General features: G+C 53.0%; 1 protein-coding gene across 2 annotated transcripts; it reads left to right on the top strand.

The window, feature by feature from the left end:
* Positions 1-28,429: 28,429 nt before the first annotated feature.
* Positions 28,430-68,149, top strand: mrpl16 (mitochondrial ribosomal protein L16). 2 transcript variants are annotated; one of them, XM_072480653.1, is made up of 4 exons: positions 28,430-28,602; positions 29,213-29,284; positions 66,107-66,255; positions 67,641-68,149. In XM_072480653.1, exons 1-4 carry the CDS (start codon positions 28,545-28,547, stop codon positions 68,124-68,126), a joined length of 765 nt encoding a protein of 254 aa, XP_072336754.1. In that variant the 5' UTR covers positions 28,430-28,544; the 3' UTR covers positions 68,127-68,149. The 2 variants fall into 2 exon arrangements, with proteins under 2 accessions (XP_072336754.1, XP_072336755.1); XM_072480654.1 differs by lacking the exons at positions 28,430-28,602; positions 29,213-29,284 and adding an exon at positions 41,641-41,724.
* Positions 68,150-70,211: the final 2,062 nt, after the last annotated feature.

Genomic DNA, 70,211 nt, shown 5'->3' with positions numbered 1-70,211 from the left:
TGGTATCCCTGTCAATGGCAGGGAGGGTGTAGGCGGTTAAGATGGTGGTCCTCCCGAGATGCCTCTTTGTGTTTCAGTGCCTCCCGGTGGTGATCACGAAGGCTTTTTTTAAAAGGATTGAAAAGAGCATCATGGGTTTTGTGTGGGCCGGGAAGACCCCGAGAGTGAGGAAGGGATTCTTACAGCGTAGCAGGGATAGGGGGGGGGCTGGCACTACCGAGCCTAAGTGAGTATTATTGGGCCACTAATATTTCAATGGTGAGTAAGTGGATGGGAGAGGAGGAGGGAGCGGCGTGGAAGAGATTAGAGAGGGCGTCCTGTAGGGGGACTAGCCTACAGGCTATGGTGACAGCCCCATTGCCGTTCTCACCGAGGAACTACACCACAAGCCCGGTGGTGGTGGCTACACTGAAGGTTTGGGGACAGTGGAGACGGCATAGGGGAAAGACTGGAGCCTTGGGGGGGTCCCCGATAAGAAACAACCATAGGTTTGCCCCGGGGGGAATGGATGGGGGATATGGAATGTGGCAAAGAGCAGGAATAACAAAACTGAAAGATCTGTTTGTGGATGGGAAGTTCGCGAGTCTGGGAGCGCTGACCGAGAAATATGGGTTGCCCCAAGGGAATGCATTCAGGTATATGCAACTGAGGGCTTTTGCGAGGCAACAGGTGAGGGAATTCCCGCAGCTCCCGACACAAGAGGTGCAGGACAGAGTGATCTCAAAGACATGGGTGGGGGATGGTAAGGTGTCAGATATATATAGGGAAATGAGGGACGAAGGGGAGACTATGGTAGATGAACTAAAAGGGAAATGGGAAGAAGAGCTGGGGGAGGAGATCGAGGAGGGGCTGTGGGCAGATGCCCTAAGCAGGGTAAACTTGTCGTCCTCGTGTGCCAGGCTAAGCCTGATTCAGTTTAAGGTATTACACAGGGCACATATGACTGGAGCACGGCTCAGTAAATTTTTTGGGGTGGAGGATAGGTGTGCGAGGTGCTCGAGAAGCCCAGCGAATCATACCCATATGTTTTGGTCATGCCCGGCACTACAGGGGTTTTGGATGGGGGTGACAAAGGTGCTTTCAAAAGTAGTAGGAGTCCGGGTCGAACCAAGCTGGGGGTTGGCTATATTTGGGGTTGCACAAGAGCCGGGAGTGCAGGAGGCGAGAGAGGCCGATGTTTTGGCCTTTGCGTCCCTAGTAGCCCGGCGCAGGATATTGCTAATGTGGAAAGAAGCCAAGCCCCCGGGGGTGGAGACCTGGATAAATGACATGGCGGGGTTTATAAAGCTAGAGCGGATTAAGTTCGTCCTAAGGGGGTCGGCTCAAGGGTTCACCAGGCGGTGGCAACCGTTCGTCGAATACCTCGCAGAAAGATAGACGGAATGGGAAAAAGAAGGCATCAGCAGCAGCCCAGGATCGGCGGGGGGGGGGGGGGAAGGGGGGGGGGGGGGAAGGGGGGGGGGGGAGGGGGGTGGTGGAGGAGGAACTAGAAGGACTCTCAGGGTTGTTAATATATACTGTATAGTATGTATAGGCCGTTGCTACAGATAATTATATATTGGACTGTTAAATTATATTTTTGGAGAGCGTTACTTGTGACAAGGCAGTTGCCAATTAGGGCTAGTTTTCATTTTTGTTATTTATTATTTATTCATTTTTTGTTTATAAAATAGGTCATTGTTATTTGTGTTGTTATAATATTGTGTAAAGGATGCACAATGTATTGTGTTGGTTGACCAAAAATTTTCAATAAAATATTTAATAAAAAAAAAACAATGCCCCCAAACTTGTATCCCTGCAAGAGGGTGCTCCCATCCGCTCCCACACCGACCTCTCCACCACTACCCACTTCCTATCCATAGCTATGTTCGCCGCCCAGTAATAATTCATGAGGTTTGGGAGACAAAACCGCTCCAGCAACAGCTTCCTCATCCACGGGGCTTTACCAGCCCAAGCAAACCTTGAAATCATCGCATTCACCCTCCTAAAGAAAGCCTTAGGAATAAAAATCGGGAAATTTTCACCGATTGCACCCGTCCCGCCAATGACTGCGGGTGTACATCCCACCTCCTAACATCTCTCTTCATCTGTTCCACCGACCGAGCCAAATTCAGCTGTGTAGCTGCTCCCACCCCCGCGCCACCTGAATGCCCACGCACCGAAAGTGCTACAGGACAAGGTGGTGTCAAAAACCAAAGTGGGGTAGGGGAGAGGAAGGTGTCGGAAATTTACAAGAAGCTGATGGATTGTGAGGGAGCCAAGATAGGAGTAGTGAAGCACAAGTGGGAGGAAGAGTTTGGTCGGGAGTTGGAGGCTGGGCTATGGGAGGAGGCTCTGAGGAGGGTGAATGTGACCTCGTTGTGCGCTAGGCTTAGCCTTATCCAGTTTAAGATGGTTCACAGGGCACATATGACTGTGGCCAGGATGAGCAGGTTTTTTGAAGGGGTGGAAGATAGGTGTGGGCGTTGTCGTGTTGGGTGTTCTGCTACACAGGCGAACCAACACGGTTGCGGATGGTACAACTCAGTTTTATTACTAACAATGACAACATCTGTAAACTAGTTACTGTGGTTCGGTCATTACCCTCTAACCTGTGGACCTAGCCCTAACATTATCTTGGAGAAGCACTCAGCACATGGTGAATGTCTGAGTGGCTTGCTGTGAGCTCTGTGCCCTGAGCTGTCTCCTGCTGGAATCGGCGGGAAGTGTAGTGTTCCCCGTTTTATAGTGTGTATGCTCTTGCCTGTGTTTGGCTGTGATGTTGTGTGTGTATTGATTGGTCCGTTGATCTGTCCATCAGTGTGTATGTATGTTTGCACCATGATGTTTATCTGAATATCATGACATCCCCCCTTTTTTACAAGAATATGTGCCTATGTGTTAATAAATATAGATGTGTACTGAGTGCATCTGAATGTGTGTGTGCAATATCTACAACATGTACATGAGGTTAAACTATATACATAGGAAGGTGTCAGGTGCAACATAGCAACGAGGTTGTACCATAAACAAAACAAGTGTAAACATCAAGCATCAAAACGAACTCCTGTAACGACAAAAAGAGAAACATATTAACATTGTGGCATAATACGTCAGTGAGTCCAATGTTCAAACAGGCTCATAAGTCCAGCCTAGTAGGTGGGCGACGAATTCGGGTTGACCGCCTCAATGGTGGGTCAGGATCCACCAGCTGCTGTCGCATCCTTTGCAGTACTGGAGCATGGTTGGGTGTAGGGACCAGAATGGATGGCACAGTGGTCCTGAGGGCGCGACCCATCAACAGCTGGGCTGGTGAGAGGCCAGTGGCTAGTGGGGCCGAGCGATAGGCCAGCAGGACTAAGCAGAAATCCGATCCGGCATCAGCAGCCTTGCAGAGGAGCCGCTTGACGATGTGAACGCCCTTTTCCGCCTTGCCATTTGACCGGGGATGCAGAGGGCTGGACGTCACGTGTGTGAAGCCATACAAAGCAGCAAAAGAAGATCATTCTTTGCTTGAAAAACAGGGCCCATTGTCCGACATGACCGTAAGTGGAATGCCATGGCGAGCGAAGGTGTCTTTGCATGCCCTGATGACAGCGGACGATGTCAAATCGTGCAGGCGTATGACCTCTGGATAATTCGAAAAGTAATCTATGATGATGACGTAGTCCCTGCCAAGTGCATGAAAAAGGTCCACACCCACCTTCGCCCAGGGGGACGTCACCAATTCATGGGGCTGAAGCGTCTCAGGGGGATGCGCCGGCTGAAACCTTTGGCAGGTGGGGCAGTTGAGCACCATATTGGCAATGTCATCGCTGATGCCCGGCCAGTATACAGCTTCTCGGGCCCTCCGTCTGCACTTCTCAACCCCCAGATGTGTAGTTGGTCGAGGACCAGCTTGTGCATGCTGTGTGGAATCACAATCCGGTCCAGCTTTAGGAGGACACCGTCAATGACGGCCAAGTCGTCCCGGACATTGTAGAATTGTGGGCACTGTCCTTTGAGCCACCCTCCCGTCATGTGGCGCATCACACGTTGTAGAAGGGGGTCAGCCGCAGTCTCCCGACGAATACGGGCCAGACTTGAATCATCAGCTGGCAGATTTGCCAATGTGAAGGCCACCTGCGCTTCGACCTGACAGACGAACCCCTTCGAATCGGGCGGTGTGCTCACTGCTCTGGATAGGGCATCCGGAATGATGAGGTCCTTTCCCGGGGTGTAGACCAGTTGGAAGTCGTACCTCCGGAGCTTGAGCAGGATGCGTTGGAGGCGAGGAGTCATCTCGTTCAGGTCCTTATGTATGATGCTGACCAGGGGGCGATGGTCGGTTTCCACGGTGAACTGGGGGAGACCATACACGTAGTCGTGGAACTTGTCTATGCCGGTTACCAAACCCAGGCACTCCTCCTCGATCTGCGCATAGCGCTGTTCTGTGGGGGTCATGGCCCGCGAGGCAGAGGCGACCGGGGCCCATGATGCAGTGTCATCCCGCTGTAGGAGTACCGCCCCAATGCCGGACTGGCTGGCATCAGTCGAGATCTTCGTATCACGAGAGGTGTCGAAGAACGCTAATACCGGGGCTGAGGTGAGCTTAATTTTGAGCTCCTCCTATTCCTTCTGGTGTGCGGGCAGCCACTGGAACTCCGTGGACTTCTTTACTAGGTGGCGAAGAGCCGTTGTGTGGGAGGCAAGGTTGAGAATGAACTTCCCCAGGAAGTTGACCATGCCTAGGAAGCGTAGCACTGCTTTCTTGTCTGCCAGCTGTGGCATGGCTGTAATGGCGCTCACCTTGTCTGCATCCGGACGCACTCCTGACCGGGATATGTGGTCCCCCAGAAACTTTAGCTCAGTTTGGCCGAAAGAACACTTGGCTCGGTTGAGGCGCAGGCCGTGTTCCCGTATCCGCACAAAGACACGCTGGAGACGACTGATGTGCTCCTGTGGTGTGGTGGACCAGATGATGACGTCGTCAACATAGACGCGCACCCCTTCGATGCCCTCCATCATCTGTTCCATGATTCTGTGAAATACCTCGGATGCCGAGATGATGCCAAACGGCATTCTGTTATAGCAGAACCTGCCGAAAGGAGTGTTGAAGGTGCACAGCTTCCTGCTGGACTGATCCAGTTAGATCTGCCAACAACCCTTCGAGGCATCAAGCTTTGTGAAAATTTTAGCCCGGGCCATTTCGCTCGTGATCCCTTCCTGTTTGGGTATGGGGTAGTGTTCCCTCAGGATGTTGTTGTTCAGGTCTTTCGGGCCGATGCAGATCCGGAGTTCGCCAGAGGGCTTCTTAACTTCTACAACGTGTGATGCGCCACATGACGGGAGCTGACCCATGGCGTGGGCTCCGTGACCCGGGATAGCACCCCTTGGTCCTGGAGATCCTGCAGCTGCTGCTTGAGGTGGTCTTTGACTGGTGCTGGAACTCTGCGAGGTGCGTGAATGATCGAGGTGGCATCCGGTTTGAGCCGTATTCTGTAGGTATAGGGCAGTGTGCCCATGCCCTCGAATGCCTCCTGGTTGTGGGCGAGGAGCGAGTGGAGCTGTGCCCTAAATTCTGCATCCGGGAAGTCTGATGTGCCTTCTGGAGACAGAGCGTGTACCCGCTGAACGAGGTGGAGAACCTTGCACGCCTGTGCGCCTAGCAGGGAGTCCTTCGATGATCCAACAATCTTGAAGGCCAGTGTGGCCGTGTATGTATTGTGTGTCACCTGGAGCTGGCAGGATCCCATGGCCGGGATAACGTTTCCGTTGTAGTCGACCATCTTACAACTGGATGGCCGAATTGGGGGTCTGACCTTCAAGGCGTAGAAGGCTGACCATGCTATTAGGTTGGCGGAGGCACCAGTGTCCAAACGGAATGTGGTTGGTGATCGGTTGACAGTTAGGGTGGCACACCATTCATCACCCGGATTGACACTGTTCACTGGCATCGGCTGGTGTCCTGCTTGGAGACATCCGGTTCCTGTCAATGACCGCAACGCGGAAGGCTTCCCGGTCGTCTGTATCACCAGTCTGTATATGAGGGGCTGTTTAGCACAGGGCTAAATCGCTGGCTTTAAAAGCAAACCAAGGCAGGCCAGCAGCACGGTTCAATTCCCGTAACAGCCTCCCCGAACAGGCGCCGGAATGTGGCGACTAGGGGCTTTTCACAGTAACTTCATTGAAGCCTACTTGTGCCAATAAGCGATTTTCATTTTCATATCGTCCGGGTATGACTCGGAGTACGGAGGCTGAATGGTCCGCACGTCCCTGCGAGGCTGTCGGAATTGGGGAGTGTTGGCAGGTTGAGCTGCTCGACAGCAGGCAGTGTAGTGGCCCATCTTGCCACAGCGGAGGCATTGTCGGTTCTTTGCCGGACATTGCCGCTTTAAATGTGCGGATGCACAGTTGCCACACGTCGTGACGTCATGGCGTTTGTTGCGCCATCGCGCATGCGCAGTTCGGTCCTGCGTAGAGCGCGCCTGCACGTCACGTCCCTCTGCATCAACGTCTCGCTTGGTGCGTACAAGCGGCGCGGGAGGCCACGGAAAGCGCGCAAAATGGCCGCCCTCGTCCGGGCCGCGGGCTGGGAGGAACTCGATCGCCTGGACCCGCTCGGCCTCGTAGGACCCCTGCCTTGCCGATTCGGCCCCCTGGAATTGGGAGTAGCGGCTGGTCGCGTTTTCATGGAGGACGCAGGCTTCGATGGCGGTGGCTAGGGTGAGGCTTTTAATTTTGAGGAGCTGCTGGCGTAGGGTGCCCGAGGTGACCCCAAAAACAATCTGGTCCCGAATCATGGAATCGGAGGTGGCCTCGTAACCGCAGGACTGCGCGAGGATACGGAGGTGTGTTAGGAAAGATTGAAAGCGCTCATCCTTACCCTGAACGCGCTGCTGGAAGAGGTAGCTCTCAAAACTCTCATTTACCTCAACGCTGAAGTGTTGCTCGAGTTTTAGAAGGACAGTCTTGTACTTCGTCTTGTCCTCACCTTCCGTGAACACCAGTGGATGGCGTGTTGCCCTGCCGTGGAGAGGAGGACGGTGATTTTCCTGGTGTCCGAAGTATTCTCCCTTTCTGTGACTTCTAGGAAGAACTGGAAGCGCTGTTTAAACAGCTTCCAGTTGACGCCGAGGTTTCCAGCGATATGGAGCGGCTGCGGCGGGTGATGGTGTCCATGGCGCAGGATGGCGGATTCCTTAAGATGCGTAGGTAGGTCTCACAGTTACTGGGTTCCAATCCTGGTACTATGTCATGTTGGGTGCTCTGCTACATAGACGAACCAACACGGTTGCGGATGGTACAACTCAGTTTTATTACTAACAATAACAACATCTGTAAACTGGTTACTGTGGTTCGTTCATTACCCTCTAACCTGTGGACCTAGCCCTGACACTATCTTGGAGAAGCACTCAGCACATGATGAATGGGGCTGTTTAACACAGGGCTAAATCGCTGGCTTTGAAAGCAGACCAAGGCAGGCCAGCAGCACAGTTCAATTCCCGTAACAACCTCCCCGAACAGGCGCCGGAATGTGGCGACTAGGGGCTTTTCACAGTAACTTCATTTGAAGCCTACTTGTGACAATAAGCGATTTTCATTTCATTTCATTTCAGTGTCTGAGTGGCTTGCTGTGAGCTCTGTGCCCTGAGCTGTCTCCTGCTGGAATCGGCGGGAAGTGTCATGTTCCCCGTTTTATAGTGTGTATGCTCTTGCCTGTGTTTGGCTGTGATATTGTGTGTGTATTGATTGGTCCGTTGATCTGTCCATCAGTGTGTATGTATGTTTGCACCATGATGTTTATCTGAATTTCATGACAGGCGTTGTGCAGGTCAACCCGCGAATCATGTCCATATGTTTTGGGCTTGTCCGAAGCTTGGTGCATTCTGGCAGGGATTTGCCGACGTCATGTTGGAGGTCCTGAAGGTGAAGGTGGTCCCGAGTCCAGAAGTAGTGATCTTCTGAGTGTTATAAGACCCAGAAGTCCAGGGGGCAAGAGAGGCTTTTGCCTCCCTGGTAGCCTGGAGACGGATATTGTTGGAATGGAGGGACTCTGGGCCCCCAAAACCAGGGTCTGGGTGAGTGACCTGGCAGAGTTTCTCAGGTTAGAAAAAATAAAGTTCGCCTTGAGGGGTTCTGTGGAGGGGTTTGCCCGAGTTGTCAGCAGTGGTGGTGGTTTGGGGGCGGGTTGGGGGCTAAAATGGGGAGGCAGGGGAGTTGGGAAGTCGGAGGCGTATTTTGTTGGGTTTGTTATTTGTAGCCCTGTTGGGTTTTGGTTTGTGATTATGCTGGTTGTGTGAATATATAAGTGCCTCAATAAATTATTTTATAAAAACTGAAGTCATTGTGCAGCAGTTTTACTGAAAAAAAGCCCCATGACATCCCGTCCCCCTGGGTCCGTAACCGTCTTTGTCGCTGTGAATGCCATCCTCTTATTGAGCAGTGTCGCCCCCCCCCCCCCCCCCCCCCCCCAAGCCCTCGTCCTGTAGCATGCCTGGTATGCCTGTCCCACCCAGCTCTTTCTTACCCTTAGTCAGTCCCACCCTCAGTTGTGTCTCTTGGAAGAAGATTACATCAGCCTTCAGGCTTTTTACATGGTCAAGACTCTGGATTGTTTCACCGGGCCGTTAAGACTCCTAATGTTCCAGGTGACTATCCTGATTGGGAGGGTTGTCTCTGTCCATCCCCCCGCCACCCCCCCTCGCCGCAGGGTCAAACCTACGTACCTCGTGGGTGCGCCCTAGCACTCCTGGGGTTCTCTTTGTTTAGGATCCATCCAAGATTGCTGTTTTCGATGCCCTTGTTCCTGCTGTTTCCATGTGCGACTTGCCATAACCAGCATTCTGCCCTCCCCCTTTCCCTCCAGCCCCGATTCCTCCCCTGGGAGGAACCACCCCTCTTGTTTCCTGCTCCCCGTGCCCCTGTGGGTCTTTTCCCCCTCCCATCCTCTCCCATCCTGTTTTCCTTCCCTTCTTCTCCCCCACCTTCTGCCAGGCACTCCCTCCCCGTCGGGAGCTGTGCCGTGCCCCCCCCCCCCCTGCCCTTTCCTCTCTTGTTTTTGCATCTTTGTGCTCTCAATCCCTCCTTCCTGGGACTTACATTGGTTTGAAAGTGAGCCAACCTTATCCCGTGCGATTGTTCATTCAATCATTCAAGTTCGTTCTCAAACTCATCTGTTTCAGCTGGTGCGGTAAAATAATGTGTCCCTTGCCCTGGAAGATTCCGGACCATGGGCGAAATTCTCCCCCAACGGCGGGATGCCCGCCCACTGGCGCCAAAGCCGGCGCCAATCAGACGGGCATCGCGCCGGCCCAAAGGTGCGGAAGGCTCCGCATCTTTGGCGGCCTAGCCCCAACATTGAGGGGCTAGGCCGACGCCGGAGGGATTTCCGCCCCGCCAGCTGGCGGAAATGGCGTTTGTTGCCCCGCCAGCTGGCGCGGAAATGTGGCGCATGCGCGGGAGCGTCAGCGGCCGCTGTCCGTTTCCCAGCGCATGTGCGGGAGCGTCAGCGGCCGCTGTCAGTTTCCCGCGCATGCGCAGTGGGGAGAGTCTCTTCCGCCTCCGCCATGGTGGAGGCCGTAGCGGAGGCGGAAGGGAAAGAGTGCCCCCACGGCACAGGCCCGCCCGCGGATCGGTGGGCCCCGATCGCGGGCCAGGCCACCGTGGGGGCACCCCCCGGGGCCAGATCGCCCCGCGCCCCCCCCCCCAGGACCCCGGAGCCCGCCCACGCCGCCTGGTCCCGCCGGTAAATACCAGGTTTGATTTACATCGGCGGGACAGGCAATTCCTGGGCGGGACTTCGGCCCATTCGGGCTGGAGAATCCAGCGGGGGGTCCCGCCAACCGGCGCGACCGGATTCCCGCCCCCGCCCAATCTCCGGGAGCGGAGACTTCGGCGGGGGCGCGGGCGGGATTCACGGCGGCCAATGGCCATTCTCCGACCCGGCGGGGGGTCGGAGAATGACGCCCCATATCTTGCTTTTGTACAAGGCTGCCTTGGCTACGTTAAATTCGGCTCGGCGTTTGGCCAGGTCTGCCCCAGTGTCCTGGTGCACGCTGATCGAGTGCCCTTCCCAGTTCCCGGACTGCATGTGTCTTGCCCAGTTCAGGATCTACTCTCTATCTTGAAACCTGTGTAGGTTGACAATGATGGCCCTTGGTTGCTCCCCTGCTATGGCCTCGGCCAGAGAACCTGTGGGCCCTGTCTATTTCTGGGGGCTTGGGGAAGTCCTCCCCACCCGATCAGCACTGAGTTCACATGGCCCTATTGAGTTTGGGTTCCCCTCATATTTGAGTCACGCTCCACCACTTCCCTCTACTGGCAAAAATGGGACTTGTTGGAAATGGCAGTGGAACCTCTGAATGTGGGTCCTGCCCACCAATTTTATCGGTCTGTGGAGTTTCCACGGCTCTGAGAATCTAGGCCACAGAGGCATTTATTTAATTCCTTTGTGCCAGAGACAAACAGGCGGTGCGAGCACAATGGTTTGTTTAGATTGCAGGATTCACTGTGATGCAGGGTACCACTGACTGCTTTGAATGTGTGTCGCGTCAACTTGTCCATTTTCCTGAACTGGACAAGATTCCACTCCCTCAGTGTCCAGTTGGTGTGTCATGACAGGCAGCACATCATTCCAGTGAATACTCAATACCTTGGTTGCAGTCACAATTCCTTCATTCTTGGAATGTGGCGATCAGAGATTGCAAGGGATCAGAGAGAGAGAGTGCGGTGGGAGAGTGAGAGCGTGAAGGTAGAGAGGAAGAATATTCAATCACAGAGCAAGAGAGCAGGAGATCAGGGAGAGTTTGTCATCGATGGGAGACAAAGGGAGATAGCAACACATGTGAACGGGAAAAGAGTAGGAAATCGGTGACTGAACAGGATAAATAGAGAATGTAGTGTATCTGGCGAATTCAGGGATGTGAGGTATCTGGGCGAATTAAGGGATGTGGGAAATCTGGGCGAATTCAGAGATGTGGGATATCTGGGCGAATTCAGGGATGTGGGGTATCTGGGTGAATTCAGGGATGTGTGGTATCTGGGTGAATTCAGGGATGTGGGGTAGCTGGGTCAATTCAGGGATGTGGGGTAGCTGGGCGAATTCAGGGATGTGGGGTATCTGGGCAAATTCAGGGATGTGGGGTGTTGCTCTGTTTCTCTGGTTATGAATATGGCGGTCAACCCTTGGCCATGTCACTGAGGGAGTCTAATAAATGGAGGGGGGTGGTCCGAGGGGGAGAAGAGCATCGGGTGTCGCTATACGCGGATGACCTGTTGCTGTACGTGGCGGACCCAATGGAGGGGATGGTGGAGGTCATGCAGACTCTAAGGGAGTTTGGGGAGCTTTCGGGCTATAAGCTCAATGTAGGGAAGAGTGAGCTCTTTGTATTACAGGCAGGGGACCAAGAAGGAGGGATGGGGACCTACCGCTGAGGAGGGCGGCGGGGAGTTTTCGGTATCTGGGGATCCAGATAGCCAGGAGTTGGGGGGCCCTACATAAACTGAATCTGACGGGGAAATTTCTTTAGATATATGCAGGTGAGAGCGTTCACGAAACAACTGGCGAGGGAATTTCCGCTGCTCCCGACACAAGGGATCCAGGACAGGGTGCTTTCGGGGGTGTGGGTCGGGGAGGGCAAAGTGTCAGAGATATACCGGGAGATGAGAGAAGAGGGGGAGGAGTTGGTGGGCGAACTGAAGGGAAAATGGGAAGAAGAGCTCGGGGAGGAGATTGAGGAGGGTTTGTGGGCTGATGCCCTAAGCAGGGTAAATTCCTCTTCCTCGTGTGCCAGGCTTAGCCTGATCCAATTTAAGGTGCTGCATAGAGCACACATAACGGGAGCAAGGTTGAGCAGGTTCTTCGGAGTGGAGGACAAGTGTGGGAGGTGCGGGGGAAGCCCGGCGAACCACACACATATGTTTTGGTTGTGTCCGGCATTGGAGGGGAGTGACGGGAGTGATCTCGAAGGTGGTGAAGGTCCGGGTCAAGCCAGGCTGGGGGTTAGCTATATTTGGAGTAGCGGATGAGCCGGGAGTGCAGGAGGCGAAAGAGGCCGATGTCGTGGCCTTTGCGGCCCTAGTAGCCCGGCGTAGGATTTTACTCATGTGGAAGGAAGCGAAACCCCCCGGACTGGAGGCCTGGATAAACGATATGGCGGGGTTCATAAAACTAGAGCAGATGAAGGTTGCGCTGAGAGGATCGGCTCAAGGGTTCACCAGACGGTGGCAACCGCTCCTCGACTACATAGCGGAACGTTAGAGGGAAGATAGATGGCCAGCAGCAGCAACCCAGGGGGAGGGGGGTAAACTGTTTGGGTTTTTGGAGGGGGAGAGGGGGTGGGGGGGGGGGGGGAGTATTACTTTGTGTTATTTGGTTAGTTTACCATGTTAGTTACACAATGTTATATTGCAGTTATCATGTTACCTTTATTTTTATTTCTTTGATTTGTAAGGGAAAAAATTGTGTTTGAAAACTTTAATAAAATATATATTTTTTTAAAAACTGAATCTGACGAGGTTGGTGGACCAAATGGAGGAGGACTTCAAAAGATGGGACATGTTACCGCTCTTGCTGGCGGGTAGAGTGCAGTCGGTCAAAATGGTGGTCCTTCCGAAGTTTTTGTTTGTGTTTCAGTGCCTTCCCATCGTGATCACCAAGGGCTTTTTTAAGAGAGTAGGTAGGAGTATTATGGGGTTTGTGTGGGCGAATAAGACCCCGAGGGTAAGGAGAGGGTTCCTGAAACGCAGTAGGGACCGAGGAGGGTTGGCGCTGCCAAACCTAGGGAGCTACTACTGGGCAGCAAATGTGGCGATGATCCGCAAGTGGGTCATGGAGGGAGAGGGGGCGGCATGGAAGAGGATGGAGATGGCGTCCTGTAAAGGAACGAGCTTGGGGGCGTTGGTGACGGCACCGCTGCCGTTCTCGCCGTCAAAGTATACCACGAGCCCGGTGGTGGCGGCAACGTTAAGGATCTGGGGCCAGTGGAGACGGTACAGGGGTGCAGTGGGAGCCTCGGTGTGGTCCCCGATCAGCGGTAACCACCGGTTTGTCCCGGTGAAGATGGCTGGCATTGGGCGGGCATTAGAAGAATGGGGGACCTGTTCATTGACGGGACATTTGCGAGCCTACGGGCACTGGAGGAGAAGTTTGAGTGACCCCCGGGAAATGCTTTTAGATAAATGCAGGTGAGGGCTTTTGTGAGGCGACAGGTCAGGGAATTCCCGTTGCTCCTGGCACAAGAAATTCAAGACAGGGTGATCTCGGGTGTATGGGTCGGGGAGTGCAAGGTGTCGACAATACACCAAGAGATGAAAGAAGAGGGGGAAGCGCTAGCAGAAGAGTTGAAGGGTAAATGGGAGGAGGAGCTGGGGGAGGAGATCGAGGAAGGTCTGTGGGCTGATGCCCTGGGTAGGGTTAATTCCTCCTCCTCGTGTGCCAGGCTCAGCCTGATACAATTTAAGGTGGTTCACAGAGCACACTTGACGGGGGCGAGGTTGAGTAGGTTCTTTGGGGTAGAGGACAGATGTGGAAGGTGCTCAGGGAGCCCGGCGAACCATGTCCATATGTTTTGGTCATGCCCGGCACTGGAGGGGTTCTGGAGAAGAGTGGCGGGAGCAATATCTGAGGTGGTGAAAGTCTGGGTCAAGCCAAGCTGGGGGCTAGCAATATTTGGAGTAGTGGACGAGCCGTGAGTGCAGGAGGCGAAAGAGGCCGGCATTCTGGCCTTTGCGTCCCTAGTAGCCCGGCGAAGGATCTTGCTAATGTGGAAGGAGGCGAAGCCCCCCCGCCTGGAGGCCTGGATAAATGATATGGCTGGGTTCATAAAGCTGGAGAGGATTAAGTTTGCCTTGAGAGGGTCTGCGCAGGGGTTCTACAGGCGGTGGCAACCGTTCCTAGACTATCTCGCGGAGCGTTAGAGGAAGGTCGGTCAGCAGCAGCAAACCTGGGGGGGGGACGTCTTGGGAAGGGGGGGGGGGAAATGGGGGATTGCTTGGGGGGATGGATGAGCAGGAGATAACATGAAGGGCAGGGGAAACTGGCACGTGTGGGAGAGAGCCAGTGTATAAAGCTCTGTAAATATGCCATTTTGCCATGTATATATCTTGCTCATTGCGATTTTGTGTTATTTTGTTACGGCGGGGGGGGTTATTGTTTGGAAGGGGAAAAAATTGTGTTGTTGAAAAACTCTAATAAATATATATAGTTTTTAATGAATATGGCGGTCAATATGGTCGCCTTCCTTAATCCTAATTATGTTTACTTTAGAGTCGCCAGGTATCTCTCGATACCGCCACAAGGTTCAAACCCGAATACTGATCAAAGAGCCAATACACCAGTTAGTTAGTTCAAAGTCAATACTATTTATTTACACACACAGTAAGATCTACACTTGCACAAAGTACTACAAACTGAACTATCTTGAACGCTAACGCCTATACTTAGCTTCGGGTGCCCACTCAGTCAGAGGAACAATGGCCGTTGTTCGGATCTGAGGTTGCTGGGTTTGAAGTTGGACAGGAGAACAGCTAAGGTCGTCCGTCTGGTAGCAAGCATTGACCTTGGACGTACTTGCTTTTGGTGCAGCTGGTGGACGGGTCTCTCCGCTTTGAGAACCAAATCCAAGAGAGCGATTCCCTCGCGGGGGTTGCTTCTTATACCCGGAAGGGCTTTGCGTGCTTTTAGGCGGGCCTTAAATTTGGCCCCAATTAATTGGGCCACTTCTCGATCACTGGTATTAATCTTGACCAATAAAGGGGCGGGTGCCCTGATCGCTGGGCGTGTCTTTGGTGGCCGTTGGCCTGGCTTTGTTTGTGCTTTCGGTTTGGGGAACTGGCGCCGGGATGTCTGGAGCTGTATCGGTTGCTTGAGTGTCTTTCCTTTGTTCCCGGAGATGTGCCATCAATATGTTAATTGACCTATAGTTTCAGCTCCGTCTGGGAGCTGTCTTTCCAATATGCATACAGGCTCTGTGCCTGCTTGTTTTCCTAACATTCTCCACAGTTCCTTACATTCTTTGCGAGTGTCCATTTTGTATTCTGGAAGTGGCCATCCCAGATGGCTACAGGGATATCTGGGCGAATTCAGGGATGTGGGATATCTGGGAGAATTGAGGGATATCTGGGAGAATTCAGGGATGTGGGGTAGCTGGGAGAATTCAGGGATGTGCGGTAGCTGGGCAAATTCTGGGATGTGGGGTAGCTGGGCAAATTCAGAGATGTGGGATATCTAGGTGAATTCAGGGATGGGATATCCAGGCAAATTCAGGGATGCGGGATATCTGGGCGAATTCAGGGATGTGGAATATCTGGGTGAATTCAGGAATGTGGGGTATCTGGGCGAATTCAGGGACGTGGGATAGCTGGACGAGTTCGGGGAAGTGGGATATCTGGGCGAATTCAGGGATGTGGGATATCTGGGAGAATTCAGGGATGTGGGATACCCGCCACATTCATTGCATCCTAGAATTGCATTCATTTTAAAAAATTTGTTCATGGGATGTTGCTGGCTATGCCACAATTTATTGCCCATCCCTAATTGACCTTGAGAAGATGGTGGTGAGCTGCCATCTTGAACCATCCATGTGGTGTAAGTACACCTACTGTGTTGTTAGGGAGTGAGTTCTAGGATTTTAATTCAGCAACAGTGCAGGAAAAGCGATATAGTCAGGATGGAGAGTGTCCTGGAAAAATAGTTACATGGTGTTCCCATATATCTACTGACCGTGTTCTTCCAGATTGTAGACGTCGTTGATTTGGAAGGTTTTGTACAAGAACTCTTTGGGAGTTGTTATGGGCCAGGGTTTAGAGAACCCCAAAGTGTATCATGGAGTTCATCTGACCCACAACTTTTAATAGATTGTGGCATGGGGAGCACACGGCCCACTCTACAGGTGTGGTACAGCAGAAACCAAAACGTTTTTTTTAAAGCAAAACAATGTTTATTCTATTAACTCAAATTAAGCTTTTTAAAACATATAGTGAACATCTTAGCAACCATCAATTCAAATACAACCCCCAAAGAATACAACACTAAGTAACCCTTAATAACTTCCCAAACATCCAGAAGACAAAAGAAACACCTTTCAACACGAGCACATTAGGTTTACATTCACTACAGAGAACATTTATAATTCTGAATTCACCAAATGATCAAGAGATAGTCTTTACATGGCCGAGAGAACAGCAGTACACCTGCTTTGTCTGGCTTCAGCTCCAATTTTAAAGGGTTAAGTCTATATGGATATTGTTTGATTGGAACAGCATTTCCCACATCTACATCATGTATAGCCATATTAGTACTTCACAATTTATCTCCACAAACATGCCCATGCGATATCAATAACTCTTTCAGGTCAGTTCGTTTTTCCTCTGGAAGGTAACTCAACAATTTATCCTAATTTTTAAGAACATCCTCATTTTCCAATCTAATTTGAGGTATGTCAAATTCACAGTCATCTGGATTTGGTTTGTCACTTTGAGTTAGAATCATTAAAACCTCCTCCTTTTCTCTCCTTCCCTTTCAAAGTACCTTTTAAGCATATTCACATGACACACTTGGTGAGTCTTCCTTCTATCTGGTATTTTTACCACATAATTCATCCGCTACCCGTTTCATCACATTCTGTGCAACTTTTAAATGTTGTCTAGCCAATTCACCTGATCTATTTAATCATTCCCTAAAATTTGACACATAATTCAATAATGTAAGTTCCGATTTCTCACTCACCAATTTTTCCTTAATCAATTTAAGTGGTCCTCTTACCTCATGACCAAAAATTAGTTCAAAAGGACTGAATTTGGTTGACTCATTAGGTGCATCCCTAATTCCAAACAGTAGGAATGGAATTCCTTTATCCCAATCTCTGGATAATCGTGACAATAAGCCCTCAACATTGTCTTTAATGTCTGATGCCACCTTTCTAACGCTCCCTGAGATTCTGGATGGTACGCAGTTGATTTAAATTGTTTTATTCCTAAGCTATCCATAACTTCTTTGAATAACCTGGAGGTAAAATTTGATCCTTGATCCGATTGTATTTCTGTGGGTAGTCCATATCTAATAAAGAATTTCAGTAACTCCTCCACAATCTTTTTAGTTGTAATATTACATACTGGAATGGCCTCTGGAAACCTAGTAGACACATCCATTATCGTCAAAAGATATTGATTCCCACTTTTTGTTTTAGGAAGCGGTCCTATGCAATCAATTAGGACCCTTGTAAAAGGTTCCTCAAATGCTGGAATGGGTATTAAGGGCGCTGGTTTTATCATTGCTTGAGGTTTCCCTATCACTTGACATGTGTGACATGATTGACAAAATTTAACTACATCTTTATGTAGTCCAGGCCAATAAAAATGTTTCTGGATTTTAGCTTGAGTTTTCCTTATCCCCAAATGACCTCCCACTGGTACCTCATGTGCAACTCGCAACACCTCCTTTCTATACCCTACCGGCAATACTTGATGAACTTCTGCTCACTTTTCATCTGCCTGCATATGTAAAGGTCTCCATTTTCTCATCAAGACATCATTTTTACGGTAATAACACTCTGGCATACACTCAGATCCCTCTTCCGTGTATGCTTTCTGATATATCCGATTTATTTCTATATCTTTCTGTTGTAACTCCGCCAATTTTATTGAACTAAAAATATCCGCCTCATCCTCCACCTGTTCTTGTTCTTTTTCAGCCATCTGATCAAAAATCGTTTCTGATAATTGCACTTCAACTTCATCTTCACTCTTTGATTTCTCCTCTTGTCTTAACCTGTGACTTTGCGACCTTGTTACTACACAATCCGGAAAAATCCCAGGATATTCGTCCTTCAACGGTTCAGTTGTCTGATTTTCCACTGGCTTATCAACCCCCTTAGGCATCACTCCCACCTGCGATCCAGCTACATCATTACCCAAGATGAACTGTATTCCTGGACAAGATAGTTTCTCTCTTACTCCTACTACCACTTCACCACTCTTCACTGGACTTTCCAACCTTACCTTATATAATGGAACACTACTCCTCTCACCCTGAATTCCACATATTACCACCTTTTCTGGCAACATTCTTCCCAAACATCCCATAACTCCTCATCTCTTACCATTAAACATTGACTAGCTCCCGTATCTCTTAAAATTGTGACTTCTTTACCTGCTCTCCTGATACACATGAGTAAACTTTACCCACACAAGTAAATTCTTTAAAGAGATCTGGCACCTGCTTATCAATCACCTCTTGATCAGGCTGTACATTCTTTTGCACCTCCTTCGCTTCATTTGGGCTTTCCTTTAACATTTCACAAACCCCACTGTCTTATCCTGTGTTACCACATCAGCCTGCCCAGTGCTTTTCTTCAACCACCAACACTGTGACTTTACATGGCCTAGTTTATTACAGTGAAAACATTTGAAACTTTTCATGTCTCTTCCACCCTCCTGGATTTCTTTTTTAATCTGAGGTGCAGTCTCATTATTATCTCCCATCAGATCACCTTTACTTTTACCACTTGAGTATTTCTCATGTCCCCAGTTCCTATCCCTCACAGGCTGAAACTGATGTCAGAAACCAAGCTTTGATTTATGAACTAATTCATAATCATCTGCCATCTCTGCTGTTAACCTTGCAGTTTTAACCCTCTGCTCTTCCACATGAGTTCTCACTGCATCAGGAATTGAGTTTTTAAACTCCTCCAAAAGCATAATTTCTCTGAGAGCTTTATACGTTCGGTCTATTTCAAAAGCCCTTATCCACCTATCAAAATTACTCTGTTTGAGCCTTTCAAACTCCGTGTATGTTTGACCAAATTCTTTCATAAATTTCTAAACCTTTGTCACTAGCTTCAGTCACTAGTTCATATGCACCCAAGATGGATTTTTTCACCTCTTCATATATCCCAGATACCTCCTCCGGTAGTGATGCAAACACCTCACTCGCCCTACCTACCAGCTTTGTTTGAATCAGTAAAACCACATGTCCTGTGGCCATTTCATTTGTTTAGCTACCTTCTCAAATGAAATGAAAAAAGGCTTCTACCTCCTTCTCATCAAATCTTGGCAAAGCTTGGACATATTTAAATAGATTCCCACCAAGCCTTCGACTTTGACGCTCTTTCTCACTATCCTCAATCTGTACATTTCCCTTTACGTCTGCCAATTTTGACCGACTGTCATGTTTCATGGCCATTTTCTGAAGTTCAAACTCTCTCTCTTTATCTTTTTCCCTGATCTGTATCTCCCTTTCTCTTTCTTTTTGTTTTGCTAGGGCTATTTTTTCATTTATCTTTTCTTCTCTTTTTCTTTTCCCTCTCTCGTTCTTTCTTTTTCCTCTCTCTTTCTTTTTCTTTTTCTGCTCTCTCTCTCTTTCTTTTTCTTTTGCCGCTCTCTCTTTTTTTCCTCTCTTTCATATTCAAGCTGCTTTATTCTTTCTCAGGTTCTATTTGTTTAATTTGTAACTGAATTTTTGCCATTTCCAATGAGTCAAACTGTATCTCAGGCAACTTGAAATGCTTAGCCACCACCATAATTACCTCATCTTTTCGCATTTTGTCAAGTAATGTTAACTGCAATGTTTTTGCCAAATCTAACAGTCTGCTTTTAGTCTCTGTCCATAAGGTTCTGCGTGTGACCGTCACCACCCCCAAAAACTTCAGTGCCTCTGAAAGAGCCATTGTCCACAACACACTCCCCACTTAAACTAGAATACCACACCTGATAAGCAACAATATGCTCACCCCTCGCTGTCTTTAAGTTCACAAAGCCAATCCAATAGATAGACTTTTATCCCCCTCAAGCCCCCAATTTGTTATGGGCCAGGGTTTAGAGAACCCCAAAGTGTATCATGGAGTTCACCTGACCCACAACTTTTAATAGATTGAGATTTTGGGAGCTCACGGTCCACTCTACAGCAGAAACTAAAAAGCATTTTTTTAAAGCAAAACAATGTTTATTCTATGAACTCAAGTAAATCTTTTTAAAACATAGTGAACATCTTAGCAACCATCAATTCAGATACAACCCCCAAAGAATACAACACTAAGTAATCCTTAATAACTTCCCAAACAACATCCAGAAGACAAAAGAAACACCTTTTAACAGAAGCACATTAGGTTTACATTCACTACGGAGAACATTTATAATTCTGAATTCACCAAATGATCAAGAGTTGGTCTTTTCATGGCAGAGAGAACAGCAGTACACCTGGCTTCAGCTCCAATACTGTAAACAAAACTAAAAAACACCCTGCAGCAAAAGTTATGAAAGTAAAATGCTGACAGACAGCCCACCCACACTCTGACATCACTGCAGTAATATAAGCAGCCAAACATTTCTTTAAGCGACATTCTCATGACAGAGTTGCTGTCGTGCATCTTGTAGATGGTACACGCTGCTGCTACTGTGCATCGATTTTGTTAATGTTGAAGATGCTGGATGGGGTGCCAATCAAGCAGGCTTCTTTGTTCTCGGTGGTGTCCAGCTTAAGTGTTGTTGGAGCTGCATTCATGCAGGCAAACAGACAATATTCCATCACACTCATGTGATTTGTGCTTAGTAGATAGTGGACAGTCCGGTGGTGAGTTACTCTCCACAGAATTCCCAGCCCTGCCCTGTTCTTATAGCCACAGTATTAATGCGCTGCTCCCGTTCCGTTTCTGGTCAGTGCAACCACCTCACTCAAAAGGCCACTATTGATCCTCCATCACAGGATCATCTGTCAGCTCAGCCTTCTACAAACTGAAGCAGCGAGTGTTTGACAACAAAGACCACCGCATGTCAACAGAAGCCCTGGTATACAAACCAGTTATCGTCATCACACTCATATACTGCAGTGGGATCTGCATTATGTATCCAGGGCAGCACGGTGCCACAGTGGTTAGCAATTCTGCCTCACAGCGCCAGGTGACTGTCTGTATGGAGTTTGTACATTCTCCCCGTCTCTCCATGGATTTACTCTGGGTGCTCCAATTTCCTTCCATAGTCCAAAGATCTGCGGATTAGGTTTGGCCATGTTAAATTACCCCTTAGTGTCCAAAAAGGTTAGTTAGGGTTACTGGGATAGGGCGGGGGTGTGGGCCTAGATAGGGTGCCCCTTTGGACGGTCGCTGCAGACTCGATGGACTGAATGGCCTCCTTCTGCACTGCAGGGATTCTATGTATCAGTGACACATAAGAGAGCCAGAAAAATTCCATCCTCCGGATTCAATTAGAGGGCTGTCTAACAAATGCTGGTGTTCTCTTGATGCCAGCTCCACAAGAATTCAGACAAAAGTCCTGCAAAATCACTTTCGAAGGATGGCGGATGGCTGAAACTATCAACTATTAAATGAGCAATGTTTTAGGGAACGGCAAATAAATTGCTTAGCAGACACTGAAGTTCCCCTTAAAGTGTGATCGAGTTGACATTAATGACTGGCAGCTCCCTCCATTCATTCAAACTGGCGACAACTCCTCAATCAGTCTTCCTCAAGCTTTGAGTCCCAACCAATGTTTTAATGATGAGACAAAGTAAATCCTGCACTCCAGATCCCACTACCTCATGAGACGTACTGCCCTACGTACCCAATCATCTGTGGGGCAAGAATCAGCCTGTTTTGTCACATAAAACCCTGGCAGAACCTTAAAACCCTGTGAGACACCATCTTCGAATTGGGACAGCCAAAAACAATGATATGGAAGAAACCCACGGCACGGTGGCACAGTGATTCGCACTGCCTGCCTCACAGTGCCACGGACTTGGATTCAATTCCAGCCTCGGGTCACTGTCTCTGTAGAGTTTGTACTTTCTCTCCGTGTCTGCGTGGGTTTCCTCCGGTTTCCTCCCACAGTCCAAGATGTGTAGATTAGGTGGATTGGCCATGCTAAAAATTGCCCCATAATGTTCAGGGATGTAATAATAATCTTTATTAGTGTCACAAGTAGACTTACATTAACACTGCAATAACGTTACTGATAAAATCCCTTAGTCGCCACACTCCGGCGCCTGTTCGGGTACACTGAGGGAGAATTCAGAATGTCCAATTCACACAGACACGGAGAATGACAGCGATCAAACCTGGGTCCCTGGTGCTGTGAAACCACAGTGCTAACAACTGTACTACCGTGTACAGATTAGGTTATGGGATAGAGCGAGGTGGACACTGGTAAATAGAGTGCTCATTCAAAGGGTTGGTGCAGACTCAGTGGGCCGAATGGCCTCCTTCTGCACTGTAGGGATTCAGTGATTATATGATTAAATGAGACGGAGACCGAGGATAAAGAGAGATTGGAGAGAAAACTGAAGTGGAGCTGAGTAGGCAATTTAGTTAAGATGGAGAGACCTGCCGGACCCTTTGGTGGCGATATGTGGGGCCGGACCCTTTGCTGGCGATATTTGGGGTTTCAGAGAAGCATGGAAAGGAGGAAGGCCGATGCCTTGGCCTTCGCCTCTGATTGCATGGCGACGAATTTTGCTGGAGTGGCGGTCGGCATCGCCACCGGGGATAGCAGCATGGTTGGGTGACCTGTATGATTTCCTGCAGTTAGAGAAGATAAAGCATGTTAAGGGGCTCAGCAGGGGAGTTTGAGAAAAGGTGGGGGATGTTTGTGACCGTGTTTGAGGAGCTGTTCGTCACGGGGTGCGGGGGGGGGGGGGGGTGATGGGGAGGAGGGTGAAAAAGGAGAAAAATCTGTACAAACTGTATAGTTGATTGTTCGGAAGAATGTTTCCCGGGGTGTTTATTTGCTGTAACCTACTTTGATACAAGTCTGAATAAAATGCGTTTTTAAAAAAAACGATGGAGAGACCTGGAAATGAATGGGTGAGGATTTAATCAGTGGACACAATTCTGGGCGCAATTGGAGAGCAGCACCGGGAATCAATGTGAAAGAGGGATAGGGCAAATGGGAGGGCAGGATCCGAGGTTCAATGGGGGGGATGGATCCGGGGAACAATGGGGGGGATGGATCCGGGGAACAATGGGGGGGTGGGGGCAGGCCGCGGGGACCAACCGGGGGTGTGGGGCAGGTCCCGGGGACAAATGAGGGGGGGGGGCAGGTTCCGGGGACAAATGGGGGGGGCAGGTCCCGGGGACAAATGGGGGGGCAGGTCCCGGGGACAAATGGAGGGGCAGGTCCCGGGACAAATGGGGGAGGGGCAGGTCCCGGGGACAAATGGGGGGGGGCAGGACCCGGTGTGGGGGGGGGCCAAGACCCGGGGTGGGGGGGGCAGGTTTCCGGGACCAATGGGAGGGCAGGCTCTGGGGTTCAATGGGGGGGATGGATCCGGGGAACAATGGGGGGGGGGGACAGGCCTCGGGGACCAACCGGGGGAGTGGGGCAGGTCCCTGGGACAAATGGGGGGGGCAGGTCCCGGGGACAAATGGGGGGGGCAGGTCCCGGGGACAAATGGGGGGCGGGGCAGGACCCGGTGTGGGGGGGGGCCAAGACCCGGGGTGGGGGGGCAGGTTTCCGGGACCAATGGGAGGGCAGGCTCTGGGGTTCAATGGGGGGGATGGATCCGGGGAACATTGGAGGGGGGGGGGACAGGCCCCGGGGACCAACCGGGGGAGTGGGGCAGATCCCGGGGACAAATGGGGGGGGGGGCAGGTCCCGGGGACAAATGGGGGGGGGGCAGGTCCCGGGGACAAATGGGGGGGGGGGCAGGTCCCGGGGACAAATGGGGGGGGGGCAGGTCCCGGGGACAAATGGGGAGGGGGGAGGTCCCGGGGACGAATGGGGGGGTAGGTCCCTGGGACAAATGGGGGGGGGGGGGGAGGTAGGTCCCGGGGACAAATGAGGGGGGGTGGAGGTCCCGGGGACAAACGGGGGGGGAGGGGGGGGAGGAGGTCCAGGGGACAAATTGGGCGGGGTGGGGGGGGAGGTCCCGGGGACAAATGGGGGATGGGGCAGGTCCCGGGGACAAATGGGGGGGGGGGGAGGTCCCGGGGACAAATGGAAGGGGTGGGGGAAGGTCCCGGGGACGAATGGGGGGGGGGTAGGCAGGTCCCGGGGACGAATGGGGGGTGGGGGGGGGGAAGGCCCTGGGGACGAATGGGGGGTGGGGGGGGAAGGCCCTGGGGACGAGTGGGGGGGGGGGGGAAGGCCCTGGGGACGAATAGGGGGTGGGGGGGGGGGAAGGCCCTGGGGACGAATAGGGGGTGGGGGGGGTGGGGGGGGGGAAGGCTTAGGGGACGAATGGGGGGTCGGAGGGGAAGGCCCTGGGGACGAATGGGGGGGGGGGAAGGCCCTGGGGCAAATTGGGGGGGGGGCAGGTAGGGGACAAATTGGGGGGGGGGCAGGTCCCAGGGACAAATTTGGGGGGGCAGCAGGTCCCGGGGTCAAATTGTGGGGGGCAGGTACCGGGGACAAATGGGGGGGGGGGGGGGGCAGGTCCCGGGTGTCATGATATTCAAACACACACATCATGATAGACAGACCAACAGACCAATTAGCACACATAACACGACAGCCAATCACAGACAAGGACAGAGACAGTATAAGACAAGAAACACGACACCTGGTGGTCAGTCGATCTGGAGACAGGACAAGGACAGGACCTGATTAAAAAGACACTCACTCTGTCACCACATGCTGAGTACCAAGACAGATCCGTAAATAACAAGTTGGAATAAAACTGCGTTGTACCAATCGCAACCGTGTTGGTTCAACTGTACCTCAGAGCACCCAACACCAAACCGGGGACAAATGGGGGGGGGGGGCAGGTGCCAGGGACAAATGGGGGGGTGGGGGGGGGGGGAGGTCACTGGGACAAATGGGGGAGGGGTGAGGGAGGTCACGGGGACAAATGGGGGGAGGGGGAGGGAGGTCCAGGGGACAAATGGGGGGGGCAGGTCCCGGGGACAAATGGGGGGGAGGGAGGAGGGAGGTCCACGGGACAAATGGGGGTGGGGGGGGAGGAGGTCCAGGGGACAAATGGGGGGGGGGGAAAGGTCCCGGGGACAAATTGGGGGGGAAAGGTCCCGGGGACAAATTGGGGGGGAAAGGTCCCGGGGACAAATGGGGGGGGGGGGGAAGGTCCCACGGACAAATGGGGGTGGGGGGGAGGAGGTCCAGGGGACAAATGGGGGGGGGGGAAGGTCCCGGGGACAAATGGGGGGGGGGGGAGAGAGGTCCCGGGGAGAAATGGGGGGGGGGGCAAGGTTCCGGGGACAAATTGGGGGGGAAAGGTCCCGGGGACAAATTGGGGGGGAAAGGTCCCGGGGACAAATGGGGGGGGGCAGATCCCTGGGACAAATGGGGCGGGGGGGCAGATCCCGGGGACAAATGGGACGGGGCGAAGGTCCCGGGGACAAATTGGTGGGGGGGGGGGGGGTGGAAGGTCCCGGGGTCAAATTGTGGGGGGCGGGGGGCAGGTCCCGGGTGTCATGATATTCAAACACACACATCATGATAGACAGACCAACAGACCAATTAGCACACATAACATGACAGCCAATCACAGACAAGGACAGAGACAGTATAAGACAAGAAACACGACACCTGGTGGTCAGTCGATCTGGAGACAGGACAAGGACAGGACCTGATTAAAACGACACTCACACAGTCACCACGTGCTGAGTGCCAAGACAGATCTGTAAATAACAAGTTGGAATAAAAATGCGTTGTACCAATCGCAACCGTGTTGGTTCAACTGTACCTCAGAGCACCCAACACCAAACCGGGGACAAATGGGGGGGTGGGGCAGGTGCCAGGGACAAATGGGGGGGGGGGGTGGGGTGGGGGGGGGGGAGGTCACGGGGACAAATGGGGGGGGGGGGGAAGGAGGAGGGAGGTCCACGGGACAAATGGGGGGGGGAGGAGATCCAAGGGACAAATGGGGGGGGGGAGGAGGTCCAGGGGACAAATGGGTTGGGGGGGCAGGTCCCGGGGACAAATGGGGGTGGGGCAGGTCCCGGGGACAAATGGGGGGGGGATGTCCCGGGGACAAATGGGGGGGGGGGAAGGTCCCGGGGACAAATGGCGGGGGGGGGGGGGAAGGTCCCGGGGACAAATGGGGGGCGCCAGATCCTGGGGACAAATTGGGGGGGGAGGGAAGGTCCCGGGAACAAATGTTTGGGGGGGGGGGGGTAGGTCCCGAGGACAATTGGGGGGGGGGGGGGGGAGGTCCCGGGGAGAAATGGGGGGGGGGGGGAGGTCCCGGGGAGAAATGGGGGGGGGGAAGGTTCCGGGGGCAAATGGGGGGGGCATGTCCCAGGGACAAATTGGGGGGGAGGGAAGGTCCAGGGGACAAATGGGGCGGGTTGAGGTCCCGGGGAGAAATGGGGGGGATGAGGTCCCGGGGAGAAATGGGGGTGGGGGGGAGAGAGGTCCCGGGGAGAAATGGGGGGGGGGGAAGGTTCCGGGGACAAATTGGGGGGGGAAAGGTCCCGGGGACAAATGGGGGGGGGGGGGGGAAGGTCCCAGGGACAAATGGGGGGGGGCAAAAGGTCCCAGGGACAAATGGGGGGGGCAGATCCCGGGGACAAATGGGGGGGCAGATCCCGGGGACAAATGGGGCGGGGGGGCAGATCCCGGGGACAAATGGGGGGGTGGGGGTGGAAGGTCCCGGGGACAAATGGGGGGGGGGGGGGGTAAGGCCCGGGGACAAATGGGGGGGGGAAGGTCCCGGGGACAAATGGGGCGGGGGGTGGAAGGACCCGGGGACCGATGGGGGGGGGCAGATCCTGAGGACAAATTGGGGGGGGGGGAGAAGATCCCGGGGACAAATGAGGGGGGGAAAGGTCCCGGGGTCAAATGGGGGGGGGGTGAAGGTCCCGGGGAAAAATGGGGGGGGACGGTCCCGGGGACAAATGGGGGGGGACGGTCCCGGGGACAAATGGGGATGGGGAAAGGTCCCGGGGACAAATGGGGGGGGGGGAAGGTCCCGGGGACAAATGGGGGGGGGCAGGTACGGGGACAAATGGGGGGGGGTGCAGGTCCCGGGGACAAATGAGGGGGCATGTCCCGGGTACAAATGGGGGGGGGGGGTGAGCAGGCCCCGAGGACAAATGGGGGGGGGAGCAGGCCCCGAGGACAAATGGGGGGGGGAGCAGGCCCCGAGGACAAATGGGGGGGGGGAGCAGGCACCGAGGAGAAATGGGGGGGAGCAGGCCCCGGGGACAAATAGGGGGGGGCAGGCCCTGGGGACAAATGGGGGGGTGCAGGACCTGGGGACAAATGGGGTGGGGGGGGGCAGGTCCCGGGAACAAATGGGGGGGGGAAAGGTTAAGGGGACAAATGGGGGGGGCAGGTCCAGTGGACAAATGGGGGGGGCAAGTCCTGGGGACAAATGGGGGTGGGGCGGCAGGTCCCGGGGACAAATGGGGTTGGGGGGCAGGTCCTGGGGACAAATGGGGGTGGGTGGGGCAGGTCCCGGGGACAAATGGGGGTGGGGGGGCAGGTCCTGGGGACAAATGGGGGGGGGCAGGTCCCGGGGACAAATGGGGGGGGGCAGGTCCCAGGGACAAATGGAGGGGGGGCAGGTCCTGGGGACAAATGCGGGGGGGGGGGGGGGAAGGTCCCGGGGACAAATGGGGGGGGAAGGTCCCAGGGACAAATGGGAGGGGGGGGGGGGTTAGGTCCCGAGGACAATTGGGGGGGGGGAAGGTCCCGGGGACAGTTGGGGGGGAATGAGGTCCCGGGGACAAATGGGGGGGGGGGGGGCAGGTCCCGGGGAGAAATGGGGGGGGGGTGGGAAGGTCCCGGGGACAAATGGGGCGGGGGGGGCAGATCCCGGGGACGATTGGGGGGGGGCGGAAGGTCCCGGGGACAGATGGGGGGGGTCAGGAACTGGGGAGAAATGGGGGGGGGAGGAACTGGGGAGAAATTGGGGGGGGGGGGAGAGAGGACCCGGGGAGAATTGGGGGGGGGAGAAATGGGAGGGGGGCAGGACCCGGGGAGAAATGGGGGGTCGGGGACAGGACCCGGAGAGAGATGGGGGATGGGCAGGACCCAGGGACCGGTGGGGGGGGGGGGGGGGGTGGGGTGGTGGCAGGACCGGGGACCGATTGGGGGGGGGGGGGGCAGGAACCGGGGAGAAATGGGCTGGGGTGGGGGGTCAGGAGCCGGGGACCAATGGTGGGGGGGGGGGGGGGGTCAGGACCCAGGGACCAATGGTTGGGGGGGGGGTCAGGACCCGGGGACCAATGGTGGGGGGGGGGGGGGGGGGTCAGGACCCAGGGACCAATGGTGGTGGGGGGGGGGTCAGGACCCCGGGGACCAATGGTGGGGGGGGGGGGTCAGGACCCAGGGACCAATGGTGGTGGGGGGGGGGGGGGGGGTCAGGACCCCGGGGACCAATGGTGGTGGGGGGGGGGGGGGTCAGGACCCCGGGGACCAATGGTGGGGGGTGGGGGGGTCAGGACCCCGGGGACCAATGGTGGGGGGGGGTCAGGATCCCGGGGACCAATGGTGGGGGGGGTCAGGATCCCGGGGACCAATGGTGGGGGGTGGGGGGGTCAGGACCCCGGGGACCAATGGGAGTTGGGGGCAGGACCCGGGGACCAATGGGAGGTCAAGATCCGGGGACGGCCTCTCCTTTCCCACGCGGCTGCAGCGGAACCATCGTGCTGCAGGGTTGCTCCTTTCCGTGATGGTTTGAGTGAGGCACCGCTATGGCCTGTCTGCTGCGGCGCCTGGGCCTTGTCCGCCCCGGAATCAGCATCAACTCAGGTGGGAGCCCACACCGTTATCCCAGGGTCTGATCCTGGAGTGAGCTGGGTGCAGCCCCGGGATCTGATCCTGGAGTGAGCTGGGTGCAGCCCCGGGATCTGATCCTGGAGTGAGCTGGTTGCAGCTCCTGGTGTGAGATAGGTGCATCCGTGCGTCTGATCCTGGAGTGAGCTGTGTGCAGCCACTGGTCTTTGAATGGGGACATTTTTTTTTTCAACCATCAAGGCAGTTTGTAATCTCCAGAACAAAGATACCATTTATTGGGATTCTAATGTGTTCATCTGCTCTTGAAGAGAAGCTGGCTGCTCATAATTTGCTGACGATTATGGCACCAAATACGATAGAGTGTTGGTGGGATAACTAACTTCTTTATGATTAAGTTGCAAACGTGCTGAATAAAGCCAGACACTGTATATTATTAAAATAATTATTCTGAAGCAATTTATTCAACAACGTTTTGCTTGTGTGGCATCTGGTCCGAGTTTGCTGTTGTGACTGACACACTCTGGTTTTGTATCCTTTGGATATGGTCTGTAGCAAAAGCATCAAGAAACCTTCTAATCAATGGATGTTTTTATTCTAAGTTCAATAACATCTACCTTCATTACAGGCCCATGTCAAAATTATATCGAGGTTCTCACTGTTGGACTAAAGACATATGAGCGTCCTCCCTGTTATGATGGTGAGTTTGATGAAACTTTGCCCTGTGCTTTACCCGTCTGTGAGGCACAGCTGTAGTGAGGGTGAAAGCACCAATTGTATCTGACAGGAAGGAAAAGAAGCATTTGCTTGTCAGAGTAGTGGTTATAATAATGCTGGAGGCCGGTTTAGCTCACTTAGCTAGACAGCTGGTTTATGATGCAGCGCGAGGCCAGCAGCGCAGGTTCCTATCCCGTACCAGCTGAGGTTATTCCTGATGGCCCCGCCTTCTCAGCCTTGCCCCTCATCTGAGGTGTGGTGATCCTCAGGTTAAATCATCACCTGACAGCTCACCCCTTCAAAGCGGAGAACAGCCTTTGGTCATCTGGGACTTTACCTCACCTTTACAATAATGCTGCTCTTCCTGTAGCTTGGTGAGTAAATGCACCACGTAGCATTGTTTTGATCCCCATAAGTTGCAGGTTTGACTGTCAAAACTATGTTTAAACTAGGCAGTATTTTGGGGCAGTATCATTATTCATTGAACTAGAGAATTTTAAAAATGCAGCCAGGATTGTAGCTCCTGCTATCAGTTTCCAGTGGCCAGTCGTGGGAGCATTCTTGCATATGAGTCAGATGGTCTTGGGTTTAAATCCCACTGAGGGAGTACTGCACTGTCAATCTTCCTCTCCAGTGGATCAAAAGAACCCATAGCTTTATTCCAAAGCAGAGTTTAAAAGTTTTCCCCCATTTTCCTCACCTAGTGACCTTGTTATTCACCTGCAGAGTATGTGATTTTGGTTGAGGGCACAGTGAATTCCTGAACCAACATTGCTAAGGCATTATTATCACATTGCTGTTAGTGGGAGCTGGCTGTGTGCAAATTGGCTGCCTAATTTCCTGCATTAGAACAGTGACTACACTCGATGGACTGTAAATTGCTTTGGAATATGATGTTTTGAGGGTGAGATCAAAATGTAACTTCTTTTTTGAGGGATGGAGAATGAAGAGACGTTCATGTAAGATTAAATGCGAGAAATTGGACAAAACACAGAGAACCGTTTTTATTTGGTAGGTTTGTGAGGTTGTAGAATGCAGCATCACAGTGACTGATTGAACGAGAGACCATATCAGTTTTGACAAATAGCTGGGGCAGTTGAAGGAAAGAGGGGGGTGGTGGTTAAAGAGTTAGCTCATGTGGTTTGGTTTGCTGCTTACGTGGAGGATAAACACGAACTCGCACTCGCACTTGGTTGGGCAGAACTGTTTGATCTGTTGCTGTATTGTAACTACAATTAGAGGTATCTAGTATTGTAGCTGCGGAGTTAGTAATGTAGGCTGAGGGCACAGTCAAACTCAGTTGTGATTGGACAACCTGGATGAATAACCTTTTGGTTCTCGCTGCCTTGACTATTAGTCTGCAACCTGTGGCTCTGGAGCTGTATCTGCTTCTTTATCACATAGAATTTACAGTGCAGAAGGAGGCCATTCGGCCCGTCGAGTCTGCACCAGCTCTTGGAAAGAGCACCCTACCCAAGGTCAACACCTCCACCCTATCCCCATAACCCAGTAACTCCACCCAACACTAAGGGCAATTTTGGACACTAAGGGCAATTTATCATGGCCAATCCACCTAACCCGCACATCTTTGGACTGTGGGAGGAAACCGGAGCACCCGGAGGAAACCCACGCACACACTGGGAGAACGTGCAGACTCCGCATAGACAGTGACCCAGCGGGGAATTGAACCTGGGACCCTGGAGCTGTGAAGCAATTGTGCTATCCACAATGCTACCGTGCTAACATCTCATTTGCAGCTCCCAGCCTTTCCACTTGGATAGTGTTATGAAGAACCGTGTTCCTATTGTGCGGGTGAAAAGCTAATTATTATGTTGCACTTTAGAATTTTAATGGAAAACATCAACATTCTGCAGATAATCTACACCATGACTATAGAAAATGCCTTTGACTTGTAGAACAGGATTTATGTTTGTGATTATTATTGTTTCTAATCTAACTGAGACGATAAATTATACTTGATGTGCTTATTAGAGCTTTTTTAATCATGAGAATCAATAACTGAAAAAATTCCATTCATTCTATGCGTCTCAAGTGAAAGGCACAATATAGAATCCAACAAGCTGGCTGCATTTTGCAAGAAGGCTCCATGCGGACGGGGAGATAATGCCCCAATACAGTGCTCAGTTATGCTCGAGTGACCCAGGATAACTTGGCTGCATTTACTGTATTGATCACCTGCCTAATAAACCTGACCTAGACTCAATGCTATATTTGCTTTGGACAGGGCATGAATAAAATGTTTATGTTTGTTGAAATTGTGGCACGTTAGCCAAACCCATTTACTAACTTCAGCAACACTCCCTTCAAACACGTGTCAGAAACAAACAACTTTCATGTGTTTTGAAATTCATTTTTCCCTGACACCGCGTGAATTATGTTCTTTAAATCGCTTCCATCCTTCACTCTTGAGTCATAAGGGTTAGGATATACTTTCAGTATTTTTCCCAAAATGTGACGTGTCACATGTCAGTATTGATATGCATCTGCCAGTTAGCTTCCTATTCCAATGACCTGTCATATGTCTTCCCACATTCCTTTCTCACCGTCAACTGCTTCCTAATTTGGTAGCATCAAACATCTGTGTTATTCTTCTGTACTAGGGATCTATGCAAGGACCCCAACTGTTCACATTCTATATTAATGATTTGGACGAGGGAACTAAATGTATCATCTCCAAATTTGCAGATGATATAAAGTTGGGTGGGAGGGTGAACTGTGAGGAGGATGCAGAGATGCTTCAGCGGAATTTGGATAGACTGAGTGAGTGGGCACATGCATGGCAGATGCAGTATAACGTAGGGAAATGTGAGGCTATCTGCTTCGGTAGCAAAAATAGGAAGGCAGATTATTATTTGAATTGGTGTGAATTGAGAGAGGTGGATAATCAGTGAGACCTTTGTGTCCTCATGTATCAGTCGCTGAAAGTACGCAGGTACAGCAGGCAGTAAAGAAGGCAACTGGTATGTTGACCTTAATAGTGATAGGATTGGGGATGTTTTTGCTGCAATTGTAAAGGGCATTGTTGAGGCCACACCTAGAGTATTGTGTGCAGTTTTGGTGTCCTTATCTGAGGAAGGATGTTCTTGCTATGGAGGGAGTGCAGTAAAGGCTGTTTCTGGGATGGCAGGACTAAAATATGAGGAGAGACTAAATCGGTTAGGATTATATTTATTGGAGTTTAGAAGATCAGAGGGGATCTCATGGAAGCATATAAAATTCTAACAAGATTAGACAGGGTAGATTCAGAAAGAATGTTCCCGATGGTGCGGGAAATCCAGAACTAGGGGTTAGAGTTTTAAGAAAAGGGGTAAACCTTTTAGGACTGAGGTGAGGAGAAATTTCTTCACCCAGAAAGAGTGAATCTGTGGAATTCACTACCACAAAAAATAGTTGAGGTGAAAATGTGCAATTTTGAAAAGGAATTAGATATAGCTCTTGGGGCAAAAGGGATATTGGGCGGGGGAGAGCAGGATCAGAGTATTGAACTTGATGATCAGCCATGATAATGAATGGCGAGTGGGCTTGAAGGGCCAAATGACCTCTGCCTTCTATTTTCAATGTATGTTTATTGTGGTTTTGTCCAAAAAGCTTATATAAATAGAAAACCTAGTAGCAATGCCAGGATAACAGCTGCTAATCCACATAAATATCCATTTATGCATTTTGCTCCCTTTCCCCAGATAGCTCTTTATCCACGCAGGTTAATTTGTTCTGATAACATGGTTCTTCATTTTTGTATGTGTCCCCTTTATCAGACAGTTTCTGAAAATCCCTAGGCGTATCCACCAGATACTGATACTTGCTTTACGTTTTATTTTTCGTTATTCAGTCATGGGATATGGGTGTCGCTGGCTGGTTGAACATTTCTTACCCATCCCTGGTTGCCCATGAGAAGATGGGGCCTTCTGGAACCACTGAAGTTTATGTGATGTAGATACATCCACAGTGCTGTTAGGGAGGGGGTTCCAGTATTTTGACTCTGTGACAGTTGTCATGATAGGGAGAAATTAGGAATTTGGGTCCAGAAATACAGTACAAGATGTAGCAGGCAATTTAAGGATTAAACAGACTGAGGGAAAAGACTACTAACAACAGAGTCAAATGGATACGCCTATTCAAACTTAACCTCGTTAGTGGGAATATACAGGATGTTCCAGTACAGCAAGGATGATCCACTCAAGAAACGTTGTCATTCAGGACCACCTTGTTTGCCCATCGCAAAGTCTGATGACCTATTTGCCCATCAGTGGAAGATTAGTTGCATATCAATAGCATGGTTTGTTCTTTTGTATAAACGAGAGTGGGGAATCAGCCAAGATAACGATGATAGGTTCAAGTCTGGAACCTTTGTTTGGGGGGCTGGGCGGAGCTTAGAGAGAGAAAGTATGTTGTTCTGAACAGTTACAGGCAGAAGGCTGTGAAAATCCACCACAGAAGTCATGAAAGTTGCCACCGGGCCAGGCTTTGGAAAAGGGTTCTGAACAAGTGTCCCTAACAAAAGAAAAATTGGACTTCCGGGTCGCGGCGATGCGGAGCTAAGCCGCGCGAGTCGGCAGCTCCTGCAGAAACGGACTTTTGGGCCCGCTAACGGAGCCCCAACGGACCTGTTTATAAAAAAAAAAAAGCAACCCGTGGGGAAGAACAGAGGAAGCCCCCTACAGCCCTGCATGGACCGGACCCGCAGTGAAACGGCAAGGAAAGCGGCCCTGGAGCAGCGGGAAAAGAAAGAAGAAAAAAACAAAATGGCGGCGCCCACGGACAGAGAGGAGATGAAAGAGTTCATCAAGTGCTGCTTCGAGGAGCTGCGTAAGGAGATGGTGGCGCCTATACTGGCAATGGTGGAAAAACTTGGAGCAACCCAGAAAGCCCAAGAGGTGAAGATTCAGGAGATCCAGGAAAAAGTGAGTGAGAACGGCGACGAGCTCGTGGGCCTGGCGGAGAGAGTGGAGCGGCACGAGGCGCTGCACAAGACGTGGGCGGGAAGACTCGAAGACCTGGAGAACAGATCAAGGAGAAACAACTTGAGGATCCTGGGTCTCCCAGAAGGAATGGAGGGGGCCGATGCCGCGGCATATGTGGGTACAATGATCGGGACGCTGATGGGTGTGGAGGCCCCCCCGAGATTGCTGGAGCTGGATGGGGCGCACCGAGTGCTAGCGAGGAAGCCCAATGCAAAAGAGCCGCCAAGGGCGATGGTGGTGAGATTTCACCGGTTTACGGACAGAGAGATGGTCCTGAAATGGGCCAAGAAAGAACGGAGCAGCAAGTGGGACAACGCAGAGATCAGAATATACCCGGACTGGAGCGCGGAGGTCGCTAAGCGGAGAGCGGGTTTCAACCGGGCCAAAGCGGTGCTGCACCGGAAAGGGGTGAAATTTGGAATGCTGCAGCCAGCGCGACTGTGGGTTACACATAATGGCCAACACCACTACTTCGAAACGCCCGAAGAGGCGTGGACCTTTATATTAGCTGAAAAATTGGACTCTAATTGAGGGTTTGTGTGGGTGAAGTATGATGGTTGTTGTACATAGGGGGTCAACCACGCGCATGAAAGGATATATGGGCTGGGGGAGAGGGACAAGGCCATGACCGGAGCAGCGCCATGGGGGGTGGGGCAGGCTTTGGGAAGCGCGGGGTTGTCTTTCCCGCGCACGGCCAAAAAAAAAGGGCGGGAAGGGGAACAAAGGAATGTACATTGATTGGGAGATTCCCACACGGGGGGCTTAAAGGGATGGCGGGGGAAGCCGGGGTCAGCTGACTTACGGGAGGGATATGGGGGGAGCAAAAAAGCTAGACGGGGATCTGGGGGGGGAGGAGGGAGGGGGGGGAAGAGGAGGGAGGGGGGGGGGAAGAGGAGGGAGGGGGGGGGAAGAGGAGGGGGGGGGGGGAAGAGGAGGGAGGGGGGGGGAAGAGGAGGGAGGGGGGGGGAAGAGGAGGGAGGGGGGGGGAAGAGGAGGGAGGGGGGGGGAAGAGGAGGGAGGGGGGGAAGAAAGGGTTGCTGCTGCACTGGCCGAAAGAGAACGGGACACAGAAGAGGTGGCTGGGACGGGGGTCCCCCAGCTGGGGGACTGGAGAGTGAGGGAGACGCGGACAAGGGACTGGCCCAGAAAAGGAGATGGCTCGTCAGCAGGGGGGGGGGGGAAATGAGATGAGAGTCCCTCCAATCCGGCTGATAACGTGGAATGTGAGGGGCCTGAATGGGCCGGTGAAGCGGGCTCGAGTGTTCGTGCACTTGAAGGGACTGAAGGCAGATGTGGCAATGCTCCAAGAGACACACCTGAAGGTGGCGGACCAGGTCAGGTTAAGAAAGGGATGGGCAGGAATGGTATTTCACTCGGGATTGGACGCAAAAAATAGAGGGGTGGCAATTCTGGTGGGAAAGCATGTGTCATTTGAGGCCAAGACTATCGTAGCGGATAGTGGAGGGAGATATGTGATGGTGAGTGGTAGGTTGCAAGGGACGTGGGTGGTGTTGGTAAACGTATACGCCCCGAACTGGGATGATGCTGGATTCATGAAGCGCATGTTGGGACGCATTCCGGACCTGGAGGTAGGAGGACTAATAATGGGAGGGGACTTCAATACGGTGCTGGACCCAGCACTGGACCGCTCCAGATCAAGGACGGGAAGGAGGCCGGCGGCGGCCAAGGTACTTAGGGGGTTTATGGATCAGATGGGGGTAGTGGACCCATGGAGGTTTGCAAGACCGCAGGCCAGGGAATTTTCTTTTTTCTCCCACGTGCATAAGGCTTACTCCCAGATAGATTTCTTTGTTCTGGGCAGGGCGCTCATCCCGAGAGTGGGGGGGGGCGGCGTATTCGGCCATAGCCGTTTCGGACCATGCCCCACACTGGGTGGAACTGGAGCTGGGAGAGGAGAGGGACCAATGCCGGCTGTGGCGGCTGGATGTGGGACTCCTGGCCGATGAGGTGGTGTGTGGGAAGGTGAGGGGGTGTGTTGAAAGGTACTTGGAGGCCAACGACAACGGGGAGGTGCGAGTGGGGGTGGTATGGGAGGCGTTGAAGGCGGTGATCAGGGGAGAGCTGATCTCCATCAGGGCTCGTAGGGAGAAGATAGAGGGAATGGAAAGGGAGAGGCTAGTGGGGGAGATCTTGCGGGTGGACAGGAAATACACAGAGGCCCCGGAGGAAAGATTACTTGGGGAAAGGCGACGGCTCCAGACGGAATTTGACCTGCTGACCACGGGCAAGGCGGAGGCACAGTGGAGGAAGGCGCAAGGGGCGACTTACGAGTACGGGGAAAAGGCTAGTCGGATGCTGGCACACCAGCTCCGTAAGAGGGCGGCAGCGAGGGAAATAGGGGGAATCATAGATGGAAGGGGAGCCACGGTTCGAAGTGCAACGAAAATAAATAAGGTATTTAAGGACTTTTATGAAGAGCTGTACAGATCACAGCCCCCAGGGGGGAAAGGGGGGATGAGGCGATTCCTGGACCAGCTGGGGTTCCCGAGGGTGGAGGAGCAGGAGGCGGTTGGTTTGGGGCACCAATTGGGTTGGAGGAGTTGAGTAAGGGTTTGGGGAGCATGCAGGCGGGGAAGGCCCCGGGGCCGGACGGGTTCCCGGTGGAATTCTACAGAAAATATGTGGACCTGCTGGCCCCGCTACTAGTGAGGACCTTCAACGAGGCAAGAGAGGAGGGAACCCTGCCCCAGACAATGTCGGAGGCGACAATCTCCCTGATCCTAAAGCGAGACAAGGATCCACTGCAGTGTGGATCGTACAGGCCGATTTCGCTCCTCAATGTGGATGCTAAGCTATTGGCGAAGGTACTGGCCACTAGGATTGAGGACTGTGTCCCGGGGGTGATTCACGAGGACCAAACGGGATTCGTAAAGGGCAGGCAGTTAAATACCAATGTGCGGCGGCTCTTAAACGTGATAACGATGACATCGGAGGAGGGAGAGGCGGAGATAGTGGCAGCTATGGACGCGGAAAAAGCCTTTGACCGAGTAGAGTGGGAGTACCTCTGGGAGGTATTGCGCAGGTTTGGGTTCGGGGGAGGGTTCATTAGATGGGTTAAGCTCCTTTACAGCGCCCCGGTGGCGAGCGTAGTGACAAACCGGCGGAGGTCAGATTACTTTCGACTGTACCGAGGGACGAGACCGGGGTCTCCCCTGTTGTTTGCATTGGCGATCGAACCCTTGGCCATATCACTTAGGGAGTCTCAGAAATGGAGGGGGATAGTCCGCGGGGGTGAGGAGCATCGGGTATTGCTATATGCGGATGACCTGCTATCCGTGGCGGACCCAATGGAGGGGATGGTGGAGGTCATGCAGACTCTGAAGGAGTTTGGAGAGTTTTCGGGCTACAAGCTTAATGTAGAGAAGAGTGAGCTTTTTGTATTACAGGCAGGGGACCAAGAAGGAGGGATAGGGGACCTACCGCTGAGGAGGGCGGAGAGGAGTTTTCGGTATCTGGGGATCCAGATAGCCAGAAGTTGGGGGGCCCTACATAAACTGAATTTGACGAGGGTGGTGGAGCAAATGGAGGAGGATTTTAAAAGATGGGACATGCTCCCGCTCTCATTGGCGGGTAGGGTGCAGTCGGTCAAAATGGTGGTCCTTCCGAGGTTTTTGTTCGTGTTTCAGTGCCTCCCCATTGTGATTACCAAGGGCTTTTTCAAGAGAGTAGGTCGGAGTATTATGGGGTATGTGTGGGCAAATAAGACCCTGAGGGTTAGGAGAGGGTTCTTGGAACGCAACAGGGACCGAGGAGGGTTGGCTTTGCCAAACCTTGAGAGTTACTACTGGGCAGCAAATGTGGCGATGATCCGTAAGTGGGTTATGGAGGGAGAGGGGGCGGCATGGAAGAGGATGGAGATGGCGTCCTATAAAGGAACGAGCCTGGGGGCTTTGGTAACGGCACCGCTGCCGCTCTCGCCGACAAAATACACCACAAGCCCGGTGGTGGCGGCAACACTAAAGATCTGGGGCCAGTGGAGAAGACACAGGGGTGCAATGGGAGCATCGGTGTGGTCCCCGATCAGGGGTAACCACCGGTTTGTCCCGGTGAAGATGGACGGGGGGGTTCCAAGGCTGGCATCGGGCGGGGATAAGAAGAATGGGGGGCCTGTTCTTTGACAGGTCATTTGCAAGCCTAGGGGCACTGGAGGAGAAATTTGAGTTACCCCCGGGAAATGCATTTAGATATATGCAGGTGTGAGGGCTTTTGTGAGGCGACAGGTGAGGGAATTTCCGTTGCTCCCGGCACAAGAAGTTCAAGATAGGGTGATCTCGGGGGTATGGGTCAGGGAGGGCAAGGTGTCGTAAATATACCAAGAGATGAAAGAAGAGGGGGAAGCGCTAGTAGAAGAACTGAAAGGTAAATGGGAGGAGGAGCTGGGAGAGGAGATTGAGGAAGGGCTATGGACCGACGCCCTGGGTAGGGTTAATACCTCCTCCTCGTGTGCCAGGCTCAGTCTGATACAATTTAAGGTGGTTCACAGAGCGCATTTGACGAGGGCGAGGCTGAGTAGGTTCTTTGGGGTAGAGGATAGATGTGAAAGATGTTCAGGGAGCCCGGCGAACCATGTCCATATGTTTTGGTCATGCCCGGCATTGGAGGGGTTCTGGAGAGGAGTGGCGGGAGTAATATCCCAGGTGGTGAAAGTCCGGGTCAAGCCAAGCTGGGGGCTAGCAATATTTGGAGTAGTGGATGAGCCGGGAGTGCAGGAGGCGAAAGAGGCCGGAATTCTGGCCTTTGTGTCCCTAGTAGCCCGGCGAAGGGTCTTGCTATTGTGGAAGGAGGCGAAGCCCCCTAGCCTGGAGGCCTGGATTAACGACATGGCGGGGTTCATAAAATTGGAGAGAATTAAGTTTGCTTTGAGAGGGCCTGCACAGGGGTTCTACAGGCGGTGGCAACCGTTCCTAGAATATCTCGCGGAGCGTTAGAAGAAGGTCGATCAGCAGCAGCAGCAACCCTGGGGGGGGGGGGGGGCGGGGGGGGGGGAACGAGAGACTGTTTGAGGGGATGGACGAGCGGGAGATAGCATGGAGGGTGGGGGGAAACGGTACGCGCGGCCAAGAGCCAGTGTATAAAGCTATGTAAATATACCATCTTGCCTTGTATATATCTTGCTCAGGGAGAATTTGCGTTATTTTGTTACGGGGGGGGGTGGTTATTGTTTGTAAGGGGAAAAAATTGTGTTGTTAAAAAAACCTTAATAAAAATATATTTTTTAAAAAAACAATAGAAAAATTGCTTCGTAAATGTAAATATTGACTTTGCCTGTTTGTGTAAGTGGAATGAGAGTTGCATGTTCATGTAAAGTGTTGTTTAACCAGAAGTAGTGTGTTAAGGGTTCTGTGACCCTTGTACTATGTGATAATGGGCAGAGGGTTTGGAAGATGAAGTTGAAGGAACCTTTGTAAATTGCCTCAATGCATCTTGTAGATGGTACATCCTGCTGCCACTGTGCATCAGTGGTGGAGGGAGTCCGTGTTTAAGGTCGTGGGTCAGGTACCAATTAAATGGCCTGTTTTGCCTGGGGTGGTGATGAGCATTATGAGTTGGAGCACTTCCAAGCAAGTGGAGGGTATTCCATCATACAACTGGCTTGCACCCAATAGATGGTGGACAGGCTTTGGGGAGTCAGGTGGTGAGTTACTCACCATAGAATTCCCAGCTTCTGGCCTGTTCCTGTAGCCACAGTATTTATATGGCTAGTATAGAATAGAATTTACAGTGCAGAAGTCTAGTTCTGATGCAGATAATAGGAGAATTCAGTTACTGGTAATGCCATTGAATGTCAAAGAGAGATGGTTAGATTTTCTCTTATTGGAGATGGTCATTGCTTGGCACTTGTGTGGTGTAATTGTTACTTGCCACGCTTCAGCCCAATTCTGGATATTGTTCCGGTCTTGCCTAATTTGGACATGGTACTGAACATTGCGCAATCATCAGCGAGAATCCCCACCTCTGACCTTATGAAGGAGGGAAGATCATCGATGAAGCAACTGAAGATGGTTAGGCTTAGGACACTACCCTCAGGAACTCCTGCAGTGATGTCCCGGAGCTGAGATGATTGATCGCCAACAACCATCTTTCTTTGGTATGACTTCAACCAGTGGAGGGTTTCCCTCTTGATTCCTATTCAGTATTTCTAGGGCTTCTTGACGTTAAAGGCAGTCATTCTCGCTGCGCCTCCTGATTCTGCTCTTTTGTCCATGTCTGGATTATGGCTGTGATGAGGTCAGGAGCCAAGTGGCTGGGCAGAATCCAAACTGAGCATTAGAGAGCAGATTATTGTTGAGTAAGTGCCGCTTGTTATGACTATTGATGATACCTTCCATCATTTTGATGATTTTTAAAAAAATAATAAAATTCAAGAGTACCCAATAATTTTTTTTCCAATTTAGCGCGGCAATCCACCTAACCTGCACATCTTTAGGTTGTGGGGGTGAAACCCACGCAGACACGGGAAGAATGTGCAAACTCCTCACGGACAGTGACCCGGGGCCGGGATCGAACCCTGGTCCTCAGTGCCATAGGCAGCAATGCTAACCACTGCGCCACTGTGCCGCGCCCATCATTTTGATGATTGAGAGTAGACCGATCAGTTGGGGGGGGGGGTGGGGGTAATAATTGGCCAGGTTGGATTTTTCCTGCTCCTTGTGGACAGGATTATACCTGGACAATTTTCCACATTGCCGGTTAGCTTCCAGTGTTGTAGCTGTACTGGAACAGCTAGGTTCGGTGCCACAAGCCTTAAGTAATGTTGGCTGGACTGTCGTCAGGGCCCATAGTCTTTGTGGTGTGTGGTGATCAGCATGATTTCCATGCCCATGTTTAACTTGATGTCATGAGACTTAATGAGGTCCGGAGTCAATGTTGAGGACTTCCAGGGAAAACTCCCTCCTGACTGTATACCACTGTGCTGCCACCTCTGCTGGTGTCTGGGACATTGCCTGGAAGGTATTATTCTGTGAACATGACAATGTCAGGCTGTTGCTTGCCTAGTTGGTGGGACAGCTCTCCCAATTTTGGCACAAGCTCCTAGATGTTAGTAAGAAGGACTTTGCAGGGCCAACAGGGTTGCTTGTTTCTGGTGCTTGGGTTGATGCTGGATGATTGGTCCAGTTTCATTTGTTTTAGATTTTATAGAGGTTTGGTACAGCTGAGTGGTTTGTTAGGCATTCAAGAGTCAACCAATTTGCTGTGGGCCAGCTCTCATATAGGCCAGAGCAGGTGAGGATGGCAGAGTTTCTTCCCTGAAGGGCATTAGTGAGCCAAATGGATTTTTACAACAATCGACGAGCTTTAATTCCAGATTTTATTATTCTAATTTAAATCCACCAGATGCAGTAATGGAATTTGAACCGAACCGATGTCTCCAGAGCATCAGCCTGAGCCTGAGGATTTTAAAACCAGTCATTAATGGGATGTAGGTGGTGCTGGTTTGACCAGCATTTATTGTCCATCTCTAATATTGCTAAGTACCTAACCCAGTGACATTACCGCCACACCACCGTTTCCTTCTCCACTCCCCTCCATTTAAAATTCAGTTATTGTACCCTAAACCCTAGTAATTGAGCCCATCTCAGCCTTTAGGGTGTACACTGCTCCTTCAATAAAAAAACCTGCATCTTTCTGGCACCTTTTACAACATCAGGTCCCAGAATTCTACATGATCAATGAGTAATTTTGAAGTTTAGGCATTTTTGTAATATAGGCAAGGGGTTCTCAACCTTTTCGCATCCGAGTGCCTCCCTCTTTTTAAAAAAAATCAGACCCTCTTGTGGAATCCAAGAATCTTTGCTGCATTTAAATGAACTGTACAGGGAACTTCTGTTTGTGAAAGGAAGGCACAAGTTTCTGAATATAAATCTTTGCTGGGTTCCAGTGAGTTGACGGGATGGTCTGGTTGCTGGGGTGCAGAGAGTTGACGGGATGGTCTGGTTGCTGGTTTGCAGTGAGTTGACGGGATGGCCTGGTTGCTGAGGTGCAGTGAGTTGACAGGTTGTCTGGTTGCTGAGCTGCAGGGAGTTGACAGGTTGTCTGGTTGCTGAGCTGCAGGGAGTTGACGGGATGGTCTGGTTGCTGGGCTGCAGTGAGTTGACAGGATGGTCTGGTTGCTGGGGTGCAGTGAGTTGACCGGATGGTCTGGTTGCTGGTTTGCAGTGAGTTGACGGGATGGTCTGGTTGCTGGTTTGCAGTGAGTTGACAGGATGGTCTGGTTGCTGGGGTGCAGTGAGTTGACAGATGGTCTGGTTGCTGAGGTGCAGTGAGTTGCGGGATAGTCTGGTTGCTGGTTTGCAGTGAGTTGACAGATGGTCTGGTTGCTGGGTTGCAGTGAGTTGACGGGAAGGTCTGGTTGCTGCGTTGCAGTGAGTTGACAGATGGTCTGATTGCTGGGATGCAGTGAGTTGACGGATGGTCTGGTTGCTGGTTTGCAGTGAGTTGACGGATGGTCTGGTTGCTGGGGTGCAGTGAGTTGACGGGATGGCCTGGTTGCTGGGTTGCAGTGAGTTGACGGATAGTCTGGTTGCTGGGGTGCAGTGAGTTGACGGATGGTCTGGTTGCTGGGGTGCAGTGAGTTGACGGATGGTCTGGTTGCTGGGGTGCAGTGAGTTGACGGATGGTCTGGTTGCTGGGTTGCAGTGAGTTGACGAATAGTCTGGTTGCTGGGGTGCAGTGAGTTGACGGATGGTCTGGTTGCTGGGGTGCAGTGAGTTGACGGATGGTCTGGTTGCTGGGATGCAGTGAGTTGACGGATAGTCTGGTTGCTGGGGTGCAGTGAGTTGACAGATGGTCTGGTTGCTGGGGTGCAGTGAGTTGACGGATGGTCTGGTTGCTGGGGTGCAGTGAGTTGACGGATGGTCTGGTTGCTGAGGTGCAGTGAGTTGACGGATGGTCTGGTTGCTGGGTTGCAGTAAGTTGATGGGATGGTCTGGTTGCTGGGGTGCAGTGAGTTGATGTGTTGGTCTGGTTGCTGGGTTGCAGTCAGTTGACAGGATGGTCTGGTTGCTGGGTTGCAGTGAGTTGACAGATGATCCGGTTGCTGGGGTGCAGTCAGTTGACCGGATGGTCTGGTTGCTGGGGTGCAGTGAGTTGACAGATGGTCTGGTTGCTGAGGTGCAGTGAGTTGCGGGATAGTCTGGTTGCTGGTTTGCAGTGAGTTGACAGGATGGTCTGGTTGCTGGGGTGCAGTGAGTTCACGGGAAGGTCTGGTTGCTGGTTTGCAGTGAGTTGACAGGATGGTCTGGTTGTTGGGGTGCAGTGAGTTGACAGGTTGTCTGGTTGCTGAGCTGCAGGGAGTTGACAGGTGGTCTGGTTGTTGGGGTGCAGGGAGTTGACAGGTTGTCTGGTTGCTGAGCTGCAGGGAGTTGACAGGTGGTCTGGTTGCTGGGGCGCAGTGAGTTGACAGGTGGTCTGGTTTCTGAGGTGCAGAGAGTAGACGGGATGACCTGGTTGCTGGTTTGCAGTGAGTTGACAGGATGGTCTGGTTGCTGGGATGCAGTGAGTTGACAGGATGGTCTGGTTGCTGGGGTGCAGTGAGTTGACGGATGGTCTAGTTACTGGGTTGCAGTGAGTTGACAGATGATCCGGTTGCTGGTTTGCAGTGAGTTGACAGATGGTCTGGTTGCTGGGGTGCAGTGAGTTGACAGATGGTCTGGTTGCTGGGGTGCAGTGAGTTGACGGATGGTCTGGTTGCTGAGGTGCAGTGAGTTGACGGGATGGTCTGGTTGCTGGGGTGCAGTGAGTTGACGGATGGTCTGGTTGCTGAGGTGCAGTGAGTTGACCGATGGTCTGGTTGCTGAGGTGCAGTGAGTTGATGGATGATCTGGTTGCTGGGTTGCAGTGAGTTGATGGGATGGTCTGCTTGCTGAGTTGCAGTGAGTTGATGGGTTGGTCTGGTTGCTGGGTTGCAGTGAGTTGACAGATGGTCTGGTTGCTGGGGTGCAGTGAGTTGACGGATGGTCTGGTTGCTGAGTTGCAGTGAGTTGAAAGGATGGTCTGGTTGCTGGGTTGCAGTGAGTTGAAAGGATGGTCTGGTTGCTGGGGTGCAGTAAGTTGACAGATGGTCTGGTTGCTGCGTTGCAGTGAGTTGAAAGGATGGTCTGGTTGCTGGGGTGCAGTAAGTTGACAGATGGTCTGGTTGCTGGGATGCAGTGAGTTGACGGATGGTCTGATTGCTGGGATGCAGTGAGTTGACGGGATGGTCTGGTTGCTGGGTGCAGAGAGTTGACGGGATGGTCTGGTAGCTGGGGTGCAGTGAGTTGACGGGATGGTCTGGTTGCTGGGGTGCAGTGCGTTGATGGGATGGTCTGTTTGCTGGGTTGCAGTGAGTTGTCAGATGGTCTGGTTGCTGAGGTGCAGTGAGTTGACAGGATGGTCTGGTTACTGGAGCACAGTGCATTGATGGGATGGTCTGGTTGCTGGGGTGCAGTGAGTTGAGGGGATGGCCTGGTTGTTGGGGTGCAGTGAGTTGACGGGATGGTCTGGTTGCTGGGTTGCAGTGTGTTGATGGGATGGTCTGGTTGCTGGAGCGCAGTGAGTTGATGGGATGGTCTGGTTGTTGGGGTGCAGTGAGTTGATGGGATGGTCTGGTTGCTGGGGTGCAGGGAGTTGACAGATGGTCTGGTTGCTGGGTTGCAGTGAGTTGACGGGATGGTCTGATTGCTGGGCTGCAGTGAGTTGACAGATGATCCGGTTGCTGGGTTGCAGTGAGTTGACGGGATGGTCTGGTTGCTGGGATGCAGTGAGTTGACAGATGGTCTGGTTGCTGGGATGCAGTCAGTTGACGGGATGGTCTGGTTGCTGGAGTGCAGTGCGTTGATGGGATGGTCTGCTTGCTGGGTTGCAGTGAGTTGACAGATGGTCTGGTTGCTGGGTTGCAGTGAGTTGACAGATGGTCTGGTTGCTGCGTTGCAGTGGGTTGATGGGATGGTCTGGTTGCTGGGCTGCAGTGAGTTGACAGACGGTCTGGTTGCTGGGGTGCAGTGAGTTGACGGAATGGTCTGTTTGCTGGGCTGCAGCGGGTTGACAGACGGTCTTGTTGCTGGGGTGCAGTGAGTTGATGGGATGGTCTGGTTGCTGGGTTGCAGTGAGTTGACAGATGGTCTGGTTGCTGGGGTGCAGTGAGTTGATGGGATGGTCTAGTTGTTGGGGTGCAGTGAGTTGATGGGATGGTCTGGTTGCTGGAGTGCAGTGCGTTGACGTGATGGCCTGGTTGTTGGGGTGCAGTGAGTTGACGGGAAGGTCTGATTTCTGGGCTGCAGCGAGTTGACAGACGGTCTGGTTGCCGGGGTGCAGTGAGTTGACGGGATGGTCTGATTGCTGGGCTGCAGCGAGTTGTCAGACGGTCTGGTTGCTGGAGTGCAGTGAGTTGATGGGATGGTCTGGTTGCTGGAGTGCAGTGCGTTGATGGGATGGTCTGGTTGCTGGGTTGCAGTGAGTTGACAGATGGTCTGGTTGCTGGGTTGCAGTGAGTTGACAGATGGTCTGGTTGCTGGGTTGCAGTGAGTTGACGGGATGGTCTGATTGCTGGGATGCAGTGAGTTGACAGATGGTCTGGTTGCTGGGATGCAGTGAGTTGACGGGATGGTCTGATTGCTGGGATGCAGTGAGTTGATGGGATGGTCTGGTTGCTGGGTTGCAGTGAGTTGACAGATGGTCTGGTTGCTGGGGTGCAGTGAGTTGACGGGATGGTCTGGTTGCAGGTTTGCAGTGAGTTGACGGATGGTCTGGTTGCTGGGGTGCAGTGAGTTGACGGATGGTCTGGTTGCTGGGGCGCAGTGAGTTGACGGGATGGTCTGGTTGCTGGTTTGCAGTGAGTTGACGGATGGTCTGGTTGCTGGGGTGCAGTGAGTTGACGGGATGGTCTGGTTGCTGGGTTGCAGTGAGTTGACGGATGGTCTGGTTGCTGGGGTGCAGTGAGTTGACGGGATGGTCTGGTTGCAGGTTTGCAGTGAGTTGACGGATGGTCTGGTTGCTGGGGTGCAGTGAGTTGACGGATGGTCTGGTTGCAGGGGTGCAGTGAGTTGACGGATGGTCTGGTTGCTGGTTTGCAGTGAGTTGACGGATGGTCTGGTTGCTGAGGTGCAGTGAGTTGACGGATGGTCTGGTTGCTGAGGTGCAGTGAGTTGACGGATGGTCTGGTTGCTGGGGTGCAGTGAGTTGACGGATGGTCTGGTTGCTGAGGTGCAGTGAGTTGACGGATGGTCTGGTTGCTGGGTTGCAGTGAGTTAACGGATGGTCTGGTTGCTGGGGTGCAGTGAGTTGACGGATGATCTGGTTGCTGGGGTGCAGTGAGTTGACGGATGGTCTGGTTGCTGAGGTGCAGTGAGTTGACGGGAAGGTCTGGTTACTGGGGTGCAGTGAGTAGATAGGATGGTCTGGTTGCTGGGGTGCAGCGAGTTGACGAATGGTCTGGTTGCTGGTTTGTAGTGAGTTGACAGGATGGTCTGGTTGTTCGGGTGCAGGGAGTTGACGAATGGTCTGGTTGCTGGTTTGTAGTGAGTTGACAGGATGGTCTGGTTGTTGGGATGCAGGGAGTTGACCGGTTGTCTGGTTGCTGAGCTGCAGGGAGTTGACAGGTGGTCTGGTTGCTGGGGTGCAGTGAGTTGACAGATGGTCTGGTTGTTGCGTTGCAGTGAGTTGACGGGATGGGCTGGTTGCTGGGCTGCAGTGAGTTGACAGATGGTCTGGTTGCTGGGATGTAGTGAGTTGACGGGATGGTCTGGTTGCTGGGGTGCGGAGAGTTGACGGGATGGTCTGGTTGCTGGGGTGCAGTCAGTTGACGGGATGGTCTGGTTGCTGGGGTGCAGTGCGTTGTTGGGATGGTCTGGTTGCTGGGGTGCAGTGCGTTGATGGGATGGTCTGTTTGCTGGGTTGCAGTGAGTTGTCAGATGGTCTGGTTGCTGGGGTGCAGTGAGTTGACAGGATGGTCTGGTTACTGGAGCGCAGTGCGTTGATGGGATGGTCTGGTTGCTGGGGTGCAGTGAGTTGACGGGATGGCCTGGTTGTTGGGGTGCAGTGAGTTGACGGGATGGTCTGGTTGCTGGGTTGCAGTGTGTTGATGGGATGGTCTGGTTGCTGGGTTGCAGTGAGTTGACGGGATGGTCTGATTGCTGGGCTGCAGTGAGTTGACAGATGATCCGGTTGCTGGGCTGCAGTGAGTTGACAGATGATCCGGTTGCTGCGTTGCAGTGAGTTGACAGATGGTCTGATTGCTGGGATGCAGTGAGTTGACAGATGGTCTGATTGCTGGGGGGCAGTGAGTTGACGGGATGGTCTGATTGCTGGGCTGCAGCGAGTTGTCAGACGGTCTGGTTGCGGTGGTGCAGTGAGTGGATGGGATGGTCTGGTTGCTGGAGTGCTGTGCGTTGATGGGATGGTCTGGTTGTTGGGGTGCAGTGAGTTGACAGATGGTCTGGTTGCTGGCGTGCAGTGAGTTGACAGATGGTCTGGCTGCTGGGTTGCAGTGAGTTGACGGGATGGTCTGATTGCTGGGATGCAGTGAGTTGACAGATGGTCTGGTTGCTGGGGTGCAGTGAGTTAACGGGATGGTCTGATTGCTGGGATGCAGTGAGTTGACAGATGGTCTGGTTGCTGGGGTGCAGAGAGTTGACGGGATGGTCTGATTGCTGGGCTGCAGCGAGTTGTCAGACGGTCTGGTTGCTGTGGTGCAGTGAGTTGATGGGATGGTCTGGTTGCCGGAGTGCAGTGCGTTGACGGGATGGTCTGGTTGCTGGGCTGCAGTGAGTTGACGGGATGGTCTGGTTGCTGGGGTGCATTGAGTTGACGGGATGGTCTGGTTGCTGGGTTGCAGTGTGTTGATGGGATGGTCTGGTTGCTGGGTTGCAGTGAGTTGACAGATGGTCTGGTTGCTGGGTTGCAGTGAGTTGACGGGATGGTCTGGTTGCTGAGCTGCAGTGAGTTGATAGGATGGTCTGTTTGCTGGGGTGCAGTGAGTTGATGGGATGGTCTGTTTGCTGGGGTGCAGTGAGTTGAAGCGATAGTCTGGTTGCTGAGGTGCAGTGAGTTGACAGATGGTCTGGTTGCTGGGTTGCAGTGAGTTGACAGATGGTCTGGTTGCTGGGATGCAGTGAGTTGACGGGATGGTCTGGTTGCTGGGTTGCAGTGAGTTGACGGATGGTCTGGTTGCTGGGATGCAGTGAGTTGACGGGATGGTCTGATTGCTGGGGTGCAGTGCGTTGATGGGATGGTCTGTTTGCTGGGTTGCAGTGAGTTGACAGGATGGTCTGGTTACTGGAGCGCAGTGCGTTGATGGGATGGTCAGGTTGCTGAGGTGCAGTGAGTTGACCGATGGTCTGGTTGCTGAGGTGCAGTGAGTTGACAGGATGGTCTGGTTGCTGGGGTGCAGTGAGTTGATGGATGGTCTGGTTGCTGGGGTGCAGTGAGTTGATGGGATGGTCTGGTTGCTGAGTTGCAGTGAGTTCATGGGATGGTCTGGTTGCTGGGTTGCAGTGAGTTGACCGGATGGTCTGGTTGCTGGGGTGCAGTGAGTTGATGGGATGGTCTCGTTGCTGGGGTGCAGTGAGTTGACGGGATGGTCTGGTTGCTGGGGTGCAGTGAGTTGACAGGATGGTCTGGTTGCTAGGGTGCAGTGAGTTGACGGGATGGTCTGGTTGCTGGGGTGCAGTGAGTTGACGGGATGGTCTGGTTGCTGGGGTGCAGTGAGTTGACGGGATGGTCTGGTTGCTGGGGTGCAGTGCGTTGATGGGATGGTCTGTTTGCTGGGTTGCAGTGAGTTGACAGATGGTCTGGTTGCTGGCGTGCAGTGAGTTGACGGGATGGTCTGGTTGCTGGAGCGCAGTGCGTTGATGGGATGGTCTGGTTGCTGGAGCGCAGTGAGTTGACTGGATGGTCTGGTTGTTGGGGTGCAGTGAGTTGACGGGATGGTCTGGTTGCTGGAGCGCAGCGCGTTGATGGGATGGTCTGGTTGCTGGGGTGCAGTGAGTTGACGGGATGGTCTGGTTGTTGGGGTGCAGTGAGTTGACGGGATGGTCTGGTTGCTGGCGTGCAGTGAGTTGATAGGATGGTCTGGTTGCTGGGGTGCAGTGAGTTGACAGGATGGTCTGGTTGCTGGGGTGCAGGGAGTTGACAGGATGGTCTGATTGCTGGGGTGCAGTGAGTTGACAGATGATCCGGTTGCTGGGTTGCAGTGAGTTGACAGATGGTCTGGTTGCTGGGATGCAGTGAGTTGCTGGGATGCAGTGAGTTGACGGGATGGTCTGGTTGCTGGAGTGCAGTGCGTTGGTGGGATGGTCTGGTTTCTGGGTTGCAGTGAGTTGACAGATGGTCTGGTTGCTGGGTTGCAGTGAGTTGACAGATGGTCTGGTTGCTGCGTTGGAGTGAGTTGACGGGATGGTCTGGTTGCTGGGATGCAGTGAGTTGACGGGATGGTCTGGTTGCTGGGGTGCAGTGCGTTGATGGGATGGTCTGTTTGCTGGGTTGCAGTGAGTTGACAGGATGGTCTGGTTGCTGGAGCGCAGTGGGTTGAAGCGATGGTCTGGTTGCTGGGGTGCAGTGAGTTGACGGGATGGTCTGGTTGCTGGCGTGCAGTGAGTTGACAGACGGTCTGGTTGCTGGGGTGCAGTGAGTTGACGGAATGGTCTGATTGCTGGGCTGCAGCGAGTTGACAGACGGTCTTGTTGCTGCGGTGCAGTGAGTTGATGGGATGGTCTGGTTGGTGGGTTGCAGTGAGTTGACAGATGGTCTGGTTGCTGTGGTGCAGTGAGTTGATGGGACGGTCTGGTTGCTGGAGTGCAGTGCGTTCATGGGATGGCCTAGTTGTTGGGGTGCAGTGAGTTGATGGGATGATGTGGTTGCTGGAGTGCAGTGCGTTGACGGGATGGTCTGGTTGTTGGGGTGCAGTGAGTTGACGGGATGGTCTGGTTGCTGGGGTGCAGTGCGTTGATGGGATGGTCTGTTTGCTGGGTTGCAGTGAGTTGACAGATGGTCTGGTTGCTGGGGTGCAGTGAGTTGACAGGATGGTCTGGTTGCTGGGGTGCAGTGCGTTGATGGGATGGTCTGGTTGCTGGGGTGCAGTGAGTTGACGGGATGGTCTGGTTGCTGGGGTGCAGTGAGTTGACGGGATGGTCTGGTTGCTGGCGTGCAGTGAGTTGACGGGATGGTCTGGTTGCTGCGTTGCAGTGAGTTGACGGGATGGTCTGGTTGTTGGGGTGCAGTGAGTTGACGGGATGGTCTGCTTGCTGGCGTGCAGTGAGTTGACGGGATGGTCTGGTTGCTGGAGTGCAGTGAGTTGATGGGATGGTCTGGTTGCTGGGTTGCAGTAAGTTGACAGGATGGTCTGATTGCTGGGGTGCATTGAGTTGACAGGATGGTCTGGTTGCTGGGGTGCAGTGAGTTGATGGGATGGTCTGGTTGCTGGAGTGCAGTGCGATGACGGGATGGTCTGGTTGCTGGAGTGCAGTGAGTTGATGGGATGGTCTGGTTGCTGGGTTGCAGTAAGTTGACAGGATTGTCTGGTTGCTGGGGTGCAGTGAGTTGACAGGATGGCCTGGTTGTTGGGGTGCAGTGAGTTGATGGGATGGTCTGATTTCTGGGCTGCAGTGAATTGCCAGATGGTTTGGTTGCTGGGGTGCAGTGAGTTGAGAGGATGGTCTGGTTGCTTGAGCGCAGTGCGTTGATGGAATGGTCTGGTTGCTGGGGTGCAGTGAGTTGACGGGATGGTCTGGTTGATGGGTTGCAGTGAGTTGACAGATGGTCTGGTTGCTGGGGTGCAGTGAGTTGACAGGATTGTCTGGTTGCTTGAGCGCAGTGCGTTGATGGGATGGTCTGGTTGCTGGGGCGCAGTGAGTTGACAGGATGGTCTGGTTGCTGGGGTGCAGTGAGTTGACGGGATGGTCTGCTTGTTGGGGTGCAGTGAGTTGACGGGATGGTCTGGTTGCTGGGGTGCAGTGAGTTCACAGATGGTCTGGTTGCTGGGGTGCAGTGAGTTGACGAATGGTCTGGTTGCTGGCGTGCAGTGAGTTGACGGATGGTCTTGTTGCTGGGGGGCAGTGAGTTGATGGGATGGCCTGGTTGCTGGGGTGCAGTGAGTTGACGGATGGTCTTGTTGCTGGGGGGCAGTGAGTTGATGGGATGGTCTGGTTGCTGGGTTGCAGTGAGTTGACAGGATGGTCTGGTTGCTGGGGTGCAGTGAGTTGAAGGGATAGTCTGGTTGCTGGGTTGCAGTGAGTTGACCGGATGGTCTGGTTGCTGGGGTGCAGTGAGTTGATGGGATTGTCTCGTTGCTGGGGTGCAGTGAGTTGACGGGATGGTCTGGTTGCTGGGCTGCAGTGAGTTGACAGGATGGTCTGGTTGCTGGGGTGCAGTGAGTTGACGGGATGGCCTGGTTGCTGGGTTGCAGTGAGTTGACAGATGGTCTGGTTGCTGGGGTGCAGTGAGTTGACGGGATGGCCTGGTTGCTGGGTTGCAGTGAGTTGACAGATGGTCTGGTTGCTGGGGTGCAGTGAGTTGACGGGATGGTCTGGTTGCTGGGTTGCAGTGAGTTGACAGATGGTCTGGTGGCTGGGGCGCAGTGAGTTGACGGGATGGTCTGGTTGCTGGGGTGCAGTGAGTTCACAGATGGTCTGGTTGCTGGGGTGCAGTGAGTTGACGAATGGTCTGGTTGCTGGCGTGCAGTGAGTTGACGGATGGTCTTGTTGCTGGGGGGCAGTGAGTTGATGGGATTGCCTGGTTGCTGGGGTGCAGTGAGTTGACGGATGGTCTTGTTGCTGGGGGGCAGTGAGTTGATGGGATGGTCTGGTTGCTGGGTTGCAGTGAGTTGACAGGATGGTCTGGTTGCTGGGGTGCAGTGAGTTGAAGGGATAGTCTGGTTGCTGGGTTGCAGTGAGTTGACCGGATGGTCTGGTTGCTGGGGTGCAGTGAGTTGATGGGATTGTCTCGTTGCTGGGGTGCAGTGAGTTGACGGGATGGTCTGGTTGCTGGGCTGCAGTGAGTTGACAGGATGGTCTGGTTGCTGGGGTGCAGTGAGTTGACGGGATGGCCTGGTTGCTGGGTTGCAGTGAGTTGACAGATGGTCTGGTTGCTGGGGTGCAGTGAGTTGACGGGATGGTCTGGTTGCTGGGTTGCAGTGAGTTGACAGATGGTCTGGTTGCTGGGATGCAGTGAGTTGACGGGATGGTCTGGTTGCTGGGGTGCAGTGAGTTGACGGATGGTCTGGTTGCTGGGGTGCAGTGAGTTGACGAATGGTCTGGTTGCTGGCGTGCAGTGAGTTGACGGATGGTCTTGTTGCTGGGGGGCAGTGAGTTGATGGGATGGTCTGGTTGCTGGGTTGCAGTGAGTTGACAGGATGGTCTGGTTGCTGGGGTGCAGTGAGTTGAAGGGATAGTCTGGTTGCTGGGTTGCAGTGAGTTGACCGGATGGTCTGGTTGCTGGGGTGCAGTGAGTTGATGGGATTGTCTCGTTGCTGGGGTGCAGTGAGTTGACGGGATGGTCTGGTTGCTGGGCTGCAGTGAGTTGACAGGATGGTCTGGTTGCTGGGGTGCAGTGAGTTGACGGGATGGCCTGGTTGCTGGGTTGCAGTGAGTTGACAGATGGTCTGGTTGCTGGGGTGCAGTGAGTTGACGGGATGGTCTGGTTGCTGGGTTGCAGTGAGTTGACAGATGGTCTGGTTGCTGGGATGCAGTGAGTTGACGGGATGGTCTGGTTGCTGGGGTGCAGTGAGTTGACGGATGGTCTGGTTGCTGGGGTGCAGTGAGTTGACGGAATGTTCTGATTGCTGGGATGCAGTGAGTTGACAGATGGTCTGGTTGCTGGGGTGCAGTGAGTTGACAGATGGTCTGGTTGCTGGGGTGCCGTGAGTTGACAGGATGGTCTGGTTGCTGGAGCACAGTGGGTTGATGGGATGGTCTGGTTGCTGGGCTGCAGTGAGTTGACAGACGGTCTGGTTGCTGGGGTGCAGTGAGTTGACAGACGGTCTTGTTGCTGGGGTGCAGTGAGTTGACAGATGGTCTGGTTGCTGGGGTGCAGTGAGTTGATGGGATGGTCTGGTTGCTGGAGTGCAGTGAGTTGATGGGATGGTCTGATTTCTGGGCTGCAGCGAGTTGACAGACGGTCTGGTTGCCGGGGTGCAGTGAGTTGACGGAATGGTCTGATTGCTGGGCTGCAGCGAGTTGTCAGACGGTCTGGTTGCTGGGGTGCAGTGCGTTGATGGGGTGGTCTGGTTGCTGGGGTGCAGTGAGTTGACAGATGGTCTGGTTGCTGGCGTGCAGTGAGTTGACAGATGGTCTGGTTGCTGGGTTGCAGTGAGTTGACAGATAGTCTCGTTGCTGGGTTGCAGTGAGTTGTTGGGATGGTCTGATTGCTGGGATGCAGTGAGTTGACAGATGGTCTGGTTGCTGGGATGCAGTGAGTTGACGGGATGGTCTGGTTGCTGAGGTGCAGTGAGTTGACGGGATGGTCTGATTGCTGGGATGCAGTGAGTTGATGGGATGGTCTGGTTGCTGGGTTGCAGTGAGTTGACAGATGGTCTGGTTGCTGGGGTGCAGTGAGTTGACGGGATGGTCTGGTTGCTGAGGCGCAGTGAGTTGACGCGATGGTCTGATTGCTGAGTTGCAGTGAGTTGACAGATGGTCTGGTTGCAGGGATGCAGCGAGTTGACAGATGGTCTGGTTGCTGCGTTGCAGTGAGTTGACGGGATGGTCTGATTGCTGGGATGCAGTGAGTTGACAGATGGTCTGATTGCTGGGGTGCAGTGAGATGACAGATGGTCTGGTTGCTGCGTTGCAGTGAGTTGACAGATGGTCTGGTTGCTGCGTTGCAGTGAGTTGACAGATGGTCTGATTGCTGGGATGCAGTGAGTTGACAGATGGTCTGGTTGCTGGGATGCAGTGAGTTGACGGGATGGTCTGGTTCCTGGGGTGCAGTGAGTTGACAGGATGGTCTGGTTACTGGAGCGCAGTGCGTTGATGGGATGGTCTGGTTGCTGGGGTGCAGTGAGTTGACGGGATGGTCTGCTTGTTGGGGTGCAGTGAGTTGACGGGATGGTCTGGTTGCTGGGGCGCAGTGAGTTGACGGGATGGTCTGGTTGCTGGGGTGCAGTGAGTTGACGAATGGTCTGGTTGCTGGCGTGCAGTGAGTTGACGGATGGTCTTGTTGCTGGGGGGCAGTGAGTTGATGGGATGGCCTGGTTGCTGGGGTGCAGTGAGTTGACGGATGGTCTTGTTGCTGGGGGGCAGTGAGTTGATGGGATGGTCTGGTTGCTGGGGTGCAGTGAGTTGACGGGATGGTCTGGTTGCTGGGCTGCAGCGAGTTGACCGACGGTCTGGTTGCTGGGTTGCAGTGAGTTGACGGATGGTCTGGTTGCTGGGCTGCAGTGAGTTGACAGATGGTCTGGTTGCTGGTGTGCAGAGAGTTGACGGGATGGTCTGGTTGCTGGGGTGCAGTGAGTTGACGGGATGGTCTGGTTGCTGGGGTGCAGTGAGTTGACGGGATGGTATGGTTGCTGGGGTGCAGTGCGTTGATGGGATGGTCTGTTTGCTGGGTTGCAGTGAGTTGACAGATGGTCTGGTTGCTGGGGTGCAGTGAGTTGACGGGATGGTCTGGTTGCTGGCGTGCAGTGAGTTGACGGGAAGGTCTGGTTGCTGGAGCGCAGTGCGTTGATGGGATGGTCTTGTTGCTGGAGCGCAGAGTTGACTGGATGGTCTGGTTGTTGGGGTGCAGTGAGTTGACGGGATGTTCTGGTTGCTGGGTTGCAGTGTGTTGATGGGATGGTCTGGTGCTGGGGTGCAGCGAGTTGACAGATGGTCTGGTTGCTGGGTTGCAGTGAGTTGACGGGATGGTCTGGTTGCTGGGCTGCAGTGAGTTGACAGATGGTCTGGTTGCTGGAATGCAGTGAGTTGACGGGATGGTCTGGTTGCTGCGTTGCAGTGAGTTGACGGGATGGTCTGGTTGCTGCGTTGCAGTGAGTTGACGGGATGGTCTGGTTGCTGGGGTGCAGTGAGTTGATGGGATGGTCTGGTTGCTGGGTTGCAGTGAGTTGACAGGATGGTCTGGTTGCTGGGGTGCAGTGAGTTGATGGGATGGTCTGGTTGCTGGACTGCAATGCGTTGACGTGATGGCCTGGTTGTTGGGGTGCAGTGAGTTGACGGGATGGTCTGGTTGCTGAGGCGCAGTGAGTTGACAGATGGTCTGGTTGCTGGGTTGCAGTGAGTTGACGGGATGGTCTGGTTGCTGGGCTGCAGTGAGTTGACAGGATGGTCTGGTTGCTGGAGCACAGTGGGTTGATGGGATGGTCTGGTTGCTGGGCTGCAGTGAGTTGACAGACGGTCTGGTTGCTGGGGTGCAGTGAGTTGACAGACGGTCTTGTTGCTGGGGTGCAGTGAGTTGACAGATGGTCTGGTTGCTGGGGTGCAGTGAGTTGATGGGATGGTCTGGTTGCTGGAGTGCAGTGAGTTGATGGGATGGTCTGATTTCTGGGCTGCAGCGAGTTGACAGACGGTCTGGTTGCCGGGGTGCAGTGAGTTGACGGAATGGTCTGATTGCTGGGCTGCAGCGAGTTGTCAGACGGTCTGGTTGCTGGGGTGCAGTGCGTTGATGGGGTGGTCTGGTTGCTGGGGTGCAGTGAGTTGACAGATGGTCTGGTTGCTGGCGTGCAGTGAGTTGACAGATGGTCTGGTTGCTGGGTTGCAGTGAGTTGACAGATAGTCTCGTTGCTGGGTTGCAGTGAGTTGTTGGGATGGTCTGATTGCTGGGATGCAGTGAGTTGACAGATGGTCTGGTTGCTGGGATGCAGTGAGTTGACGGGATGGTCTGGTTGCTGAGGTGCAGTGAGTTGACGGGATGGTCTGATTGCTGGGATGCAGTGAGTTGATGGGATGGTCTGGTTGCTGGGTTGCAGTGAGTTGACAGATGGTCTGGTTGCTGGGGTGCAGTGAGTTGACGGGATGGTCTGGTTGCTGAGGCGCAGTGAGTTGACGCGATGGTCTGATTGCTGAGTTGCAGTGAGTTGACAGATGGTCTGGTTGCTGGGATGCAGCGAGTTGACAGATGGTCTGGTTGCTGCGTTGCAGTGAGTTGACGGGATGGTCTGATTGCTGGGATGCAGTGAGTTGACAGATGGTCTGATTGCTGGGGTGCAGTGAGTTGACAGATGGTCTGGTTGCTGCGTTGCAGTGAGTTGACAGATGGTCTGGTTGCTGCGTTGCAGTGAGTTGACAGATGGTCTGGTTGCTGGGATGCAGCGAGTTGACAGATGGTCTGATTGCTGGGGTGCAGTGAGTTGACGCGATGGTCTGATTGCTGAGTTGCAGTGAGTTGACAGATGGTCTGGTTGCTGGGATGCAGCGAGTTGACAGATGGTCTGGTTGCTGCGTTGCAGTGAGTTGACGGGATGGTCTGATTGCTGGGATGCAGTGAGTTGACAGATGGTCTGGTTGCTGGGATGCAGTGAGTTGACGGGATGGTCTGGTTCCTGGGGTGCAGTGAGTTGACAGGATGGTCTGGTTACTGGAGCGCAGTGCGTTGATGGGATGGTCTGGTTGCTGGGGTGCAGTGAGTTGACGGGATGGTCTGCTTGTTGGGGTGCAGTGAGTTGACGGGATGGTCTGGTTGCTGGGGCGCAGTGAGTTGACGGGATGGTCTGGTTGCTGGGGTGCAGTGAGTTGACGAATGGTCTGGTTGCTGGCGTGCAGTGAGTTGACGGATGGTCTTGTTGCTGGGGGGCAGTGAGTTGATGGGATGGCCTGGTTGCTGGGGTGCAGTGAGTTGACGGATGGTCTTGTTGCTGGGGGGCAGTGAGTTGATGGGATGGTCTGGTTGCTGGGGTGCAGTGAGTTGACGGGATGGTCTGGTTGCTGGGCTGCAGCGAGTTGACCGACGGTCTGGTTGCTGGGTTGCAGTGAGTTGACGGATGGTCTGGTTGCTGGGCTGCAGTGAGTTGACAGATGGTCTGGTTGCTGGTGTGCAGAGAGTTGACGGGATGGTCTGGTTGCTGGGGTGCAGTGAGTTGACGGGATGGTCTGGTTGCTGGGGTGCAGTGAGTTGACGGGATGGTCTGGTTGCTGGCGTGCAGTGAGTTGACGGGAAGGTCTGGTTGCTGGAGCGCAGTGCGTTGATGGGATGGTCTTGTTGCTGGAGCGCAGAGTTGACTGGATGGTCTGGTTGTTGGGGTGCAGTGAGTTGACGGGATGTTCTGGTTGCTGGGTTGCAGTGTGTTGATGGGATGGTCTGGTGCTGGGGTGCAGCGAGTTGACAGATGGTCTGGTTGCTGGGTTGCAGTGAGTTGACGGGATGGTCTGGTTGCTGGGCTGCAGTGAGTTGACAGATGGTCTGGTTGCTGGAATGCAGTGAGTTGACGGGATGGTCTGGTTGCTGCGTTGCAGTGAGTTGACGGGATGGTCTGGTTGCTGCGTTGCAGTGAGTTGACGGGATGGTCTGGTTGCTGGGGTGCAGTGAGTTGATGGGATGGTCTGGTTGCTGGGTTGCAGTGAGTTGACAGGATGGTCTGGTTGCTGGGGTGCAGTGAGTTGATGGGATGGTCTGGTTGCTGGACTGCAATGCGTTGACGTGATGGCCTGGTTGTTGGGGTGCAGTGAGTTGATGGGATGGTCTGATTTCTGGTCTGCAGTGAGTTGCCAGATGGTTTGGTTGCTGGGGTGCAGTGAGTTGAGAGGATGGTCTGGTTGTTTGAGCGCAGTGCGTTGATGGGATGGTCTGGTTGCTGGGGTGCAGTGAGTTGACGGGATGGTCTGGTTGCTGGGGTGCAGTGAGTTGACAGGATTGTCTGGTTGCTTGAGCGCAGTGCGTTGATGGGATGGTCTGCTTGTTGGGGTGCAGTGAGTTGACGGGATGGTCTGGTTGCTGGGGCGCAGTGAGTTGACGGGATGGTCTCGTTGCTCGGGTGCAGCGAGTTCACAGATGGTCTGGTTGCTCGGGTGCAGCGAGTTCACAGATGGTCTGGTTGCTGGGGTGCAGTGAGTAGCGGGATATGTTGGTTGCTGGGGTGCAGCGAGTTGACGGATGGTCTAGTTGCTGGGGTGCAGTGAGTTCACAGATGGTGTGGTTGCTGGGGTGCAGTGAGTTGACGAATGGTCTGGTTGCTGGGGTGCAGTGAGTTGACGGATGGTCTTGTTGCTGGGGGGCAGTGAGTTGATGGGATGGCCTGGTTGCTGGGGTGCAGTGAGTTGACGGATGGTCTGGTTGCTGAGGTGCAGTGTGATGATGGGATGGTCTGGTTGCTGGGTTGCAGAGAGTTGACAGGATGGTCTGGTTGCTGAGGTGCAGTGAGTTGATGGGATGGTCTGGTTGCTGGAGTGCAGTGAGTTGACGGAATGGTCTGATTGCTGTGCTGCAGCGAGTTGACAGACGGTCTTGTTGCTGGGGTGCAGTGAGTTGATGGGATGGTCTGGTTGCTGGGTTGCAGTGAGTTGACAGATGGTCTGGTTGCTGGGGTGCAGTGAGTTGATGGGATGGTCTGGTTGCTGGAGTGCAGTGCGTTGATGGGATGGTCTAGTTGTTGGGGTGCAGTGAGTTGATGGGATGGTCTGGTTGCTGGAGTGCAGTGCGTTGACGTGATGGCCTGGTTGCCGGGGTGCAGTGAGTTGACGGGATGGTCTGATTGCTGGGCTGCAGTGAGTTGACAGATGGTCTGGTTGCTGCGTTGGAGTGAGTTGATGGGATGGTCTAGTTGCTGGAGTGCAGTGCGTTGGTGGGATGGTCTGGTTTCTGGGTTGCAGTGAGTTGACAGATGGTCTGGTTGCTGGGTTGCAGTGAGTTGACAGATGGTCTGGTTGCTGCGTTGGAGTGAGTTGACGGGATGGTCTGGTTGCTGGGATGCAGTGAGTTGACGGGATGGTCTGGTTGTTGGGGTGCAGTGAGTTGACGGGATGGTCTGGTTGCTGGAGCGCAGTGCGTTGATGGGATGGTCTGGTTGCTGGAGCGCAGTGAGTTGACTGGATGGTCTGGTTGTTGGGGTGCAGTGAGTTGACGGGATGGTCTGGTTGCTGGAGCGCAGCGCGTTGATGGGATGGTCTGGTTGCTGGGGTGCAGTGAGTTGACGGGATGGTCTGGTTGTTGGGGTGCAGTGAGTTGACGGGATGGTCTGGTTGCTGGCGTGCAGTGAGTTGATAGGATGGTCTGGTTGCTGGGGTGCAGGGCGTTGACAGGATGGTCTGATTGCTGGGCTGCAGTGAGTTGACAGATGATCCGGTTGCTGGGTTGCAGTGAGTTGACGGGATGGTCTGGTTGCTGGAGTGCAGTGCGTTGGTGGGATGGTCTGGTTTCTGGGTTGCAGTGAGTTGACAGATGGTCTGGTTGCTGGGTTGCAGTGAGTTGACAGATGGTCTGGTTGCTGCGTTGGAGTGAGTTGACGGGATGGTCTGGTTGCTGGGATGCAGTGAGTTGACGGGATGGTCTGGTTGCTGGGGTGCAGAGAGTTGACGGGATGGTCTGGTTGCTGGGGTGCAGTGCGTTGATGGGATGGTCTGTTTGCTGGGTTGCAGTGAGTTGACAGATGGTCTGGTTGCTGGGGTGCAGTGAGTTGACAGGATGGTCTGGTTGCTGGAGCGCAGTGGGTTGAAGGGATGGTCTGGTTGCTGGGGTGCAGTGAGTTGACGGGATGGTCTGGTTGTTGGGGTGCAGTGAGTTGACGGGATGGTCTGGTTGCTGGCGTGCAGTGAGTTGACAGACGGTCTGGTTGCTGGGGTGCAGTGAGTTGACGGAATGGTCTGATTGCTGGGCTGCAGCGAGTTGACAGACGGTCTTGTTGCTGCGGTGCAGTGAGTTGATGGGATGGTCTGGTTGGTGGGTTGCAGTGAGTTGACAGATGGTCTGGTTGCTGTGGTGCAGTGAGTTGATGGGACGGTCTGGTTGCTGGAGTGCAGTGCGTTCATGGGATGGTCTAGTTGTTGGGGTGCAGTGAGTTGATGGGATGATGTGGTTGCTGGAGTGCAGTGCGTTGACGTGATGGCCTGGTTGTTGGGGTGCAGTGAGTTGACGGGATGGTCTGATTTCTGGGCTGGAGCGAGTTGACAGACGGTCTGGTTGCCGGGGTGCAGTGGGTTGACGGGATGGTCTAGTTGCTGGGTTGCAGTGAGTTGACAGATGGTCTGGTTGCTGCGTTGCAGTGAGTTGACGGGATGGTCTGGTTGCTGGGCTGCAGTGAGTTGACAGGATGGTCTGGTTGCTGGGGTGCAGTGAGTTGACGGGATGGTCTGGTTGCTGGGCTGCAGCGAGTTGACCGACGGTTTGGTTGCTGGGGTGCAGTAAGTTGACAGATGGTCTGGTTGCTGAGGTGCAGTGTGTTGATGGGATGGTCTGGTTGCTGGGCTGCAGTGAGTTGACAGACGGTCTGGTTGCTGGGGTGCATTGAGTTGACAGATGGTCTGGTTGCTGGGTTGCAGTGAGTTGACAGGATGGTCTGGTTGCTGAGGTGCAGTGAGTTGATGGGATGGTCTGGTTCCTGGGCTGCAGTGAGTTGACAGACGGTCTGGTTGCTGGGGTGCAGTGAGTTGACGGAATGGTCTGAATGCTGGGCTGCAGCGAGTTGACAGACGGTCTGGTTTCTGGGGTGCAATGAGTTGATGGGATGGTCTGATTTCTGGGCTGCAGTGAATTGCCAGATGGTTTGGTTGCTGGAGTGCAGTGAGTTGAGAGGATGGTCTGGTTGCTTGAGCGCAGTGCGTTGATGGGATGGTCTGGTTGCTGGGGTGCAGTGAGTTGACGGTTGGTCTGGTTGACGGGTTGCAGTGAGTTGACAGATGGTCTGGTTGCTGGGGTGCAGTGAGTTGACAGGATTGACTGGTTGCTTGAGCGCAGTGCGTTGATGGGATGGTCTGGTTGCTGGGGTGCAGTGAGTTGACAGGATGGTCTGGTTGCTGGGGTGCAGTGAGTTGACGGGATGGTCTGCTTGTTGGGGTGCAGTGAGTTGACGGGATGGTCTGGTTGCTGGGGCGCAGTGAGTTGACTGGATGGTCTGGTTGCTGGGGTGCAGTGAGTTGACGAATGGTCTGGTTGCTGGCGTGCAGTGAGTTGACGGATGGTCTTGTTGCTGGGGGGCAGTGAGTTGATGGGATGGCCTGGTTGCTGGGGTGCAGTGAGTTGACGGATGGTCTTGTTGCTGGGGGGCAGTGAGTTGATGGGATGGTCTGGTTGCTGGGGTGCAGTGAGTTGACGGGATGGTCTGGTTGCTGGGCTGCAGCGAGTTGACCGACGGTCTGGTTGCTGGGGTGCAGTAAGTTGACAGATGGTCTGGTTGCTGGTGTGCAGAGAGTTGACGGGATGGTCTGGTTGCTGGGGTGCAGTGAGTTGACGGGATGGTCTGGTTGCTGGGGTGCAGTGAGTTGACGGGATGGTCTGGTTGCTGGGCTGCAGTGAGTTGACAGATGGTCTGGTTGCTGGTGTGCAGAGAGTTGACGGGATGGTCTGGTTGCTGGGGTGCAGTGAGTTGACGGGATGGTCTGGTTGCTGGGGTGCAGTGAGTTGACGGGATGGTATGGTTGCTGGGGTGCAGTGCGTTGATGGGATGGTCTGTTTGCTGGGTTGCAGTGAGTTGACAGATGGTCTGGTTGCTGGGGTGCAGTGAGTTGACGGGATGGTCTGGTTGCTGGCGTGCAGTGAGTTGACGGGAAGGTCCGGTTGCTGGAGCGCAGTGCGTTGATGGGATGGTCTGGTTGCTGGAGCGCAGCTAGTTGACTGGATGGTCTGGTTGTTGGGGTGCAGTGAGTTGACGGGATGGTCTGGTTGCTGGAGCGCAGCGCGTTGATGGGATGGTCCGGTTGCTGGGGTGCAGTGAGTTGACGGGATGGTCTGGTTGTTGGGGTGCAGTGAGTTGACGGGATGGTCTGGTTGCTGGGGTGCAGTGAGTTGACAGGATGGTCTGGTTGCTGGGGTGCAGTGAGTTGACAGGATGGTCTGGTTGCTGGGGTGCAGGGAGTTGACAGGATGGTCTGGTTGCTGGGGTGCAGGGAGTTGACAGGATGGTCTGGTTGCTGGGGTGCAGGGAGTTGACAGGATGGTCTGATTGCTGGGATGCAGTGAGTTGACGGGATGGTCAGGTTGCTGGGGTGCAGAGAGTTGCCGGGATGGTCTGGTTGCTGGGGTGCAGTGCGTTGATGGGATGGTCTGTTTGCTGGGTTGCAGTGAGTTGACAGATGGTCTGGTTGCTGGGGTGCAGTGAGTTGACAGGATGGTCTGGTTGCTGGAGCGCAGTGGGTTGATGGGATGGTCTGGTTGCTGGGGTGCAGTGAGTTGACGGGATGGTCTCGTTGTTGGGGTGCAGTGAGTTGACGGGATGGTCTGGTTGCTGGGCTGCAGCGAGTTGACAGACGGTCTTGTTGCTGCGGTGCAGTGAGTTGATGGGATGGTCTGGTTGCTGGGTTGCAGTGAGTTGACAGATGGTCTGGTTGCTGTGGTGCAGTGAGTTGATGGGACGGTCTGGTTGCTGGAGTGCAGTGCGTTCATGGGATGGTCTAGTTGTTGGGGTGCAGTGAGTTGATGGGATGATGTGGTTGCTGGAGTGCAGTGCGTTGACGTGATGGCCTGGTTGTTGGGGTGCAGTGAGTTGACGGGATGGTCTGATTTCTGGGCTGCAGCGAGTTGACAGACGGTCTGGTTGCCGGGGTGCAGTGAGTTGACGGGATGGTCTGGTTGCTGGGTTGCAGTGAGTTGACAGATGGTCTGGTTGCTGCGTTGCAGTGAGTTGACGGGATGGTCTGATTGCTGGTATGCAGTGAGTTGACAGATGGTCTGGTTGCTGGGATGCAGTGAGTTGACGGGATGGTCTGGTTGCTGGGGTGCAGAGAGTTGACGGGATGGTCTGGTTGCTGGGGTGCAGTGAGTTGGCGGGATGGTCTGGTTGCTGGGGTGCAGTGCGTTGATGGGATGGTCTGGTTGCTGGGGTGCAGTGCGTTGATGGGATGGTCTGTTTGCTGGGATGCAGTGAGTTGACAGATGGTCTGGTTGCTGGGGTGCAGTGAGTTGACAGGATGGTCTGATTGCTGGAGCGCAGTGCGTTGATGGGATGGTCTGGTTGCTGGGTTGCAGTGAGTTGACGGGATGGTCTGGTTGTTGGGGTGCAGTGAGTTGACGGGATGGTCTGGTTGCTGGCGTGCAGTGAGTTGACGGGATGGTCTGGTTGCTGGGGTGCAGTGAGTTGATGGGATGGTCTGGTTGCTGGGTTGCAGTAAGTTGACAGGATGGTCTGGTTGCTGGGGTGCAGTGAGTTGACAGGATGGTCTGGTTGCTGGGGTGCAGTGAGTTGATGGGATGGTCTGGTTGCTGGAGTGCAGTGCGTTGACGTGATGGCCTGGTTGTTGGGGTGCAGTGAGTTGATGGGATGGTCTGATTTCTGGGCTGCAGTGAATTGCCAGATGGTTTGGTTGCTGGGGTGCAGTGAGTTGAGAGGATGGTCTGGTTGCTGGCGTGCAGTGAGTTGACGGATGGTCTTGTTGCTGGGGGGCAGTGAGTTGATGGGATGGCCTTGTTGCTGGGGTGCAGTGAGTTGACGGATGGTCTTGTTGCTGGGGGGCAGTGAGTTGATGGGATGGTCTGGTTGCTGGGTTGCAGTGAGTTGACAGGATGGTCTGGTTGTTGGGGTGCAGTGAGTTGAAGGGATAGTCTGGTTGCTGGGTTGCAGTGAGTTGACCGGATGGTCTGGTTGCTGGGGTGCAGTGAGTTGATGGGATGGTCTCGTTGCTGGGGTGCAGTGAGTTGACGGGATGGTCTGGTTGCTGGGCTGCAGTGAGTTGACAGGATGGTCTGGTTGCTGGGGTGCAGTGAGTTGACGGGATGGTCTGGTTGCTGGGCTGCAGCGAGTTGACCGACGGTTTGGTTGCTGGGGTGCAGTAAGTTGACAGATGGTCTGGTTGCTGAGGTGCAGTGTGTTGATGGGATGGTCTGGTTGCTGGGCTGCAGTGAGTTGACAGACGGTCTGGTTGCTGGGGTGCATTGAGTTGACAGATGGTCTGGTTGCTGGGTTGCAGTGAGTTGACAGGATGGTCTGGTTGCTGAGGTGCAGTGAGTTGATGGGATGGTCTGGTTCCTGGGCTGCAGTGAGTTGACAGACGGTCTGGTTGCTGGGGTGCAGTGAGTTGACGGAGTGGTCTGATTGCTGGGCTGCAGCGAGTTGACAGACGGTCTGGTTTCTGGGGTGCAATGAGTTGACGGAATGGTCTGATTGCTGGGCTGCAGCGAGTTGACAGACGGTCTTGTTGCTGGGGTGCAATGAGTTGATGGGATGGTCTGGTTGCTGGGTTGCAGTGAGTAGACAGATGGTCTGGTTGCTGGGGTGCAGTGAGTTGATGGGATGGTCTGGTTGCTGGAGTGCAGTGCGTTGATGGGATGGTCTAGTTGTTGGGGTGCAGTGAGTTGATGGGATGGTCTGGTTGCTGGAGTGCAGTGCGTTGACGTGATGGCCTGGTTGTTGGGGTGCAGTGAGTTGTCGGGATGGTCTGATTGCTGGGCTGCAGCGAGTTGTCAGACGGTCTTGTTGCTGGGGTGCAGTGAGTTGATGGGATGGTCTGGTTGCTGGAGTGCAGTGAGTTGACGGGATGGCCTGGTTGCTGAGTTGCAGTGAGTTGACAGATGGTCTGGTTGCTGGGGTGCAGTGAGTTGACGGGATGGCCTGGTTGCTGAGTTGCAGTGAGTTGACAGATGGTCTGGTTGCTGGGGTGCAGTGAGTTGACGGGATGGTCTGGTTGCTGGGTTGCAGTGAGTTGACAGATGGTCTGGTTGCTGGGATGCAGTGAGTTGACGGGATGGTCTGGTTGCTGGGGTGCAGTGAGTTGACGGATGGTCTGGTTGCTGGGGTGCAGTGAGTTGACGGAATGTTCTGATTGCTGGGATGCAGTGAGTTGACAGATGGTCTGGTTGCTGGGGTGCAGTGCGTTGATGGGATGGTCTGGTTGCTGGGTTGCAGTGAGTTGATGGGATGGTCTTGTTGCTGGAGTGCAGTGCGTTGATGGGATGGTCTGGTTGTTGGGGCGCAGTGAGTTGACAGATGGTCTGGTTGCTGGAGTGCAGTGCGTTGATGGGATGGTCTGGTTGCTGGGTTGCAGTGAGTTGATGGGATGGTCTTGTTGCTGGAGTGCAGTGCGTTGATGGGATGGTCTGGTTGTTGGGGCGCAGTGAGTTGACAGATGGTCTGGTTGCTGGAGTGCAGTGCGTTGATGGGATGGTCTGGTTGCTGGGTTGCAGTGAGTTGACAGATGGTCTGGTTGCTGGGGTGCAGTGAGTTGATGGGATGGTCTGGTTGCTGGGTTGCAGTGAGTTGACGGGATGGTCTGGTTGCTGGGTTGCAGTGAGTTGACAGATGGTCTGGTTGCTGCGTTGCAGTGAGTTGACGGGATGGTCTGATTGCTTGGATGCAGTGAGTTGACAGATGGTCTGGTTGCTGGTGTGCAGAGAGTTGACGGGATGGTCTGGTTGCTGGGGTGCAGTGAGTTGACGGGATGGTCTGGTTGCTGGCGTGCAGTGAGTTGACGGGATGGTCTGGTTGTTGGGGTGCAGTGCGTTGATGGGATGGTCTGGTTGCTGGAGCGCAGTGAGTTGACTGGATGGTCTGGTTGCTGGCGTGCAGTGAGTTCATGGGATGGTCTGGTTGCTGGGTTGCAGTGAGTTGACAGATGGTCTGGTTGCTGGGTTGCAGTGAGTTGACAGATGGTCTGGTTGTTGGGGTGCATTGAGTTGACGGGATGGTCTGGTTGCTGGAGCGCAGTGCGTTGATGGGATGGTCTGGTTGCTGGGGTGCAGTGAGTTGACAGGATGGTCTGGTTGTTGGGGTGCATTGAGTTCACGGGATGGTCTGGTTGAAGTCTGTGCGTTTCTTTTCGCAGATGTGGTCATTCCGGAGAAGCCAAAGCTGAAATTCCTTAATAAAGCCCCCAACTACAAGAAGCCCAGGCGCTGGATGAAAAGACTGGGAGATATCCGCGGACCAGCAACTCGGGTGACTGAATTCACCAATGGACAGTACGGAATTGTAGTAAGTATCTGCATTTCCTCTAATGTATGATAACAATTGGTATTAGATGGAAAAGAAAATTTATAAATATAAATTGGTTTGATTACTGCCGTCGAGCCTCCCTAGTAAAGCCCCCCCTTGTCTGCTGGAGTGCCTCGGTGGTATCAATCATTGGGAGAATCCCTGAGCATCTGCACAAACCCAGTTGCAGTCGATTATGTGACTACAACTGCCTGACTAGGAAATGCCAAATTACAAGGTCAGCAATCTGTATTCCACAGATTGCTTCCGATGGATTGGTTGATCTGTCCAATGCAGGTGTGAAATTCTTGTTCCTGTCCGTACCTCCTGATTTAGGGAGTCACTCCTGGACCCTGATTAGAACTGATGTCACCAGAGCCATCTGGGAGGGAGCAAGGGTGCCTCCAAGATGACGATAAAATATTTTGAAGTGAGCATTTTCTTCCATATGGGTGAAGAAGGCAAGTACTCTGAACAAAAGGCACCCTCTTTGCATTTTTGTTCTCTTCAAAATAAACTGCAACATTGCATCTGACAAAATTCTTCAAAGCAATAAATATTGAGCTGCTAATATTCTCTCTTGCAGTTGACTGTGGAGTGTGTAGCACAGACTGGGGACATTTTGGATAATGTGGAAGATTGGCAAAGGACCTGGGATCAGAGGAAACTAATTCTGAGTGTGATGGAATTAATATGGACTGCTTTCAGTTGAATATGAAATGTTACAACAAATATCTAAACTTGAAATTGGCGAGCGGCAGTAACATGGAACATAGAACATTACAGCGCAGTACAGGCCCTTCAGCCCTTGCTGTTGCGCCGACCTGTGAAACCACTCTAAAACCCATTTACACTATTCCCTTATCCCATATGTCTATCCGATGACCATTTGAATACCCTTAGTGTTGGCGAGTCCACTACTGTTGCAGGCAGGGCATTCCACACCCTTACTACTCTCTGAGTCAAGAACCTACCTCTGACGTCTGTCTTATATCTATCTCCCCTCAATTTAAAGCTATGTCCCCTCGTGCTAGACATCACCATCCGAGGAAAAAGGCTCTCACCCTAACCAATCCTCTGATCATCTTGTAAGAAGTATGATACGCTAGCAAAAGCTAGGAGTTGATAAACTGCATCACAAAATGGGATACATTTGAAGATAGGTTTAGAGGTTGCACTGTGTTGTATCTGGTAGGTTCATAGTTCCTGTGTAACATGGACATGCCACTATTAACATTACAAATTGCATTGACCGTTTAATAGAGACAGTGTGGGAATAACAAACCAAACCAAAATGTTCTGTCAAAAATCAATTATAACGTCAATGTTCCATTTATTCCTCCCCCTCCCACGCCCCACCCTCTTTTTGCCCACCCTTTCTGCAGGCTCTCGGAGGTGGTTATCTTCACTGGGGCCACTTTGAAATGATGCGCCTCACCATTAACCGGCGGATGGATGCCAAAACCATGTTTGCTCGTTGGCGTGTAAATGCTCCATATAAACCCATCACACGCAAAGGATTAGGTCAGAGAATGGGCGGTGGGAAAGGGGCCATCGATCACCATGTCACTCCAGTCAAGTATGGCCGAATTGTAGTGGAGTTTGGAGGCAAGTGCACGTTTGAGGAGGTGGAGCCCTTTCTGTCAGAAGTTGCCAAGAAGCTGCCATTTCCTGCAAAGGCAGTCAGCAAGAAACATTTGGAGGAGCTGAAAAAGGAAGATGAGCAGAAGGCTAAAAACAATCAGAATCCCTGGACCTTTGAAAGAATTGCAACCATGAACATGCTGGGAATTCGCAAAGTGTTAAGCCCGTTTGACTTAAAATATCACGGCAAATTTTTTGGAAAGAGACGTGTTCCCAATCGTGTGTGAAGATTAAAATATCTGTCAAAATATCATTTGTTTTAATGTTTATTTTGGCTTGATAACTAGATCTATATCAGATTACCTTTTGGATCTATATCAGAAACTTTTGTTTCTGTAATAATTTGGTAACACTGAGTGGCTTGCTCGACCATTTCAGAGGGCAGATAAGAATCAACTATATTGGCTGTGGGTCAGGAGTCGCATCTCGGCCAGATACGATAAAGACGGCGTGTTTCTCAGGGTTTTTACAACTATTGGCGATAGTTAAGTGATCAATGTTATTGGGACGAGCTTGAATCCCAGATTTATTAATTAATTTAATTGAATTACGTTCTACTAGCTGCTGTGATGGGAGTTGAGCCACTGTTCCATCAACATTAGCTTGGGCCACTGGATTATTAGTTAAATGATATTACCACTATGCCACAGCCTCCCCCTTCATTTGTGCCATCAAATGCTAGGCAATTACTATCTCCTTCAAGAGAGAATCTAACTATCCCCCATGATATTTAGTGGCATTACCGTAGCTGAATCATAGAATCACTACAGTGCAGAAGGAGGTCATTCGGCCCATCGAGTCTGCACTGGCCCTCTGAAAGCGTACCCTACCTAGGATCAGGCACCCACCCTATCCCCTTAAACCCCACCTAACCTAACCTTTTAGAGACTTCGGGGTAATTGATCATGGCCAATCCACCTAACCTGCACATCTTTGAACTGTGGGAGGAACCTGGAGGAAACCCACGCAGACACGAGGAGAAAGTGCGAACTCCACACATACACTCGGTTGGAATTGAACACAGGTCTCTGGAGCTGTGAGGCAGCAGTGCTAACCTTTGTGCTAATGTGCCGCCCCTGCTAACAACATCCTGGTTACCATTGACTAGCCATATAAATACTGTGGCAACAAGAGCCCACCAGAGGCTGGGAATTCTGTGAAGATTAACTGACCTCTTGACTCCCTAAAGCATGTTCACCATCTACGAGGCACAATTCAGGGACCTGGCTGGTCATACATATGAGTTAGGAGCCTGCTCCACATCCAATAAGATCATTGTTGATCTGATTGTGGCCTCCATTTCACCTCTTCCCCCTATAGCCTTCAACTCCCTTGTCAGTCAATGATCTAGCCCCCGCTGCTCTGAGAAAGAGAATCCCACATGCTAACAGCTCCTGAGGGGAAAAAATTCTCATCTCCGTCTTAAATAGGAGACCCTTTATTTTTAAGTTATGTGCCAAAGTTCTAGTCAAAACTCTGCTGCTTGTTTCTTAGTTGCACCGTCTCATTTACCTGTCCCTTGTGTTCGCTGACCTACAATGCTCCCAGTCAAGCAACACTTTTATCTTAAAATCTTCACCTTTGTTTTCAGTTACGTCCATGATCTCCCCCCTCCTTATCTCTGAATCACCTCCTACCCCACAACATTTGAGATGTCTGCATTGATCGAATTAGACCATAAGACATGAAATGAAAAATGAAATGAAAATCACTTATTGTCACAAGTAGGCTTCAAATGAAGTTACTGTGAAAAGCCTCTAGTCGCCACATTCCGGCGCCTGTTCGGGGAGGCTGTTACGGGAATTGAACCGTGCTGCTGGCCTGCCTTGGTCTGCTTTCAAAGCCAGCGATTTAGCCCTGTGCTAAACAGCCCCTGTGCTAAACAGCCCCTGCCATAGGAGCAGAATTAGGCCCATCGAGTCTGCCCCGCCATTCAATCATGGCTGATATTTTCTCATCCCCATTCTCCTGCCCGCTCCCATAAACCCTGATCCCCTTATTAATCAAGAATCTAATAAGACCATAAGAACCTAATAAGACCATATTCTTGCCTCTTGAGCAAAGCTCTGAAATTTCCTCCCTAAATCTCTCCATCTCTCTACGTTTTTAATATAAATTTTGTATATATAAATGATTTGGCGGAAAATGTAATTAGTCTGATTAGTAAGTTTGCAGAGGACACAAAGGTTGGTGGAATTGCGGATAGCGATGAGGACTGTCAGAGGATACAGCAGGATTTAGATCGTTTGGAGACTTGGTCGGCGAGATGGCAGATGCGTTTAATCAGGACAAATGTGAGGTAATGCATTTTG

Source organism: Scyliorhinus torazame, chromosome 17 (genome assembly GCF_047496885.1).
Source record: "Scyliorhinus torazame isolate Kashiwa2021f chromosome 17, sScyTor2.1, whole genome shotgun sequence".
NCBI classification, from domain to species: Eukaryota; Metazoa; Chordata; class Chondrichthyes; order Carcharhiniformes; family Scyliorhinidae; genus Scyliorhinus; species Scyliorhinus torazame.
This window is presented reverse-complemented; position numbering and strand designations above follow the sequence as displayed.

Coding starts and splice junctions, on each gene's coding strand:
- mrpl16 (XM_072480653.1), top strand. CDS start 28,545: ATGGCCTGTCTGCTGCGGCGCCTGGGCCTTGTCCGCCCCGGAATCAGC. Junction 29,285..66,106: donor GCGTCCTCCCTGTTATGATG/GTGAGTTTGATG, acceptor TTCTTTTCGCAG/ATGTGGTCATTCCGGAGAAG. Junction 66,256..67,640: donor ATGGACAGTACGGAATTGTA/GTAAGTATCTGC, acceptor CCCTTTCTGCAG/GCTCTCGGAGGTGGTTATCT.